The sequence below is a fragment of the Hordeum vulgare genome, chromosome 6H (genome assembly GCF_904849725.1).
Source record: "Hordeum vulgare subsp. vulgare chromosome 6H, MorexV3_pseudomolecules_assembly, whole genome shotgun sequence".
Lineage (NCBI taxonomy): Eukaryota > Viridiplantae > Streptophyta > Magnoliopsida > Poales > Poaceae > Hordeum > Hordeum vulgare.
The window spans coordinates 293,532,143-293,604,231 of NC_058523.1; the positions used below are offsets into that span (position 1 = coordinate 293,532,143).

General features: G+C 47.4%; 1 protein-coding gene and 1 pseudogene across 5 annotated transcripts; one reads left to right on the plus strand and one right to left on the minus strand.

Moving 5' to 3' along the window:
* Positions 1-9,915: 9,915 nt before the first annotated feature.
* On the minus strand, positions 9,916-10,705 carry LOC123405413 (annotated as a pseudogene).
* Positions 10,706-10,752: 47 nt separating this feature from the next.
* On the plus strand, positions 10,753-55,519 carry LOC123401275 (protein PHYLLO, chloroplastic). 5 transcript variants are annotated; one of them, XM_045095045.1, is made up of 27 exons: positions 10,753-11,193; positions 11,461-11,660; positions 11,750-11,867; positions 27,012-27,128; positions 27,256-27,357; positions 27,935-27,991; positions 28,499-28,567; positions 28,815-28,925; positions 28,989-29,183; positions 29,454-29,552; positions 30,454-31,020; positions 31,141-31,365; positions 31,785-32,087; positions 32,527-32,594; positions 33,252-33,410; positions 42,780-42,905; positions 42,978-43,115; positions 43,186-43,294; positions 52,283-52,435; positions 52,518-52,781; positions 52,883-53,050; positions 53,208-53,351; positions 53,433-53,894; positions 54,015-54,311; positions 54,387-54,544; positions 54,667-54,774; positions 54,974-55,519. In XM_045095045.1, the coding sequence occupies exons 1-27, from the start codon at positions 10,825-10,827 to the stop codon at positions 55,227-55,229; spliced, it is 5,142 nt and encodes a 1,713-aa protein (XP_044950980.1). In that variant the 5' UTR covers positions 10,753-10,824; the 3' UTR covers positions 55,230-55,519. The 5 variants fall into 5 exon arrangements, with proteins under 5 accessions (XP_044950980.1, XP_044950978.1, XP_044950981.1 ...); XM_045095043.1 differs by having other exon boundaries at positions 54,015-54,544; XM_045095046.1 differs by lacking the exon at positions 54,667-54,774.
* Positions 55,520-72,089: the final 16,570 nt, after the last annotated feature.

Consider the following 72,089-nt stretch of genomic DNA (forward strand, 5'->3'; position numbering starts at 1 on the left):
GCAATGTTCCCCAACAAGGCACTATATCTATAATGCGCCAGGGGCGGGGGATAGAGGTTCGGGGGTGCTCACCTCTTGGGCTGCGGCCCAGATCGATAGGCTGAGGAGGCCGGTTGGGTGCGCTGTTTGGGCCTCGGGCCTGGCCCACTCGGGCGCTAGGCGACCGACCCACGCGAGAGGATGCTCGTGCCTTGTCTCCCTCGTGCCTTTGCTCGGGCAGAGGGCTTGGGGCGGCGACGGCCAACGCCCATGGCGGAGGAGGCACTCCGGCGGCGGAGCTCCATGTCGAGGGCTCCCCCGGACCGGATTTGGTCGGATCGGGGCAACGGACGGCGGACGGCACCGAAGGTGGAGGTTTGGCGGCGCTGGTCGGGGCTGGAGCGGGTGTTGTGGCAATGCAACAGCTGGCGGCGCGGCTCGTTGGCGGCGGTGTCCGGCGACCGACGGGAAGCGGCTGCGCAAGGGCATCAGGCGGCGGCCGTTGGAGGTCGGGAAGGAGAGCTCGGGGGGGCTCGGCCTCGAGCTTCTCCTTCCTTGGGCAGAGGTGGGACGAGGCGACCCGAGCCTGGAGGGCCTGCTGCGGGCTCGGGCGGGCCCTGGCCGGCTGGAGGTGGGAGGAGGAAGAGAGGTGGCGGCTGGCTAGGGTTAGGGTGCGGAAATGGAGGAGGAGAGAGGATTTGGGTCTGAAATAGGCAGGGATGGCTATTATATAGGGAAAGGGGCTAGGTTAGCATATTTCGGCCCGATTCGAGCCGTTCGTCCGCAATCGGACGGCTCCAGACACAGGGTAGGGTTAGGTAGGCTAGTAGGGCTGTGTTAGAGAGGCTATGCAGGGAAGAGAGGGAATGTTAGCGGCCCGCCATGAGATTTTAAACACCAAAAAAAAGTCCGACGATAAACCGGTGATGGTGCCCCTATGGTCGACCGTTTGTGTATCAAACGGACTCCGATTGCCACGGAAATTTGGCACGCGGCCTACCTATACTAAAATAAGACCGCACTCCAAGTTTCAACCCAATCCGAGAATGTTTTACACACATTTTAAAAACAATATTTAAATGATGTCGCGGGCGCGTGCGTGTGTGGTTGGTATCGAAACGGTCAACGACGATAACATAGAGAACCGACAACTAATAACGGATCCAGGTTTAAAAAACTGGCGGCAACGGAGTGCCGATGCAATGTGGATGATGCGAATGATGCGATGATGAATGTGACAAACAATCTAATCACACGGCGGCAACGGAGTAAAGTGGGAATTGATGAGGACATCAACACCATTGTTACACCCATAGCCCGAGCTGCTATACATACTGGACCAGTTACTAGAACTCGCGCACGCCAATTGAATTATCAGGTACTTCCATTTCTTGGAAATACTTCTAACATTCATGAACATATGACACTGCCTAAGTTAGATACTTTTGTTGTACTTATGAATGAAGGACCTAGCATGGACAAGAAGAATATCCGTTGGAGCAGGATCAAGCATGGAGAAGAAGGTGCACGCGCATGAGAGAACAATGGAGCTGCCACTGGTGATTTTGGTACTTTAAAGCCACCATAAGGAGAGCATGAAGGCTTTGGACGAAATTTTCAAGACACCACTTTATTAATTTCGTCCATAGGCTATTATAGGTGTTGCACCACCTTATTTTTGGGCCAGGCCCATGTAATTTTGAAATACCATAGTATAGGTTGTTTTTAGAGTGTGTATGTGTGGGGAAACCGAGTTTAGGGCTGTTTTTGGGCCCCTCCTCCAAGGGTCACGAAATTGCCTCCCTATTCCCTCGTATATACAACCCTTAGGGCACCGTTTAGATTTGGGTTTTGTTTAGATTACAAGTTCGCCATAGCTGCAACTTCGCGTTCTTCGTTTGTATTCTACGACCAGACAAAGGCGTCACAGAACCCCACCTTCATCAATAAAGCTTTCCTCTTATATTCGCAACATCTTGATTGCAATCTTAGTTTCTTTCTTGTTCTTCGTTTACATGTAGGAAACAGACCTTCTTGGTCAGCTTGATCGTGCTCCGGCGTGGTCAATAACATCTCGGAGTTGGTTTAGCGATTGCTAAGGCGTGACGTCCTCACACGTTCATAGTCGGATCGTCAAAGTCGACTCTACCAAAATGAAACCACCATCTCAGCGAAAGACACGGGCAACTTCACCTCTATTAAGTGGTATCAGATTTCCAGGTTGCTCGGTGAGATTTTACAGTTTTTCGTAGTTCGATCGCATCTGTTCTTCATACCTATAGTCCAGGAATAAGACATACAAAAAATTAGGGATAGATCATCATATCCGAACCAATCTGAGCTTTTGCATAGTCTTTTCAGTAGTTTGCTTTGTTGAAATTCCGGTTACATCATCGTGTCGAGTTGCTGGTCTTGGTGTTTAGTTCTTTAGAGTTTCGAGTTCTGTACACAGGTTGTCACGCCGCCACTGTACCATCTTTCATCGCTGCCATATACCACCTCCACACTACCATCATCGTTGCCATATACCACCTCCACGCTACCATCATCGCTGCTGCCATATACCACCACCACGCCACCATTATCCTTGCTCCCATATACCACCACCATATATCCACCACAATTGTTTCCGCCTTAGGTTAATTTCGAGATCCTTTTGCTTTCGGTTTCGCCTTTCCTTACCTGAGTAGGTTTCGGAAGAAGAAAAAGTCTGTCACGCTTTTCAGAGCACTTTTTAGGCCAAAAATTCGAGGGGTGATTTTTTCCCTACCGTTTTGTTATGCTTTTTAGAGAGTTTGGAGACACCTGCCATCATAGTGATTTTTGTCGCAATTTTTGGTCGTTGTAGCCCCGAATTGCTCCAGAAAAAAAAATTGCCAAATTTTTCGTGCCTATCATGTTTTTGGTCCTTGGGAAGAGTTTTGAGACACTCGCCATTATAGTGATTTCCTGAACAAAAAAAGAGCACAAAAAACAGAGTGTCTCTTCCCTTGATTAGTACGTGTCGTCGTGACTTTTGTTGGTGTTCTAGGCTCGCGTGTCTAGTACGGTCTAGCCTAGGACCAACACGGTACCGTCTTTGAGCGTATTTTCAACTTTGCATCTCTGAACTGATTATTTCTGACCCTTTTTGCTACCATATTATAAGCCTTTCCAACTCCACATACATCTACATTGTGTGTTTGACACCACTTGGCAATCGCTCTATCCAAGCTTTGAGAGTTGTGACTACACCGGTTGCCGATTGCCACCTGCTGCTGGGTAAGAATTGGTAAGAAATTGAGATTTGCTTGATGGATTTGTGACACACCACCACCACCACCACCACTTCCTAGTAGTCTGTAGGTTCATATTCTTCTATGTTCCCATTGTTGCTAACCATGCGAGGATCACACGACGAGGAGATCGACTGGGAGAACCTGACCAACCGGGAGCTCCATGATAAATTTCAGCAAATGATGTCTGGCCAGGTACAAGATTTCGTGACCACCTTTGGAGAGGCCATGGACAAGCTCGAAGGTATGGAGAAGAAATTCGACACCAAGATGAACGCCAAGTTCAATGAGGAGCTTGCCCGTTTACCACCACCAGCTGCAGCTTCTGTCCCCCTTCAACCACAACATCAACAACGGCTACGAGCGCGACGTGTGCCTGTCGGCCAAGTGTAGAATTTTGGTGTTGTTGCTCCTACTGCTGCTACTACCGAGGTTTCTGTGGCTGCGCAGAATGATGATTATGATGGTGATTACGATGACGAGGTAGAGGTTGCTCCAGTTCAGCACCAGGAACAACAACCACCATGACAAGTCGCCGGTCGTCCACATGGATACAATCGCAATGGTAGGGATGCACCACACCCTCGGGTACGGGATCATGACCTTCTCCCTAAACTTAAATTGAATATTCCTACTTTTGATGGTCGATATGTTCCTGATATATATCTTACTTGGGAGTTAGAAACAGAGCAACGTTTTACATGCTTGCAATTTCCTGAAGATAGACGTGTTGCTGTTGTTGTTTCTTCTTTCACTGGTTTTGCTTGTGTTTGGTGGTCTGAATATTGTCGAATACATCATGCTAATATTCCAACTACTTGGGCTGCCTTGAAAACTGCTATGCGTACTCGTTGGGTTCCACCATATTATCAACATGAATTACTTCAGAACTTACAGTGTTTAAGACAAGGAAAAAGTCTGTAGAAGAATATTATCAGGAATTACAAACTCGAATGATTAGATGTGGTATTGTTGAGGACAATGAAGCTATGCTTGCATGTTTTATGGGTGGATTAAATAGAGATATTCGGACTATTCTAGAATATAAGGATTATAACACTATTACTCGTTTATTCCATCTTGCTTGCAAAGCTGAACGCGAAGTGCAGGATCGACAGGCATTGGCGAGAACTAATTTTTTTGCAGGTCGCACTAACTCATGGACGCCACGAACCACATCTACTTCCACATGTCCTTCTACATCACAGCCCCTGTAATAACAGCAGCATCCATGAACACCACCACCACCAATAGCAGCAGCAACAGCAGTAACCAGCACATACCTGTAATAACAGCAGCATCCATGAACACCACCACCAGCAGCAGCAGCAACAGCAGTAATCAGCACATACCTGTAATAACAGCAGCAGCCATGAACACCACCACCACCAGCAGCAGCAGCAACAGTAGTAACCAGCACATACCTGCAGGTAATATTTCAAAGCATTCAATTAAATTTACTGTCAAAATTCAGTAAAAAATTGCATGTTCTCTATCTCATGATTTAAGCTCTACTTGCAATGGTGTTGGAGCATATATCTCCATATGTGGTTTTGGTACTTGATGACAATTCCTATGGACTAATGGTTGCCTTAAGTTACATTTATAGGATTTGTCCATAGGCACTTCTTGAAGTCCATCTGTTGGGTTCAAGGAGTTTATATGATGACCAATATGGTATTCAAGGTATTATCCAAGGAATGGTCATAGAGACACATGGTTGATCAAGATCTCATACAAAGAGTAAATCAAGATGATCAACACACAAAGCGTACAAGATGTACCGAGAGGGATCAAGTGATCCCATGGTATGGATTTGTCCATAGGCACTTTTTGAAGTCCATCTGTTGGGTTCAAGGAGTTTATATGATGACCAAGATGGTATTCAAGGTATTATCCAAAGAATGGTCATAGAGACACATGGGTGATCAAGATCTCAGATAAAGAGTAAATCAAGATGATCAACACACAAAGCGTACAAGATGTACCGAGAGGGATCAAGTGATCCCATGGTATGGTAAGCATTGTCCATTACGTGTTTGTGTACTAACCCATGGTCTTCGTGAGAGTTCTATGTGGGGGTTAGGTGTGATTACATGGGCTTGCGTCAAAGGGAAGATCTCATACAACCCATGGAGTATGACGTCAAGTTGTGATCATCATCAATGGTTGATCAAGATCTCAGACAAAGAGTAAATCAAGATGATCAACACACAAAGCGTACAAGATGTACCGAGAGGGATCAAGTGATCCCATGGTATGGTAAGCATTGTCCATTACGTGTTTGTGTACTAACCCATGGTCTTCGTGAGAGTTCTATGTGGGGGTTAGGTGTGTTTCCATGGGCTTGCGTCAAAGGGAAGATCTCATACAACCCATGGAGTATGACGTCAAGTTGTGATCGTCATCAAGATTGCGATGTGCAAGTTCAAGTGGATCAACACGAAGATAGCATGCTTGAAGCTTGCCGTCCATTGTGGTGGCAATGGACTTGTGAAGATATGCTGAAGAGTGGCTCACCCATAGTGAGTATGGGGGAGCAATCAACTAGTCTTCATCAAACCAACACAATCAAGAAAGGTGGTCCATCTTGAGGAAGCCAAGATCATCATCATCTAGCTCAAGAGGACGAGGTGCAAGGTATAGGTTTGCCCTTGATAGGTTTTCTGTTTAGGATAGATTGTTGTACTATCAAGGGGGCTCTCAAGTGAGTAGCTTGATCGTATCATTCGTTGAGAGCTCAAACCATTTGCATCCTTGCATCATACTTCTTGGTTCTTGTTTGGTGTTTCTCTTTGTGAGTTTTAGAGCTTATGGTCATCTTCGTGACAAGCTCGAGTTCATCGAAAACGGAGTCCATATGCATCTACTATGATGTTTTCGATGTTGGAGTTTTTGCCGGTTCTTCATTCATAAAGGACTCACATCTCTATATCTTTGACATATTCATAACCGCATGGTCTTAAGATAGTTATGGCTGTTTGGATAGCCCTTGTCGTCCTGAATCCAACAAGCTTGGGTTTGCTCGATTCGGAGCTCGTATGCGATAGTTATGTCTGTTTCAGTGGCGAGCGGTAGTACCGCTGGACCTAGCGGTAGTACCGCTAGAGTTGGCGGTAGTACCGCCCCTGGTCAGCGGTAGTACCGCTCCAGGAGCTTAGTACCGCCTGCCTAGCGGTTGTTCGTGGACGGACCTTTTTGCGAAGACTTTCTTGGCGGTGGTAGTGCCGTTGCACTACCATGGGCCTAGCGGTAGTACCGCTGGGGCCAGCGGTAGTACCGCTGGAGCTCGGGCAGAAAGTGGGGGTAACGGTCTGATTCCTTCCCCCACTATATAAAGGGGGTCTTCTTCCCCTTGGTCTCATCCATCCGTTGAGCTCTTGTACTACCTCCATTGTTGACATTCTTAGAGCTTGCTTACTCTCAATCCCTCCAATGATTCTTGCTTGTTCTTGAGGGAAAAGAGAGAGGAGATCTAGATCCACATCTCCACCAATCACTTTCTCATCTATGTGAGGGGAACCCCTTGGATCTTGATCTTGGAGTTCTTTGTGAGCTCCTTGTTCTTCCTCTCATATTTCTCCATAGCTTTTGTTGTTGTGGAGGTATTTGAGTGTGAGGGACTTGACCACTTCGTGTGTTCTTGCCATTGCATTAGTTGCATCGGTTTGAGTTCTCCACGGTGATACGTGGAAGAGAGAAGTTGAGAAGCTTACTACCTTTGGTACTTAGTACCCTTGATATTGTTCTTCGTGGATACTTTGGCGTCCTAGAAGCTTGGTGGTGTCTCAGAGCTCAATCATTGTGGTGTGAAGCTCCGGGAAGCGTCGGGGTCTCCAATTAGGTTGTGGAGATTGCCCCGAGCAATTTGTACGGGTACCGGTAACCGCCCCCAAGGGTTGCCACGTGTACGGGTTCGGTGACCGCCCCCAAGGGTTGCCATTTGTACGGGTTCGGTGACCGCCCTCAAGGATCCCTTAGTGGAATCATGGCATCTTGCATTGTGCGAGGGCGTGAGGAGATTACGGTGGCCTTAGTGGCATCTTGGGGAGCATTGTGCCTCCACACCGCTCTAACGGAGATTAGCATCCGCAAGGGTGTGAACTTCGGGATACATCATCGTCTCCCCGTGCCTCGGTTATCTCTTAACCGAACCCTTTACTTATGCACTTTACTTTGTGATAGACATATTGTTTATTGTAATATATCTTGCTATCACTTAGTTGTTTATCTTGCTTAGCATAAGTTGTTGGTGTACATAGGTGAGCCTAGTTGTTTGTAGGTTTTGTGCTTGACATATTAAACGTTAGTTTTATTCCGCATTTGTTCAAGCCTAAACCTTAACTATTTTAAAGCGCCTATTCACCCCCCCTCTAGGCGACATCCACGTCCTTTTCAAATGGCTTACCCTTTGCTTCTTATTTATCAGAAGATGAGATGTTGCTGGATGAGGTAGAAGCAATTAATCAGGAAGCAATAAGAAGAACTTCAATTAACCTATCAGACGAGGAAAGATTTGGTGTCTATTTTGCTTTGAAAGTGATCAAGAGCAGAGATGGAGCTATTCAGAAAGAGGACAAGATACTCATTGCAAGCCTGTTGAATATAGGAATACGAACGGTTGAAAGAATATGGAAAGATGCAAATAAACAAATTGCAGAAGGACATGAAGTGGTTGTTGCCAGCAAAAGGAAAGGTAGAGTTGGAAGGAAGAGAAAAGATCTGGATCTGTCAAGGGCATCGACAATCCCACTGAACAGAAGGAGAACAGTTCGAGCTATAACAAGGTCTCTCGGTATTCCCCGTTCGACCCTACACAGGAGATTTAAGTTAGGTGAGCTGAAGCGTGTCAGTAGCACCGTGAAGCCTTACCTGAAGCCAAAAAATAGAATTGCAAGACTGAAGTTCTGCATCTCAATGCTCGATGAGCTTTGGATCTCAACTCCCTGTCCCCTTTTCAAGCCGATGACAGATATGATACATATAGACGAAAATGGTTTGATATGACAAGGGTGAAGAATACATACTATATACTCCCACATGAACCAACACCTGAGCGACCCGTGCCGAATTCGAACTGCATTGGCAAGGTCATGTTCTTGACCGCTGTGGCCAAGCCAAGATATAATGATGATGGAGAGGTCATATTTGATGGCAAGATTGGGACTTGGGCCTTCGTTGAAGAGAAAGCAGCAGTTAGAACGAGTCAAAACAGAGCTAGAGGAACCATAGAGCTAAAAAATGTGAAGGTGACAAGAAATGTGATGCGGGACTATCTATGCAACAAGGTGATCCCTGCTATACAAGACAAATGGCCTGACGAAGATATTGGAAGAACCATCTTCATACAACAAGATAACGCCAAGCCACATGTCCTACCTAATGACGTGGTTTTTCAAGAAGCTGTAGCACAAACAAATCTTGACATTCGGTTATTGCAACAACCACCCAACAACCCCGATATGAATGTTTTAGACCTTTGCTTGCACAACTCACTTCAGTCCCTAACTGATTGCTTATCACCTAAAAATATTCAAGAATTGGTAGAGGGTGTGGAGGAAGAGTTCGAGAAATATGAGGTTGAGAAGTTGTTTCGGAGCTTCGTGACACTACAGGCAGTTATGATTGAGGTGATGAAAAATAAAGGAGGCAATGAATTTACACTTCCGCATTTGCATAAAGATCGCCATCAAAATGAAGGAAGGCCGGCAATCTTTCTATCTTGCGATGCTCGGTTAGTTGCGGAGACCAATGCCCTTATAGAGGAAGGAGAGAGAGGGGAGTGAGGAAGGAGAGAGAGGAGCTTTATATTGTGTATTGTTGTGAACTAATCAAACAGTAAGCCCTGTAAGACTTGCTTATGATCTTGACGAAAAGAGGGACATGTTTAATCTACTTTCACTAAATATCAACTTTTTTAATGAAGTCTCCAAATATAAACTAGCTATACTTCACCCTTTTGTTTGCTAAAATAAATTAGGCTTAGAATCACGTCACTTGTTACTTGTCAGGCTGTGATCTATGTATACTTACAATGCCCTGCGAGATGTCTCCTGTGATGAGCTTGCAGAACCTGATCTTCTTCACATCCATGTGCTCCCAGTAGTAGTGCTCTTGCCACTCCTTGCAGCTCTCACACCCCTTCCCACTCATCACCTGTTGCCATTCAAAAATCAGAGAAGCAACATCGTCAGCCACCAGTTTTAAAACATCACTCCAACATCTGCAGTTGAAGATGAGCTCCTGGGACCTCATATTTACCCGAGACCTATTTGTAATCACCAAGTAATCGCCTGCAAAATGTGCGTCTCCTGTGATGGCCTGGATGGATGGGTGAAATGAACAGGGAAGCGCTGCTTTGCCGGGAGGAGCCTGCACGACCTCGCCGCCGGCCCGAACCCGCACGAGGACGCCATCGGCATCATCGGCAAGACGCTGTCGGCCTACGACGAGGACAACGCCATCCCCTGCTTCGGCTTCGGGGACAGTAAGCCACTCTGGAATGGTGTCCCTCTCGTAGTGAACTGCCTTACGATCAACTTAACTGGTGGCGATCTCATTCGTCTGCCTGCCGCCAGCGTCCACGCACGACCAGGGCGTCTTCAGCTTCTACGGGGACGGGCGGCCGTGCGCCGGCTTCCCGGAGGCGCTGCGGCGGTACCGCAAGCTCCACGAAGTCCGCCAAGGGGTCCCACCTGCTGGTGCACGTCGCGGGGAGGCAGAACTGCATCAGGTTGTTCAGAACCGCACGCTGCCGTCACCTCCTCGTCCGCGTTCACCAAGGACCAGCTGGTGGTCGCCGCCGACTGAGAGGCCGCCGTGGTGGAGGGCGACGGGGGAGAGGCCGCCATGGTGGAGGGCGACGTAGGAGAGGCCGCCGTGGTGGAGGGCGCCGGGGGAGAGGCCGCCGTGGTGGAGGGCGCCGGGGGAGAGGCCGCCGTGGTGGAGGGCGCCGGGGGAAAGGCCGCCGTGGCGAAGAGCGATGGAGGAGAGACCGCCGTGGTGGACGGCAACGGGGGAGAGCCCGCGGATGTCGACGGCGACGGAACAGACGCCGTTACGGTGGAGAGGGGCGGCGAGGGGGAGCGGGCGATGGCGTTGCTGACTGCCCCCGGGCCACGGAGGCGGACCACCACGGAGTCATAGACGGACTTGGCCTCCTCGGCAGTGTCGAAGGTGCCAAGCCAGACGCGCCGCCCCTGCTTCGGGTCACGGATCGAGCTTCCCCGCCACCGGATCTACAACGCCACCACCGGATCCGGCACTTGTGCCACCGGATGCGTCGAAAAATCGACGCTTTTTCTGCCACCGAGCGCTGGAGGTGAAGCGTGAGGCGAGGCAAGGTGAGGGAGGAGCGAGGCAAGGTGAGGGAGGAGAGGAGTGACTGCGGAGGTGGGAGGACTTGTTCGTGGTTAAGTAAAATGGAAAGGGCTTTTTTACAAATACGCCATCGCGTCACTTAAGGGAGTAGATAGCAGATGTAGATAGTATACAGATGCTCTTATCCCTCCTCTAAATCGCGCACCCGGATTGCCACGCCACGGCCAATCGCCTTCTCCTCGTCGCGGAAATGCTCGCCGTCTCCCTTTCTCCGGGCTCACCCCTCTCCTTCCTCCCCGTCCCGAACCCCCGCCAATTTGTCGTCTCCCCTCTCCGTCGCTACTGCCTCCACAAACACCACAAGCGCCGCCAATGCCGCGGTGGCAGTGGCCTACCACTCCACCTCTTCCACGTCGTCGCCGGGAGGCGAACGGGCATCGTGATCGACGTCGACGAGGTGAATGATATCGGCGACCGTGACCTTCCCGTGGACGTCTCATTTACTCGGAGGCTCCCGCCGGCGCTCACCCTCGTTGACGGCATTGCCGCACTGCGGCGGGCCGCCGAGGAGGTGAAGGCCAGCCCGCCTGCCGCCGAGAGCGGCGTGATCCGGTTCGAGGTGAGCGGGCGCAAGTTTGTGTTACTGAAACATAGGCTTAGGCGCGGTTGCTACCTGTAGTGTTCTTGGAACTTACTAGCCGATTCGGTCAAGAGCAGCGCTGCATTTTGATTGATTAGGAAGTTTGTGAGGTTGAAAGATTACACGTAGTATTCTCCCTAGTCCCTAACTACGTTTACCAGCATTGTGAACCTGGTCGATTTTCCTTCACCTCCATGATGCAGCAGACCTGGAGGAGAAGATTAATTGAACACACAAATGCTGCAGGTACTTGTTCCACCCAGTACGAAGGCGCTCAAATGGTTATGCTCTCAGTTTAGGAGATCATCATTGTTCCCTCAGTTCTACCTATCAAGGAAGCTAAGCTCCAATCCGTCAGTTCAACTTGAAATATCTGGTGTTGGTTCTGCACTTTGCTTGCATGGTTCCTCTTCTCAAGTAAAAGATGGATATGATATAATATCAAGGTGTCTCTCCCGTTCTCGTGCACAGATGCTTCCTTTCGCGAAGCATTAGACACTTTTTCTAACCAAATTAGACATTTTTGTTCCTGCAGATATATTTCAGTTGGTTCAGACTTGATGGGAGCTTATGGAGCAATTGGCATGAAGTATAACAAGGAACTATTGTCAATAGAGGAGAAAGCTGGTTCATTTTACTTCTTTATTCCTCAGGTAATAATCTGCGATTTTCCGTGGGTAGCAGAATTCTTATTAGCTTGGTGTGAGATACGCATTTCACGTAGAAGTCATTTGAAACTCAGCAGAAAAATCCTGCACTAGCAAGTTATGTGATATTATGTGTATGACTCATAGTAGCCGGGTTCGCGGGTCGAGGGTGCGATCCCTGACCCGGGGTCGATCGACCCGGATCGAGGGTCGGGGACGAGGGAGGGTTGAGCTGGGTCGCTGGACGGGTCACAACCATGATCGATGGGTCCTGATTCAAATCAGTATTCAGTTGAGGAATTGATGCTTACCAGTTACGAGGGCATAAGGGCGATCCGTCACTTGCGTGCCGGTGCCGGCTGTGGATTTGTTGCAGTATACGGCCTCTCCTGTCCCACTCCTTGTAGTTGTCAAACCAGCGAGATCAGACGAGCTAGAACACAGAGCGCGCGAGAGAGAGTTTTTCTGTCGCTAGACACTGCGACTGTTTTCTGTTATTTCATCGCCCTGTATTTCTGCGATTACAAAGGCCTTAACAAACTTGCTAACTAACTCCTGGCTAGTCCGCTCACGATTCGCACATCGCTGCGCCATCCCACAGCTGCGAGTCATGCGCTAAACCACCGGGAGAACAGATCAAAACAGAGGGAAAACAGGGACGTGTATTCAGCACTCCCTGAACCTGTCTACATGCGTGCCGTTGACAGTACCAACATGCACGCCTTATTACAACAGAAAATATGCAGTCTAACCTAGTGATGAGCTTAGCCTGGTTCGACACTCCTTCCATACACCGAACGAGATCGGCTACCCACTCGAGAATCCGACGCTGGAAGAGGGATATTGTGCTGGGCGGCTGAAAGCTTGGAGATGGATCCATGGCTGACTAGTTTGTTTTTTTAGAAACGGGACTAACTAGTTTGTTGGAGCTTTGCTAACGAAGGAATGAAGACGGTAGTGCGCAGAAGGCTTCATGTGAAGGAGAAAAAATTGTAGTTGAGAAAATCACGCCGTGTCAGTCGTCAGCTGACTTATGGCTGAGTTATGGACCCATAATTTTGTTGATGATGACAATCTAATGTAAAAGAGGAAAGTATCACGACATATCCTAATCTTTAGGGGAGGGAAAGACGGGGTCAGCAATATATCAACCCGGATTTTTTGACCCAGCTTTAACGGGGCCGCGTCCCGCGACCCAATATAGCGTCCCGAAGAAGAGTAGCCCTCTTTGACCCTCGATTTCAGCCCTCACGATCCTCGTCCCGCGACCCCGTTCCTCGACCCGATCGACCTGGATTTCTGGCAGCTATGGTACTATGATTAGATATTACTTGATCTCTTGTCCGTGATTAAAAGGTGGATGCTCAAGCACACTCACATGCCTGAATGCATCCCCTTCAGACCAAGACTACAATTGACAGAGGTCAGGATAAATCTGCGATCTGACAGAGTTCCTACTAAGGCCTACTCATGTGTGCAGAAGATGGGCAGGCTGAGCCTGTTAAGTATATTATATCTCCTCTACCTATCAGATCGGTCTTTTGGGATAGTTGGTTGACAGGAATATCTAACATGGTATCAGAACTGAGGTCTTGACTTCAAGTCTTAGTACCCGCATTTCCCCCAATCATTTATCCTCGTCCACGTCGGGCGTGGGGGGAGGTGTTGATCATTCCATATCCACGTCTGAAGAAAGGGAGGGGGGGGGGGGGGTTGTTAAGTATATCACATCTCCTTTTCCTATCATATCGATCTTTTGGGATAGTTGGTTGATAGGTGTTGAACCGGTATGGGCTGTCTGGCCCATCTCACTTAAGCCCACAAGGCCCAGTCCTTGTGTGACCTAGAAAGGGGTTCTCCCAGTCCCTCCCAGAGGTGCAGCCGCCACACACACAGACTCACCCGAGCAACCAGGTTCGGCTCTCCTCTCGTACTCTACATGGTATCAGAGGCCAGGTTCGGCGAGACGGACGGCGGCACCGGCCGGCGAGGCGGCGGGGTCCGATGGGGATCGACGGCGGCCCTGCACGCTGGAGAAGAGGCGGCTGTGCGCAGGCTCTGCGTGTGCACGAGGAGGAGAAGCGCCTGCGCGGGCGACAGGGCGCCGGCTGGTGCTGGTTCCTTCCTGCCACTTCCTGCCCTGGCTCTCTTATCTCTCTCTGTTCTGCTGTGTTTCTGGAGGTGGAAGGGAGAAGGAGAGAGGAGGAAGAGAAAGAAGGGCAGCTGCTGGAGTCTGCTGTTGTGGCCGCATCATGAGGTTGCAGCTGCTGTTGCTGGTGGTGGCGGTGCTACTGCTGATTGGTGTTGAGGGCTGCTGCTGCTCTGCTGATTGGAAAGAAGGAGGTGGAGAGAGGAGGCTGTTGCTCCCTGAAGCGAGTTTGCTTCTGCTGCTGCAGTTTGAGAAGGACAAGGGGGCTGCTGTAGCTGGTTGAGGAGGAGAAGAATTGCAGCTGCTGTCGTTTGAGGAGAAGGAGACTGGGAGCTGGGTGCTGCTGCTAGAGGAGAAGGTGCTGGTGGTGGTCTGCACTGCTGTGTCTTTGCTGCTGAAGCTGCTCGTTGCGGCTGAAGCTGCTTGCTGCTGCTGATTATCCCAACCAAAGATGAGTGAATCAAATGCTCTCACTGCGGCTTTCAAGAAGCTAGCTAAGATCCTTGCGGAGTCCAACTTTGGGGCCATCGTTCCTTGACAGGAAGTGGCTCAAAAGCTCGAAATGTCACCTTTGGACATGAAGCTAGAGGTGGCCACAAATTATTTGAGTTGGTCCCGGAGGGCATTGCTGGCTGTCGAACAGAAGGAACTTGATGGTCACTTATTGGGTGTGGTTGATGAACCCGGAGACAAGACTACCGCGGAGGGGAAGCGGTGGAAGGTCATAAACTCCGTGCTTGTTGGCTGGTTGTTGAACTCAGTGGTGCCCTCCATTGGACGCTCCGTGGAGGGATTATCCTCGTCTGCCGAGATATGGAAGACTCTATCCACCCAATACTTTGGCAAGGGTAATTTCATGCTAATTGCTCAGATTGAGGGGAAGATCAGCCGGCTGCGCCAAGGTGACAACATGTCAGTGATGGCATATGTGGCAGAGTTGCAGGCTCTATATGCGGAGCAGGATAACTGCGATCCTCTGGAACTCTATGATGTGGCTTGCATCGAGTCAGGGCGCAAGTGGATTACACGCAGGCGTGTGCTGAAACTGTTGGAAGGGCTTAGAGGTTGCTTCCATGGCAGGGCGGCATCCTTGTTGCACCAACCTCTCCTGCCAACTGTTGAGGAGACTATCGCAACAATGTCTCGAGAGGAGGTGAGGCTATCTCTTGAGCATGCAGACATGAAGGCTGTGTCGACTTCGACATTCATAGTCACTGAGCGCATGGAGTGGGGAGATCCCAACAAATGTCATATCTGTGGGGAGGTAGGTCACTGGAAGAGGGAATGTCCAACTCGTGGTAGAGGCAGGGGATATTACAGAGGGGAAACTGGCAGAGGCAGGCATGATAGAGGCAGAGGTGGATACCTAGGGACCTCAGGGGGGGGGGGGGTCAATTTTCTAGGGGCAGAGGTGGCCACTCAGGAAACTCAAGGCCCAGAGGGCACATATGGTAGTTGACGGGGACACTGCAAAGTCAAAGTGCGAGGAAGTTGATGAGGCTGCCTATGGAGACTTTACACATTGGGCCTCCATTGATGAAGGTAATCCGACAAAGGCATCTCTTACTCCTAATGTGGATGCTTCAGAGTGGGTCCTTGACTCTGGAGCATCTAAGCATGTTGCGGGTAATTCATGTGTGTTTTGAGTCTTACAATAAGCATCCTCCTACTCACAAGGGCACTATCCAAACTGCTGATGGTACAAATCAGCCTGTCGTAGGGGTTGGCACAGTCAAGTGCACTTCAACTATTTCGTTATCATCAGTCTTACATGTGCTAGCTTTTCCTGTCAATTTGGTCTCTTTCAGTGCTCTCATTGATCAAATAGACTGTCGTGTGATCCTTGACAAGTTCGGTTGCTTGATTCATGAGCGACTGACGAGCCAGACGGTTGGGACTGGCACCAGGCGTAGGGGGCTCTGGTACATGGACCATGAGGTGCAACCTGACTTGGTGTATGCTGTGACCATGGAGGACAAGGAGAAGCAGGTGATGATCCATCACATAACTGCGGGATGGGGATGTATCTTTTGATAAGATGAGTAGAATATTTCCGGATGTTATGTGTGGAATAGGCAAGGGCAAGTTGACATGTGATGCTTGCGAATATGCAAAACACACACGAGCCCCATATGTGAGTAAGGAGCTTAGGATCATATCTCCTTTTATGCTTATTCATTCGGATGTATGGACTAGCCCAGTAGCAGGGGCGGAGCTACAGGGTATGCCAGGTATGCCCCAGCATACCCTGAAATTACTGTAAGTTTACAGTAAAATAAAAATAAAACACTTGGATCAAGCCCATGTGGCCACAGGCCACGCCCACGCGGCCCATGCTAGCGATTGGAGAGGGGAGCCGAGTCCGACGCCAATTGGATCGAGGGCTCAAGGCACCACCGAGCCGCCGAGGCGCCGACGGTTCATCAGCAGCGTGCGCCTCATCATCTCATCCTCGTGCGACGCCGACGGTTCGAAAGTGACGCCCACACGGTCGCCACGGCCTCCTCCTCCTGACGGAGTGTTGCAGGGTTAGGGTCCGCCTGGCCCGTCTGAATCGTCTGATTGATCAGCCAGCCGCCTGGCTCGCACCGTTTGTCACTTCGGCGATCTTGGCGTTCAATAATCAGTACACGCAGGACTATTGGCCGCCTTCTGCGCTTGATTGTGGATTGATTGCTGTTGTTGCAATAGATATTACAGGTTCTCAGCCACACGGTCGCAGGACTATTGATCTTGGCGCGATCTCGGCGATCTTGGCGTTCAAATAAAAAGGCACAAAGTGTATGATTTGGTTTATGAGCTCCTCAAATTGGTATTGCTTCTACCAGTGGCAATAGCAAATGTTGGAAGGGTATTTTCTGCAATGGTTTTAGTGAAAACAAAGTTACGAAGTAAGATGGGAGATAGTCTTTTGGATGATTGTCTAGTCACTTTTATTGAACGGGATATTTTCTTTCAAGTTGATGAAGATGATATTATCAAGACATTTATGTCCCTTCGAAAGCGTCGAATAAAATAGTCACAAAAATAGCATTGTAAGTCTCTAGTTCGCATGTATACCGATATTTTAATTATTAGTATGATTTTTGAACTATTTATATTGTATTTAGTGGATGGTCTCATCTTAATCCATGACTTTAAGTCTTATCGTGTGTGAATTTTTTTTGACCGGCATACCCTAATCTAAAATCCTAGATTCGCCACTGCCCAGTAGTGTCAATGAATGGAAAGAAGTATTTTGCTACCTTTATTGACTGCTATTCTCGTATGACTTGGATTTACTTGATGCGTCACAAGGATGAGGTGTTTAGCTGTTTTCAAAACTTCCATGCACTTGTAAAGAACCAGTTTCAGGTGCAGGTCAAGGTGCTTAGGACTGACAACGGCACAGAGTATGTGAACAACAATTTTGGGGCTTTCATGGCTGACCAAGGGATTCTTCATCAAACTTCATGTCCGGACACACCCCCTTAGGATGGAGTGGCCGAAAGGAAGAATCGTCATATTCTTGAGGTTGCTCGGTCGTTGATGTTTACCATGAATGTGCCTAAGTTCTTGTGGGATGAAGCAGTTATGACAGCCACATACATGATCAACCGGACACCTTCCAGGATACTAGGCATGAAATCTCCGTTTGAGTTACTCGTTGGAGATAATAAGTTTGTTGTTCCCCCAAAGTTGTTTGGCAGTACCTGCTTTGTTCGTGATCACCGACCATCTATTGACAAGCTTGATCCTCGAGCAGTGAAGTGTGTCTTTCTGGGATACTCTCCTAGTCACCAGGGGTATAAATGTTGGTGTCCCTCTGAAAAACACAAGTTTGTAAGTATGGATGGTACCTTTAGGGAGTCTGAGCCATTCTATGGTGAGCCGATTGATCTCAGTCTGCTGTTTGCAGAGCTTGACCACCTACACCTTATGCATGATGGTCAAGAGGGGGAGAACGAGGTGTCTCATACTCATGGTGATTCGGTCGACATTAACACTGATAATGATGTGCAGGTTCAGGTCCAACCAATAGTGGGCACAGTTCCGGTTAGTACTCTCACTCATGATGATATGCAGGTTCATGGCGAACCAACTGTCGATACACTTCAGATTGGTGCTCTCCAGGTTCCTGTTCGGGATCGATGGCAGACGAATACCCTGGTGTACTCTCGACGGCAACCACAAGTGTAGGGGGAGCAGCAAGGCAGTGAGGCAAGAGCACAGGGGGAGCAGCAAGGCAGTGAGGCAAGCTCATCTGACACAGTGGAGCTGCCCATTGCCTTGCGAAAGGCTACACGTGAAGCAACAAGGAAGGGTGAAGTAGCAAGGAAGGCTCTACCAATGGATGATGCTTGTGATGACCTTGATATTGGAAATTTTTGTCTTATAAGGCCTTGTCACCCTCATAAAAGGCGTTTGTCGCCTCCCTTCAAACTGTGTCAATCCCAAAGGATTGGAAGGCTGCAAAGCAAGATCCAAAGTGGCGTGAAGCGATGATAGAAGAGTTGGAAGCACTGAGAAAAAAAAGACATGGGTGCTAACCACATTGCCGGCAGAAAAAAAAAGCAGTCAGTTGTAAGTGGATCTAGTGAAGCAGAATCCTGAGGGGAAGGTGGAACGGTACAAGGCCAGATTGGTCGCCAGAGGATATAGTCAAACTTATGGAATTGACTATGATCAAACGTTTGCGCCCGTGGCAAAGATGAACACAATTAGGATATTGGCCTCTTGTGCTGCAATCTTTGGGTGGAAGTTGCATCAATTAGATGTCAAGAATGCCTTCTTGCATGGTGAGTTGCAAGAAGAAGTGTACATGGAGATACCACCAGGTTTTGGTACTTCAGAGACCACGGGGAAGGTATGCAGGCTGAAGAAATCCTTGTATGGATTGAAGCAATCACCGAGGGCATGGTTTGATAGGTGTTGAACCGGTATGGCCCTGCCCATACAAGTTATCTCTTAGGGCCCATGCCCATGTAGTGGGACTGACCTAAAAAGGATGCTCCCAGCCATCCCGTTCCTAAGCCAGCCGCCACACAAAAAACACAGCTGCTGGAGGTACTCCTCTCTCCCTCTCGTACTCCTCTCTCCCTCCCGTTCCTACATGGTATCAGAGGCCAGGTCCGGCAAGGCCTGACGGACGGCGGCGCCGGCCGGCGTGGCTGCGGGGTTCGGTGGGGATCGGCGGCGGCCCTGCGCGCTGGAGAGGAGGCGGCTGTGCGCGGGCTGTGCGCGCGCGCGAGGAGGAGAAGCGGCTGCGCGGGCGACAGGGCGACGGCTGGTGCTGGTTCCTTCCTGCCCCGGCTCTCTTATCTCTCTCTGTTCTGCTGTGTTTCTGGAGGTGGAAGGGAGAAGGAGAGAGGAGGAAGCGAAAGAAGGGCAGCTGCTGGAGTCTGGGGTTGCAGCTGCTGCTGTTTGCCCGAGAAGGAGGTTCCAGTTGCTGGTGGTGGTGTGCACTACAGGGGAGACCGGGAGCTGGGTGCTGCTGCTAGAGGAGAAGGTGCTGGTGGTGGTCTGTTCCTGGAGCTGCTGCTGTGCTGTTAATGGAGCTATTGTTGTGCTGTTCCTGCTGCTGTGCATCTGAGTTGCTGTTTTTGCTGTTGTGTGTTGGTTCTGCTGTGGAGAAGAAGTGAGGCTGTGGTGCTGCTGGAACACCAAAGATGGCTGAACCAAATGCTCTCGTTGTTGCTTTCGAGAAGCTCGCTAAGATCCTCGCGGAGTCCAACTCCAACTCTGGGGCCATCGTTCCTCGACAGGAAGTGGCTCAGAAGCTCGAAATGTCACCCCTGGACATGAAGCTAGAGGGGGCCACAAATTATTTGAGCTGGTCCAGAAGGGCATTGCTGGCTGTGGAACAGAAGGAACTTGATGGGCACTTATTTGGTGCGGTTGATGAACCCGGAGACAAGACTACCGCGGTGGGAAAGCAGTGGAAGGTCATAAACTCTGTGCTTGTTGGCTGGTTGTTGAACTCAGTGGTGCCCTCCATTGGTCGCTCTGTGGAGGGACTATCCACGTCCGCCGAGATATGGAAGACTCTATCCACCCAATACTCAGGCAAGGGTAATTTCATGCTAATTGCTCAGATTGAGGGGAAGATCAGTCAGTTGCGCCAAGGCGATGACATGTCAGTGATGGCATATGTAGCAGAGCTGCAGGCTTTGTGGGCAGAGCAGGATAAATGTGATCCTCTGGAACTCTATGATGCGGCGTGCATCGAGTCAGGGCGCAAGTGGATTGCACGCAGGCGTGTGCTGAAACTGTTGGAAGGCCTCAGAGGTTGCTTTCATGGCAGGGGGGCTTCCCTGTTGCACCAACCTCTCCTGCCAACTATTGAGGACACTATTGCAGCAATGTCTCAAGAGGAGGTGAGGCTATCTCTTGAGCATGCAAACGTGAAGTTTGTGCCGGCTTCGACATTTGCAGTCACTGAGCGCATGGAGTGGGGAGATCCCAACACATGTCATATTTGTGGGGAGGTAGGTCATTGGAAGAGGGAATGTCCAACTCGTGGTAGAGGCAGGGGATACAACAGAGGGGGCACTGGCAGAGGCAGGTATGCTCGAGGCAGAGGTGGATACCCATGGAACTCAGGGGGTCAACTTTCTAGGGGCAGAGGTGGCTACTCAGGAAACTCAGGGGGCAGGGCGCATATGGTAGTTGAAGAGGACACTGGGACGTCACAGGGCAAGGGAGTTGATGAGGCTGCCTATGGAGACTTTGCTCACTTGGCCTCCACTGATGAAGGTAATTCGATGAAGGCATTTCTTACTCCTAATGAGGGTGCTTCAGAGTGGGTCTTAGACTCTGGAGCATCTAAGCATGTTGCGGGTAATTCCTGTGTGTTTGAGTCTTACCATAAGCATGCTCCTACTCACAAGGGCACTATACAAACTGCCGATGGTACCAATCAGCCTGTCGTAGGGGTTGGCACAGTCAAATGCACTTCAGCCATCTCCTTATCGTCAGTTTTGCATGTGCCAGCTTTTCCTGTCAATTTGGTCTCTTTCAGTGCTCTCATTGATCAAATAGACTGTCGTGTGATCCTTGACAAGTTCGGTTGCTTGATTCAGGAGCGACAGACGAGCCAGACGGTTGGGACTGGCACCAGGCGTAGGGGGCTATGGTACATGGACCAGGAGGTGCAACCGGACTTAGTGTGTGCTGCGACCATGGAGGACAAGGAGAAGCAGGCGATGATCCATCATTGTAGAATGGGTCATGTATCTTTTGATAAGATGAGTAGAATCTTTCCGGATGTTATGTGTGGAATAGGCAAGGGCAAGTTGACACGTGATGCTTGCGAATATGCAAAACACACACGAGCCTCATATGTGAGTAAGGGGCTTAGGAGCATATCTCCTTTTATGCTCATTCATTCGGATGTATGGACTAGCCCAGTAGTGTCAATGAATGGAAAGAAGTATTTTGTTACCTTCATTGACTGCTATTCTCGTATGACTTGGATTTACTTGATGCGTCACAAGGATGAGGTGTTTAGCTGTTTTCAGAACTTCCATGCTCTTGTAAAGAACCAGTTTCAGGTGCAGGTCAACGTGCTCAGGACTGACAATGGTACAGAGTATGTGAACAATATTTTTGGGGATTTCATGGCTAACCAAGGAATTCTTCATCAAACTTCATGTCCGGACACCCCACCTCAGAATGGAGTGGCCGAAAGGAAGAATCGTCATATTCTTGAGGTTGCTTGGTCATTAATGTTTACCATGAATGTGCCTAAGTTCTTATGGGATGAAGCAGTTATGACAGCCACGTACCTGATCAACCGGACACCTTCCAGGATATTAGGTATGAAATCTCCGTCTGAGTTGCTCATTGGAGATAATAAGTTTGTTGTTTCCCCAAAGTTGTTTGGCAGTACTTGCTTTGTTCGTGATCACCGACCATCTGTTGGAAAGCTTGATCCTCGGGCAGTGAAGTGTGTCTTCCTGGGATACTCTTCTAGTCAGCAGGGGTATAAATGTTGGTCTCCCTCTGAAAAACGCAGGTTCGTGAGTATGGATGTTACCTTCAGGGAGTCCGAGCCATTCTATGGTACGCCGACTGATCTCAGTCTGCTATTTGCAGAGCTTGACCACCTACATCATGTGCACGATGGTCAAGAGGGGGAGAAGGATGTGTCTCATACTCAGGGTGATTTTGTGGGCAATAACACTGCTAATGATGTGCAAGTTCAGGTCCAACCAATAGTGGGAACAATTCCGGTTAGTACTCTCACTGATGATGATGTGCAAGTTCAGGTCCAACCAATAGTGGGAACAATTCCGGTTAGTACTCTCACTGATGATGATGTGCACGTTCCTGTCGAGCCAACCGTCGATACACTTAAGATTGGTGCTCTTCGGGTTCCTGTTCGGGATCGATGGCAGACGAACACCCTAGTGTACTCTCGACGGCAACCACACGTGCAAGGGGAGCAACAAGGCAGTGAGGCAAGAGTGCAGGGGGAGCAACAAGGAAATGAGGCAAGAGTGCAGGGGGAGCAACAAGGAAATGAGGCAAGAGTGCAAGGGGAGCAGCAAGGCAATGAGGCAAGGGTGCAGGGGGAGCAGCAAGATAGTGAGACGAGCTCATCTGACACAGTGGAGTTGCCCATTGCATTGCGAAAGGCTACACGTGAAGCAGCAAGAAAGGGTGAAGTAGCAAGAAAGGCTCTACCGAAGGATGATGCTTGTGATGATCTTGATATTGGCAATTTTGTGTCTTATAAGGCTTTGTCACCCACATATAAGGCGTTTGTTGCCTTCCTTCAAACTGTGTCAATTCCAAAGGATTGGAAGGCTGCAAAGCAAGATTCGAGGTGGTGTGAAGCGATGATAGAAGAGTTGGAAGCACTAAGGAAAAACAAGACATGGGTGCTAACCACATCGCCAGCAGAAAAGAAAGCAGTGAGTTGTAAGTGGATCTATACAGTGAAGCAGAATCCTGAAGGGAAGGTGGAACGGTATAAGGCCAGATTGGTCGCCAGAGGATATAGTCAAACTTATGGAATTGACTATGATGAGACGTTTGCTCTCGTGGCAAAGATGAACACAGTAAGGATATTGGTCTCTTGTGCTGCAAACTTTGGGTGGAAGTTGCATCAATTAGATGTCAAGAATGCCTTCTTGCATGGTGAGTTGCAAGAAGAAGTGTACATGGAAATACCACCAGGTTTTGGTACTTCAGAGACTACGGGGAAGGTATGCAGGCTGAAGAAATCCTTGTATGGACTGAAGCAATCACCAAGGGCCTGGTTTGATAGGTTCAGACGTGCTGTCCGTGGTATGGGGTATGGTCAGTGTAACGGTGACCACACGATGTTCTACAAGCACTCTGATCGGAAGATCACCATTGTTGCTGTTTATGTGGATGACATTATCATCACTGGAGATGATGAGGAGGAAGTAGAGAGATTGAAGGGTTGTTTGAGCAAGGAGTTTGAGGTAAAGGATTTGGGTAACCTAAAATACTTTCTTGGCATTGAAGTGGCTCGGACAGAGAAGGGAATCTCTTTGTGCCAACGAAAATACACCTTGGATCTCTTGAGTGACGTGGGCATGATGGGATGTCGTATTGCCCCTACTCCGATTGAACAAAATCACCAAGTGACAGCACAATCAGGAGAGCTAGTGAATAAGGAAGAGTACCAGAAACTGGTTGGATGGTTGTTGTACTTGTGTCATACCAGGCCTGACATTACGTATGCTACGGGGGTGGTGAGCAGATACATGCATGAACCAAGGAGTGGGCATCTTGATATTGTGCACAGAATCCTGAGATATTTGAAGGGGACTCCGGGTAAAGGGTTGTGGTTTGGGAAGAGTGGACATCTTGAGGTGGATGGCTATAGTGACTCTGACTGGGCCAGTTGTCAAGATGATAGAAGATCAACTTCTGGTTACTGCGTGTTTGTGGGAGGAAATTTGGTATCATGGAGAAGCAAGAAACAGCCGGTTGTGTCTAGATCAACAGCAGAAGCTGAGTATAGAGCATTATCTCAAGGGTTGTGTGAGATGCTCTGGGTGAAGTACCTACTGAGCAAGTTGAAACTTCTGAGGAAGGGGCCCTTGAAGGTGTGGTGTGACAATCAGTCAGCTATAGCCATCGCTAATAACCCAGTTCAACATGATAGGACAAAGCATGTGGAAATTGATCGGTTCTTCATTAAGGAGAAGCTTGATGCCGGGGTCATCAGCCTTACTCATGTCAGTTCTGGGCAGCAGTTTGCAGATTGTTTGACAAAGGGTCTGGGAACAAAGGATTGTAACTTGGCATGTCACAAGATGGGAATGATAGATATCTACCACCCATCTTGAGGGGGACTGTTGAACCGGTATGGCCCAGCCCATACAAGTTATCTCTTAGGGCCCAGGCCCATGTAGTGGGACTGACCTAAAAAGGATGCTCCCAGCCATCCCGTTCCTAAGCCAGCCGCCACACAAAAAACACAGCTGTTGGAGGTACTCCTCTCTCCCTCCCGTACTCCTCTCTCCCTCCCGTTCCTACAATAGGTTTAGACATGTTGTCCGTGGCATGGGGTATGGTCAGTGTAACGATGATCACACAATGTTCTACAAGCACTCTGATCGGAAAATCAGCATTCTTGCTGTTTATGTAGATGAAATTATTATCACTGGAAATGATAAGGAGGAAATAGAGAGATTAAAGGGCCGTCTGAGCAAGGAGTTTGAGGTAAAGGATTTAGGCAACCTAAAATACTTCCTTGGCATTGAAGTGGCTCGAACAGAGAAGGGAATCTCTATGTGCCAACAAAAATATACCTTGGATCTCTTGAGTGACATGGGCATGATGGGGTGTCGTGTTGCCTCTACTCCGGTTGAACAAAATCATCAAGTGACAACACGGTCAGATGAGCTAGTGAATAAGGAAGATTATCAGAAATTGGTTGGGAGATTGTTGCACTTGTGTCGTACCAGGCCTGACATTACGTATGTTGTGGGGGTGGTGAGCAGATACATGCATGAACCAATGAGTGGGCATCTTCATATTGTGCACAGAATCCTGAGATACTTGAAGGGGACTCCGGGTAAAGGATTGTGGTTTGGGAAGAGTGGACATCTTGAGGTTGATGGCTATAGTGACTCTGACTGGGCTAGTTGTTAAGATGATAGAAGATCAACTTCTGGCTACTGTGTGTTTGTGGAAGGAAATTTGGTGTCATGGAGAAGCAAGAAACAACCTGTTGTATCTAGAACAACATCAGAGGCTGAGTATAGAGCATTATCTCAAGGGTTGTGTGAGATGCTCTGGGTGAAGTATGTACTCAGCGAGTTGAAACTTTTGTGGAAGGGACCCTTGAAGGTGTGGTGTAACGATCAGTCAGCTATAGCCATTGCTAATAATCCAGTTCAACATGACAGGACAAAACATGTGGAAATTGATCGCTTCTTCATTAAGGAGAAACTTGATGCTGGGATCATCAGTCTTACTCATGTCAGCTCTGGATAGCAGTTTACAGATTGCTTGACAAAAGGACTAGGAACTAAGGACTGTAACTTAGCATGTGACAAGATGGGGATGATAGATATCTACCATCCATCTTGAGGGGGAGTGTTGAACTGGTATGGGCTGTCTGGCCCATCTCACTTAAGCCCTCTGGCCCATCTCACTTAAGCCCACAAGGCCCAGTCCTTGTGTGACCTAGAAAGGGGTTCTCCCAGTCCCTCCCAGAGGTGCAGTCGCCACACACACACAGACTCACCAGAGCAATCAGGTTCGGCTCTCCTCTATATGTATATCTAACATGGTATTAGACCTGAGGTCTTGGGCTTAAGTCTCAGTCGCCGTGTGTATATATATTATATCTCCTCTTTCTATCAAATTGGTCTTTTGGGATAGTTGGTTGATAGGAATATCTAACATGGTATCAGACGTGAGGTCTTGTGTTATGACCAGAGGCAAGGTTAGCCAAACTGGCCCAGTTATCTTAATAATATTAGGGGCTTAGCCCAGTTTATTATAGCCTAGGGAACTTATATATAGTCATGTAATCAACACTTTTGAGATTAAGCAAAGATCAATCTATTTTGATCGGCTCCAACTAGGAGCCGGTGCCCTAACCCTAACCGCCCCTCCCATCGCAGCCGCCTCCCCCTCCGTGCGAGACGGCGCCCACGCCAGCTTCCCTCCTTACCCTAGAACCTCCGACCATTTCTCCCCATCATTTGGGTTCAAGTCTCAGTCCTTGCATTCCCCCCCATCATTTATCCACACCCGACGGGTGTTGATCATTCCATGTCCACGTCGGATGTGAAGCGGGGGTGTTAAGTATATTATATCTCATCTTCCTATCATATTGGTCTTCTGGTATAGTTGGTTGATAGGAATATCTAACAGAGCCTTTGTTGGCTGACTCGTACACCGTTGTACCACCGAGAACTCTACCACCCTACCAAGAGGTGGTTTCAATATATTACCTGATCATCACACTGACATGAAGCTGTAACACTTGAAAATTGCTTTTTGGTCTTCTAAGTTTTGATGGCCCTCAATATAAGCTGTTAGTGCAAGACATTCCTTGCTCAAGTAGTACTACTCTCACATGCAAGACTTGTAGAATTGCATCCTAAAATTGACAAGTGATTACATGTAAAGCATAGTTTATGTAAATTGCTGAAATTTCTAATTTCTTTTTTGGCAATGGAACGCATGCTCTGTGACCAAATTTGGTGATCGGGCGTTCAGATTAGAGATCCTGATTCAGTGGCTGGCTTACTGGCCGTACACCATTTATTTATCGTACATCTGAAGTGTTAAAAATGGAAATCAACTCTGATGGGGAACATGTAAAAGCTAATGAATTGTTTTCCTTCGTGATGGGGAACATGTAAAAGCTAATGAATCGTGTTCCTGCACATTTATTTTCTGCAAACAATCCATATAACAGGCTCTGGCAATTTACAGAACTGTTTCTTGATTATTATTTGCAGGCATCACATAGATATTTGATCTTGTAGCATTCGTGATGCTCAGCAACATTGAATTTACAGGTTGAGTTGACCGAATTTGTTGGCTATTCTGTGCTATCATCAACTATGGTTTGGGATCATTTTGTATCTCATACATTTGAGGATTCGGTTTGTTTGTTTGAATCTTGTTTCAATCAGGTATGTGGAACTAAGCACATTGATGATAGATCTTCTGGGTTGCTTAACGTTCTTAAAATTATAGAATGTCTGCATATATCTTCTTTACCACTGAACTTCTCCTTTTTTGTGCACCTTCACCTTGTAGGTATGTGGTAGCTATAATTCTGCAGCTAGCAGCTGTTATGAAGGCATGATGACGAATTACATTGGAGAATCACATTTGTTAGAGACTATGAATGCTCAGTTGGTAAACATCTCTGTATATTAACTACTTTGGTGATGATATAAGTACATACTCTTGCCCTATTTATTTCCCATGTTAGTTCCTTCTGTCATGATGCTGCAGTCCTGTTAAATATTTATACCACCATTAGCTATTTCAGTTATTCTGATGTCCTAGCTCCTTTATCCTAATTAGTTCACGTGGCTTTGAGACTGAAAAAAATTTAGCTTCCTAATTTGAGGATAAGAAGGCCAGGGTTTTACTTGTTACCCCTATGATAGTACCTACTTATTGGTTGAAGTTTGCAATACTGGTTCTTATTTATCTAAAGCTATCTCTTTCATCCATTCTTTGGAACATGTGATAAAAAAACCTTCGTTGCAACGGAATTTTTGTTAGAAATATGAAGCTTCTGCATTTAAACCAAGAGATAAAACAGGCTGGCCTCCAATAATTAGCTTATGACCAATGCTAGAGATTAGTCGCTCATAACCTACGCAAACTTTTGGCCATTCATCTTGAACCAGTCTGACAGTTACTGCAGTGGTTATTGTATTCCACCTTAGTTTTAAGTTTGAATTTACTGGACCCGCCTTTCCAGGTATACTTGGATGGCGAAGTTCTTGCTAAAGTAGACGCTGAAACCAGCATGCAAAAGGTATCTTCTTAACCTTGGTAAGTTACTTGAAATTAAATATTTCTTGCTTCGGTTTTAAAGTAACCTTTTCCTGTGTAAAAGATTATTGTGCTTCTTTCTTTGTGGCTTCTGGATGTTGTCCTTATTTTGCAATATTAATTCGGGATTGGATTTTGCAATATTAATTCGGGATTGGATTTTGGTCCTTAGACCATGGATATGGCTCCAAGTATTTCTTCAGTTTAAAGACTCATCAAATTTGTAGATTTTATGAGTCATTGAGGTGGGAGTGGAACAAATTAGTAGGTGCCCCAGTGTCAGCATCTCTAAATAGACCTATTCTTGAAATTGGCAGACCAAAAAGGTAAAGTTAAGTTTACACCTAAAAATGAACCTTGCACCAAAGTTGGGCAAACAGAATTTCTATATCATTTTTTCTTCCTTATGAATTTCTCTGTAGTTTATACTCTCTGTTAAGAGTGCCTTTGAATTATTGCCCTGATCAGAACTGCCATTTATTCTTTGTAGGAGAAATTTCTGATGTCCGAGCAGTCATTTATTCGCTTTTCGCCGCACTTCTTATTTTCTGCAAACATGGTAAATTTCTACCCAGGTCTCCTTTGCAACCCAACCGCCAATGAATTATCATTTGGAAACATAGCCTTAGCGCAATAAAAAAATTGTAGCAATTTTCAGCTCTGGAAAAGAACACCAAAAATAATCATACAACTATACAATGACATAGACTAATTAGACATGAAAAAATTGGACATTTAGCTTACAGAAATCAAATGTCTTAAGCTGTCTTTAACAAATGCTAAAACTGTTCTCTTGTGTCCTGTAGGACCTACGCTCAGAAAGCAACAAAACCGAATCTTCTATTAAGAGCTGCTCTAACATTAATTCGGCATGGGCATCCCTTATAGTGGAAGAGTGTGTCAGGCTTGGTTTCACGGTAATCTTAATACACTAAATAGTTTTGTCATGTCTACCATGCCTCTGATGTGCTTTGCCTTAGTACTTTTGTATAGCTCCAGGGTCAAGGTCATCCCCACTTGCACTTTCTGCCACAGGCCACCCTTTGACAACTTGCATATCATGTTATGATGAACGATCACTTGGATTTCATGCTCTTGGCTATGGGAGAGGTTCTAGAAAGCCTGCAATAGTAATTACATCATCAGGAACTGCTGTCTCAAATCTTCTCCCTTCGGTGAGTGGCATATTTCAGTTTCTTAATTTCTTTTGTTTTCTTACTGCTACCAGCTTTCTACATCATCAGGGACTGCTGTATCATATCTTTTTTATCGAACCATGTGCTGCTGCCAACTTTCAGAAGCCCTCTGGCTAGAATTGCTTATGTATGGCTTATAAGGCATACATATGATCCCCTTGCGCTAATAGATGTATTGTATGCTGCATTTTTCAAAGAGGAAAACAAAGTCTGTAATATTACTAATATTCAGCCAAGTTTCCCATCTAGGTGGTGGAGGCAAGTCAAGATTTTGTACCAGTTATCTTGCTCACAGCTGATCGTCCTCCCGAGCTACATGATGCTGGAGCCAACCAAGCGATTAATCAGGTGCTTGTGATTGAATCAAAGTTTAAATACAAATTTCTTGATGCTAGCTGTTCCTTTTCTAAAACTGCATGATTACTTAGGTATTTTGGCTACCTTTCGATAGCCTTAAATTACTGAAGATTATTTTTTCCGGGAAAACACAATGGACCTTTGTGTTTCATTTCATTGAAAAGAGAGATAGTTGTGAAATCACAGTCCTCCTAGAGGTGGTTACACATATCGGATGGTCACTAGTGCACATCCCATGAGGCTGGCAGCACAACCCTAAGCCCTTCGGCACCAGCAGTGGCCCAAAGCCTGGCCTCGTCTTTGATCCTGCCCATGAGAGTGTGGACAGACGGCTGCGCGCAATCGAAAAGGCAATCGTTCCTATGCTTCCAAATCATCCAAGGTGTCAGGAGCGCCACGGATGCAAGTCCCTTGCGCATCAGCTGAGGGGTGTCCTGCCTAGCATGGTGCGACCAGTCGAGCAGGGAGCTTTCGTTGCCGGGCGGTCTGCAGGTCACGCACCCAAGCAAGGAGCTCATGCCATACCTGCCGCGAGAAGGGGCATGATAGCAGGAGGTGGTGCAGCGTCTCACAATGGAAGCCCTGGCCCCCCTATTTGATAAAGATAGGTCATGCTGTTTCACTCACAATAGTATAATCAAATGCATTTTACTCAGAGGTATCAAGACCATAATGTCTGTTTTATCACATAAAAGTGAAACCCTATATATCTCACACATACAGTGTGAACTTGGACTCTTTGAGTTATCAGGACTGCCATTGGAGTTTACACACTTCAATTATTTACTTGCTTTCTTCGCATCCTGTTTGCACACAAATTCATGGTATGGTTGTATTTTTGAGTTATAATTGTGGACAATGCATCTCAACTTTCCCCCATCCATTTTTGCAGGTCAATCATTTCAGTAACTTTGTAAGATATTTTTTTAATCTCCCTCCACCTGGTGATCAGATTTTTGCAAGAATGGTTCTTACAACAATTGATTCAGCAGCCTACAATGCAATGCAAGCACCACAAGGTCCGGTGCATGTAAACTGTGCTTTTAGGGAACCACTAGACCACAGCAATCAAAATTGGAGTTTTGATTGTTTGATAGGATTGGACAGGTGGTTTAGAAATGATGAACCATATACTAGATACCTAGGAATGAAAATGGTCTCTGCATTTGGTAATTATTCTTGTTCAGTAATAGAGGTTCTAGATATCATAAAGAAGGCAAAGCAAGGGCTTCTATTAGTTGGAGCTATTCATAAAGAAGATGACATGTGGGCTGTGGCTTTACTAGCTAAACAACTTTCCTGGCCAGTTGCCGCCGACATTCTGTCTGGACTGCGAATGAGGAAGGTTCTAAATTCATTTCCAGGATTTGATGAGAGTATTTTGTTTATAGACCAAATCGATCAAATTCTACTGTCGGATTCTGTGAAAAGCTGGATAAATCCAGATGTTATTGTGCAGGTTTAGCTCCTCATTTGATTTTATTCCTCTGTAGCACTTACATTATCTTTGCATTTCTAGATATTGTGTGATATATATTTTGTTCTAACTTTCTGAAGCTTAATTTTGTTTAACTGGCAGATTGGAAGCCGAATTACTAGCAAACGCATGGAAATGTTTCTCGAGTCCTGCTTCCCATCTTCATACATCTTGATTGATACACATCCGTGCCGCCATGATCCTTCACATGTTGTCACTCACAGAATCCAGACTAGTGTAGCTGACTTTGCTGCTAGTTTGTGCCATTGTAATTTAGAAAGGAAGACAAGCAGATGGAAGGATATGTTGATGGTTCTAAACTCAGCGGTATGAGCCAGAACATGCTAGCTACCTTGAAATGATGCAATAAAATAATTTTGGTCATATAATGGATAGATAAGCATAGCTTCTCCTTGTGTACAATCAGTCCTTTATGGACTTCGTCATTTCTCGCAATCCTTCACTCCAGCAAGCTTTTATATGTTACATTGAGGTTATAACAATGAGTACAAGAGTTCGCCACTCCTTGAAGCTTGAAAATAGTATCGACACTTCATACGTTTTCTATATAAACTAACATGAATTTTTTTTAAACATAATCACTCAAGACATGAAAATGAAGTGAACAGCAGGCTGTAGTTAATTTATTTCTGCCCATACTGAACCGAGCTTTTACTGAAGATCTCACTGGAAATGACTGATTGGTTTCAACTGCCTTTCATTATGATAACTGCTTATTATTCCAGGTTTCACAGGAAATAATGTTTCATGTACATGCGGAATTCTCGCTTACAGAACCATATGTTGCGCATGTAATTGGAGAGGCACTTTATGGTGATGCTGCCATGTTTGTTGGGAATAGCATGGTCATTCGAGACTTGAACATGTTTGGGAAGGGCTGGCTTGACCATACCACCAACAGAGGTAACATGATGATGCATAATATTCCAGATTTTGTTGGTGCAACAGTGGCTGGGAACCGAGGAGCAAGTGGTATCGATGGTTTGCTTAGCACAGCGATCGGATTCGCTGTTGGATCAAACAAGCATGTAAGTCATTTCTCCAGCTCATGAAGCATCATGAAAGCTCCACAGATATCATGTGTGACGGAAATGGTTATATTAAATATGAAATGTGGAGTTTTCTGTACTAAACTAGGGATGAAGAGTGAACGAAAATGTAACTCTCCAGAGATGATATTCCTAGTTATATCCTAGAAAGAAAGAGACAAAGAAACTATCATAGTCAGCACTCAGCAGCAGTTCTCAAACTATTCTGAATAGCTGATAATCTGTTCTCGTGCATTTTCTAGTCAACTTTGACATAACCTTAACATAATGGTACTTTTCATACTAAATTTGTGTGAACTGTAGCACACATTCATTCAAACAAAGTTTCCAATACATTTATTCTGAACCTTTACTGGAGAATACCAAATGCCATTGTAGGCTTTCAGCAAGAACTTGACTATAACTGCATTATTGTCAGGTATGCTGCATGGTTGGTGACATATCTTTTCTTCATGATACGAACGGATTGTCACTTCTCAACCAAAGGTTTGTAGTTTGAACCCTTCTCTGCACCAGTCTGCAAAGTTTGAACATTCTCTCCACTAGCACAGCCAATGTCCTTTCCACAATTTATGTTTCACACTGGCATTCATATTCACTTTATCATTTACATCAAATCATAGATTAGTATTGACTATTGGTACAGAGGAAGACGTTTGGCTCTCGGGTGCGAGTGCACCCAAATTGCAAAAAAGGTTAAAAATTTCTGCAATATTTTGTAAATAAACATGGTCAAATGTTATTATTGTGTAAAAAGTTTCGCCAAGGAATGGCTTTCATGGTATTCTGGGCGAAAAAAAACAAAATCAACACTATATACAAGTTCCTATTCACACTTTTTGTCCTTGAAAAAATATATTTTTGCCCTGAAGTCGACGGGAGTTTTTCCTTGACGAAACTTTTTATACGAGTACAACAGGAGGTCAAGTTTGTTTCCAAAAAGTTACAGATTTTTTTTACTTCTATTGTGATTACTAAATTATTTTTCCCATATCAGGTGCATTGGCACCCGAGAGCCAAGGGGTATTTTCCCTATTGGTACTTTTTTTAGCCAAGCTAATTTTTGTCATCGTGTTCTTAAACTATGCTTTCAGCTTAATGAAAGATATATTTATTTTTAGTATTTCTTTGACATTATTGAAGGGCCCAAAGGAAACCCATGACAGTGATTGTAATCAACAACCATGGTGGTGCAATCTTCAGCCTTCTACCAGTTGCAAAAACAGCTTCACCCCAAATTTTGCAGAAATACTTCTACACCTCACATGATATATCGATTTCTAAGCTCTGTGATGCACACAGGTAAAAACAAGTGATTTAATTGCAGCTTAGTTGCTTACATGCATCATGGATGTGAAATTTTCAAGCGCTTTTCTTATTTATAAATAGATTTTGCTATTAGAACTACATTGTAATAATACTTCGTTCTGAAGCTACATAGTATATACTGTAGTTGATTCTGATTACGGTCGCAAGTGAGCAAGAATCGGGTCGTCGCATCCTTAGTGGTGCGCTACATCGATGCCCGGGTGTAGTGGAAAATGAGCAAGGATCTTCGCATTTGACTCGACGAGTGCGAAGGGTAAGGAAGCTAGCCGAGCCTAGGAGGATTCACTTAGGTAGCTGGAACGTAGGGTCTCTGACAGGTAAGCTTCGGGAGGTAGTTGATACATCGGTGAGGAGAGGCGTTGATATCCAAGGCGAAGGAGGTGGAGGGTACCGGCTTCAAGCTGTGGTACACGGGGACGGTTGCAAACAGAAATGGAGTAGGCATCTTGATCAGCAAGAGCCTCAAGTATGGAGTCGTAGACGTCAAGAGACGTGGGGACCGGATTATCCTGGTCAAGCTGGTAGTTGGGGACTTAGTTCTCAATGTTATCAGTGCATATGCCCCGCAAGTAGGCCATAATGAGAATACCAAGAGGGAGTTTTGGGAAGACCTGGAGGACATGGTTAGGAGTGTACTGATTGGCGAGAGGCTCTTCATAGGAGGAGACCTCAATGGCCATGTGGGCACATCTAACACAATTTTTGAAGGGGTGCATGGGGGATTTGGCTATGGCATTAGGAATCAAGAAGGAGAAGACGTCTTAAGCTTTGCGCTAGCCTACAACATGATCATAGCTAACACCCTCTTTAAGAAAAGAGAATCACATCTAGTGACTTACAGTAGTGGGCAACACTCTAGCCAGATTTATTTCATCCTCTCAAGAAGAGAAGACAGGCGTACATGCTAGACTGTAAGGTGATACCTGGAGAAAGTTTTGTCCCTCAGCATAAGCTTGTGGTTGCTGACTTCCGCTTTCGGATTCGTGTCTAGCGGGACAAGCGTTCCAAAGTCGCTAGAATGAAGTGGTGGAAGCTCAAGGGGGAGGTAGCTTAGGCATTTAAGGAGAGGGTCATTAAGGAGGTGTAACGACTAAGATGCGGTCCTTTCCTATTTAGGGGGCGATGCCCCAAAAGGGAAAGAAGCGCATCTAAGCGTTTCGCAAGCGAGATAAACATAGCACATACATAATTTAAGATTGACAAATAGGGCATGCATTTGCCATCTCACATAGATAATATCAGAGTTACATCCACACATTTATTCAGACAAGGTAGTTCCGCTACGGACTACATAACAAAAGAAAAAGACTATGCTATCCCGCATGCTTGCCCACGATCACGACCACTGCCTCAGTCTTCTGGATAGTTCACGTACAGGCGGTCGTTCTCCTCATCGTACTGCCACGCTAGCTGCGTGCCATCTGGATCACCTGTGTCGGGCGTACCTATACCTGTTGGGGTGTTGAAGTAAGCTGTGAGCCACGGGGACTCAGCAATCGATGAATGTCGAATCCCAACCTCACATCATCCATCTGCAGGAAGATTGTCCTATAAGTCACTACTTGATATCCCACCTATGAATTCTCGAAATATCTGCTCATGCAATCTGGTACACGGATACAAGGAGTAATATTTCACATAACTCCTATACTAACCCGTCCAATGTATCACATCCGTCAACACATAACCAGAATCTCAGACCTTCATCTACTACAGACATTCGTGATCATAACGATACAAAGTAGGGCAGTACTCCCGAACAATCTACAACAGTACTGGGGACATCGGGGTTATCTCGCCACTACTAGTATTGAAGCAATTACGAACATCCTCGTTCTGAGATAATAAGAAATCTGAATGATGGCGATGTGCACAAGAATCCCCTAGAGCTCAACTCCCCGAAAGAAATCAAGGCAGACAGGAGGCACCAAGACAAAACTTCGTCACATCGAATCATATAGGTTTCAAAATACCCGTGTGATCCTATTTTTTTTTTGAGCGAGAATAGGAGTAGAATTAACATTTCCTAAGTCGAGAACCTCACCAGAGCATGGAAGAGGAGAAAAAAGAAACCTACTCTCCGATATAACTAAGACTCAAAACATTTTACTAGACTCGACTCGGCCAAGTACGATCGCACAAAGGCTCATATGGTCGTAAGACTCTGATTACCAACTTGTAACGACTAAGATGTGGTCCTTTCCTATTTGGGGGGCGATGCCCGAAAAGGGAAAGAAGCGCATCTAAGCATTTCGCAAGCGAGATAAACATATCACATACATAATTTAAGATTGACAAATAGGGCATGCATTTGCCATCTCACATAGATAATATCAGAGTTACATCCACACATTTATTCAGACAAGGTAGTTCCGCTATGGACTACATAACAAAAGGAAAAGACTATGCTATCCTGTATGCTTGCCCACGATCACGACCACGGCCTCAGTCTTCTGGATAGTTCACGTACAGGCGGTCGTTCTCCTCATCATACTGCCACGCCAGCTGCGTGCCATCTGGATCACCTGCGTCGGGCGTACCTGTACCTGTTGGGTGTTGAAGTAATCTGTGAGCCACGGGGACTCAGCAATCGATGACCTTGGTACCGAAACTAGTCAAGTTATTAGGTGAGGAAGGTTCAGTGTTTAGGTTGCAGCATCCTAAGCATTTATGGTGTCTAACTTACGAAGATCAAAGTTATAGATGTGGTGGTCTACGCGAGCGGTCGAAGACTAGGTGATCACTAAGTGATCCTGAACACCTACTTACGTCAAACATAACCCCACCGTGTCTCGATCGAAGAGAGGTCTTCGAAAGAGACAGTCATGGTTACGCACACAGTTGATAGTTTTATTAGAGTTAGTTCAAGTTATCTATCACCGGATGTTAACAAATTATCCATGTTGCCACATAACCGCGGGCACGGCTTCCCGAAAGATTTAACCCTGCAGGGGTGCTCCAATTAGTCCATCACAAACGGTCACGGGCCGCAAAGTAATCCTCTATCACGAATCTCATGATCTCGTTGGATTCCTTAGAGGATAAAACCTCAACTCTGGGGAGACCCAAAGTCTCACCGGGATTCCTATACGCAAGATATATCGCTAAGGTAAGACGAACCTAGCAGGACATCCCGTCTTGTCGACGACCCCGATAAGAGCCGCATATCTCAGTCTCAGGACACGACGGATGGAAAAGCCTACAGGAACCAAACCTCAAGTTTCCCTGTGGTGGCCCCGCAGTCTGTCCATTTTGGACCAACACTCATGAGGAGCACTGGCTCGGGTTGTTGTTTAAATCCTCGGGGTAGCTATTCCCTATGCAAATTATTATTAGGTGATTAGCAAATTAAAACCAATGTTGGGTCTTGCCGGACAAGCCTTAACACTACACGATTTATCTAGGGGGTCTCCATAACAACCTCGACCGTGTTAGGAGCGATCAGTTATGGAATCAAACACCGATAGCCGAAACTAAGGCGACAATAACGGAACAAATCACCCGGCAAAAGGCTAGGCCTTCCGTCATTTACCAAGTATATAGGTGCATTAATTAAATAGCAGGTTAAACATAATTATATCAAAATACTCATGTTAACACATGAGACAGTTGGCACCTGCAACTAGCAAAGCTAACATTAGAAGTTGAGCAAACCTACTTAGCCAAACAACATTAGCTAGGAGGGGAAGGTGTTTGGGTTCCATGGCAATATCAGGAGGCAATTATATCAAGTGGTAGGCAGCGAGCATATATGGAAGGAAACGTGATTCTAAGCATAACAAGGCTAGATACGGTGTCAAGGTCACGGTCATCTTGCCTGTGATGTCTTCAGCTTGGAACTGCTCTTGTTCGTCCTGCACGTACTCTCCAGAATCCACGTACTCGCTCTCCGATCCCGTTGCTACCCAAGATAAAAATAACAGCCAATGAACACCAACACAACATGATGCATGAGATGAGAATGAAGCATGCATCTCTATTCTAGTCACTTGCATATGCATGAGAAGAGAAGATAAACTTCTGGACAGAACTTCACACTAAGCTATCTTGACATGCATGAGGATGGCATGAACAGGTGCATCATGAGAAAACGATGCAAAAGCATATAAGAACGTAGAGAACGGAGCTACGGATCAACCGGAAACTACGAAACAAGATATGAAGTCCTACGGTTCAACTCCACCACAAGCACACTCCAATGACACTCTTCTGGTGTTCCTAGGTTGCCACATGATCAAACAAACAAATATAGGTGGGGTGGTGATTGGAATCACACCACACCACCAACAATACTAACACAAGCTTCAAAACAACTAAAACATCCAATCTGTCCTAAACAACATCATAGTAGTTTGTGAGCAACATGCAAGGTACCTACAGCCACCCAAATGTGCCAACCAAGATATGTGGCAAAAGCTATGCAAAAGCTCTACAAGCCTGAGCAAGAAGATAATACAAAGGAGTCACACACAGGAAGATCTACAGGTGCTAACTTGGATAAAAATAACAGATTTCTGGGACTACTAAATCTCAGATTTTCACCAGCTGCTTATACTCTGAAGCATTTTGACAGCCTCCAAAATAATATCTACAGAAAGTGAAAGTGCATGAAATTTAACAGAGAGCTAGACAAACACAAAAGCTCCAACTCTCTAGTTGATTGCAAGGGTTGATTCCCAACACATGAGCTTTTGCACCTACAACAAGGGAAGAAAATAAAAACAGTTTCTTAGACTTAGTGAAAATCACAGATTTTACCAAGCTGACAATTTCAGCCACATGTCAACTTTGACAAGGCACAACTTGCACATACAAACTCCTAAGCATAAAACAAAACTACCATGATGTAGAGGGGTTCACCCACTACAACCACATTAAGGGATCATCCTCATAGGCTCAACACACCACTTAATATAGGGACCTAAACAGGGCAACAAATCAGAAAATGACATTTCCAGCAAGTGCCCCAAAGTGAAATCTGATTCCACCAATGGATTCCTTGGAAGATTCTACCCCAAAAACATATATTATATCTAGGTACTTGCATACAACATGAAGACACAAATTTGAAAGGAAAAACTACATGGAATCATATGACCCTAAATAGTGCCATATCACATGTGGTATTCACTATATCAATCCTCTACACTTGCACATGTCACCCCACAACAACTATGGTGAACATGTGGGTTAGACCTCATGTATGTGTGCCATAGCACATCACCACACACACTCACATACACCCACATGTATACATACACTCACATACCCACCTACACTTGATAGCATGTCTCACACTACATATGCACACACACACACACATATAAACATGTGCTGGTGCACACTTGTACAAATATGTGGGGTTAGCCACACACATACACACATATGCTCACATGCATATGCCTTACACACATACACACAACTACCACACCCACACTTACAAGATCACTACATACATGTATGCCTAAGCACACACACATATATACATTCATCACATGTGCATCTACACTCTAGACACAACAGAAAGCTCACTGAAATTATCTCCACAAGATATAACAACTAGCTGATGATAAAAAGGAACAAAAGAAAAGGAAAAGAAAATAAAAAGGAGCAAAACTGCATATGGGGAGTCTCTGGTTCGAACCCAGGACCCCCCTGGTATTGCCCACACTCGCTACCACTGCGCCACTCTCACTTACTCGACAGGACATGGGAAGCTAGCGGGGTAAACCTCTCTGTGGCGTTACTGTACCAGGAAATAAAACCAAAAAGGGGGTGCGCTTGCGGGGACTCGAACCCACGACCACGCGCTCGACAAAACTACCCCCTACCACTGCACTACTCGTTCGGATCTTAACAGAGAGGGGGGCGTTGCTCTTTTGAGCATCCCCCTCTGAACCTACCACAAACCACGGCGTCCGGAACAGGAGATGGTCACCGCCGGCGCTACGCTACAAATTGAACTACGGCCACTCGCGGGGAGGAAGAGGGACTCGCGGCGGATCCATTTCACACCTAAGATCCATGAGAGGGCCACTGCGGCGACCTATCCACGTACACGGCGGCGCCGGGGACATAGAGGAACCACGACGCGCATCTACAGCTCTAGGCGAGATCTTACTGACAGGGGAACGGGAGGAGATCGGCTGCTCACCCACTCGCCGAGGAGGGCGCGCTTGACGGAGAGGAAGAAGGGGTCGACGAGGAAGAAGACATTGCGGAAGCAGTCATCGGAGCAGAGGAGGAAGAAGGGGTCGTCGTCGACGTCGAGGAAGCAGAGGCAATCGGCGTCTCCTAGCTGCGGGAACGGACTCCCCTGGTACTCCGCGTGCTCCTGGATCGATTGGAGAGGAAGAAGAGGGACTGCATCGACGGCGGCGACCTCAACAGGGGTCGGCCATGGCGGAGGAGGAGCTCGGGCCGCCTCCTGACGACGCCAGGGAGAGGGAGGAGGAAGATGGAAAGGAGGTGGCGGCGGCTAGGAGGAACCCTAGAGGCCCAGACGTCGAGGGGATTTATAGGAGGAGGAGGAGGAGAGGGACGCGCTGCCGGCGCCCATGTGCGTCGAGGAGGAGCATCGGTGGAAAGGGGAAAGAGAGAGAGAGGCTGACGCGTGGGGCCGGTGCCTCGCTGGAAAGGAGGAGGACGACGGACGCGGGAGTTGGGCTGCTGCGCGCGAGGGAAAGAAGAAGCTGGGCCGGCGAGGGGAGGAGGCCCACTCGGCTGGCGCCAGAAGTTTTTAACACAAAGAAATACAGTTTTCCAAACCCCTCTTTCACATCTTCACACTCACAAAATAAGCACTAAAAGACCAACATTTTTAAATCAGAAAAGGAGCAAGTAAAACATGAGCTCAAAGAATTAAAGAAGAAGGGTTTTGTTGAAACCTAGTTTTGGAAGAACAAGCCAAGTTGAAACCTAAGCTTTGCACACCACTTCACACACCACACGCACCCATCATACCACACATATGGATCAACACAACAACATCACATCATGAATGCAAAGGGGAAGACACAAACTAGCCACATGAAATGATAACACCATCACACATCATGGACCCCCACATGAAGGTTCCAAATATGGCAATGTTGCACTTGGGGCATTACAGGAGGGCCCTTGTGAGGAAGGAGGTGATGCAGACAACATGTGGATGAAGATGACGGCTTGCATTCGTAAGGTGGCCCCAGAGGAGTTTGGAGTGTTCAGGGGAAGTAGAAGAGAAGCTAAAGATACCTGGTGGTGGAACGATGATGTCCAGAAGGCAATTAAGGAGAAGAAAGATTGTTTCAGACGCCTATATCTGGATAGAAGTGTAGACAACATAGAGAAGTACAAGATGGCAAAGAAGGCCGCAAAGCGAGCTGTGAGTGAAGCAAGAGGTTGGGCGTATGAGGACCTCTACCAACGGTTAGACACGAAGGAAGGCGAAAGGGACATCTATAAGATGGCCATGATCCGAGAGAGGAAGACGAGGGATGTTGACCAAATCAAGTGCATCAAGGACGGAGCAAAGCAACTCCTGGTGAAGAACGAGGAGATTAAGCATAGATGGCGCGAGTACTTTGACAAGTTGTTCAGTGGGGAGGGTGAGAGCTCTACCATTGATCTGGACGACGCCTTTGATGATACTAGCAGGCGTTTTCTGCGGCGAATCCATGAGTTGGAGGTCAAGGAGGCTTTAAAGAGGATGAAAGGAGGCAAGGCGATGGGCCTTGATTGTATCCCCATTGAGGCGTGGATAGGCCTCGGGGACATAGTGATAGTATGGCTAACCAAATTTTCAACCTCATTTTTCGGGCAAACAAGATGCCAGAAGAATGGAGACGGAGTATATTAGTACCAATCTTCAAGAACAAGGGGGATGTTCAGAGTTGTACTAATTACCGTGGAATTAAATTGATGAGCCATACAATGAAGCTATGAGAGGGAGTCATTGAGCACCACTTAAGAAGAATGACAAGTGTAACCAAAAATCAGTTTGGTTTCATGCGAGGTCGACCATGGAAGCCATTTTCTTGGTACGACAACTTATGGAGAGATATAGGGAGCAAAAGAAGGACTTGCATACGGTGTTCATTGACTTGGAGAAGGCCTATGGTAAGATACCGCGAAATGTTATGTGGTGGGCCTTGGAGAAACACAAAGTCCCACTAAAGTACATTACCTTCACCAAGGACATGTATGATAATGTTGTGACAAGTGTTCGAACAAGTGATTGTGACACTGATGACTTCCCGATTAAGATAGGACTGCATCAGGGGTCAGCTTTGAGCCCTTATCTTTTTGCCTTGGTGATGGATGAGGTCACAAGGGATATACAAGGAGATATCCCATGGTGTATGCTCTTTGCGGACGATGTGGGCTAGTCAATGATAGTCGAACGGGGTCAACATGGAGTTGGAGTTATGGAGGCAAATCTTGGAATCGTGAGGTTTTAGACTTAGTAGGACTAAGACCGAGTACATGAGGTGCACTTTCAGTACTACTAAGCACGAGGAGGAGGGGGGTGTTAGCCTTGATGGGCAGGTGGTACCTCAGAAGGACACCTTTCGTTATTTGGGGTCAATGTTGCAGAAGGATGGGGATATCGATGAAGATGTGAACCATCAAATTAAAGCCGGATGGATGAAGTGGCGCCAAGCTTCTGACATTCTCTATGACAAGAGGGTGCCACAAAAGCTAAAAGGCAAGTTCTATAGGACGGCGGTTCAACCTACAATGTTGTATGGCGCTGAGTGTTGGCCGACTAAAAGGCGACTTGTGCAACAGCTAGGTGTGGCGGAGATGCGCATGTTGAGATGGATGTGTGGCCACACAAGGAAGGACCGAATCCGGAATGATGGTATACGATATAGAGTTGGGGTAGCGCCAATTGAAGAGAAGCTTGTCCAACATTGCGTGAGATATTTTGGGCATATTCAGCGCAGGCCCTCCAGAAGCCCTAGTGCATAGCCGACGGCTAAAGCATACTGATAATGTCAAGAGAGGTCAGGGTAGATCGAACTTGACATGGGAAGAGTCCGTAAAGAGAGATCTAAAGGATTGGAGCATCACCAAAGAACTAGCCATGGACAGGGATGCGTGGAAGCTTGCTATCCATGTGCCAGAACCATGAATTGGTCGCGAGATCTTATGGGTTTCACCTCTAGCCTGCCCTAACTTGTTTGGGACTAAAGGCTTTGTTGTTGTTGTTGATTCTGGAAGTTGATAAATGGTGTCTGTTAAGACTTCTGCCAGTTTTACATAATTGGTTACGGAGCCAGCTTTGTTATATGATGAAGTACTTAGCGTTGACTGCAAAATTTTGTGTCTGCACTGATCTCACCGGTTGTGTTGCAGAGTGAAGCATTTTTTGGTTCAAACAAAAGCAGAACTTCATGATACATTGGTGAAGACCCACACAGAACACCTTGATTGTGTGGTGGAAGTAGAGAACCAGATTGATGAGAATGCCAACTTTCATAGGTTTACATTCAAATTTGTTCTAACAGTAATTTACTCTACACTGTGAATTTATACGTTCTCCTTGTTCTGCAGAACTATAAGTCTGTTCGTAGATAATACTGCAACCCACTATCTGGATTATCTTCTCGGGGGTCCGTATTCTAGGACTACAAGTGATTTAGATCGCATGTACAATAGGAAAATTCATGCAATGGAGTACATGTTGTACAGGTATATCCGTAACCAATTAATATGCAGTCCACTCATTCCTCGCATTACCCTCAATCATTCTTTTGCACAGAATCCAGCTTTCTGCACCTCGTACTTCAGGAATTTCAGATAACAGTTTTTTCCATGAAGGCTTCATTCTGAAGCTACATATGGATGACAACATTGTAGGATTTGGTGAGGTTTGTCTTTATCACCACTGCAATTTATATGGCATCTTTAACTTTTGCTAATTTAAGCTGCCAGTTTTGAGTTGCACTATATTTCTCAAATGCTATGTCTGTTGAAGGGGAGCCTTGGCGCAACGGTATAGCTTTTGCTTTGTGGCCATGAGGTCACGGGTTGAGTCCTGGAAATAGCCTCTTGCAGAAATGTAGGGAAGGGCTGTGTACTATCGACCCAAAGCGGTCGGACCGTTCCTCGGACCCTGTGCAAGTGGGAGCTACGTGCACCGGGCTGCCCTTTTTATGTCTGTTTACTATATACATTTTTAATACAATGACAGCAACAAAGCCTTTAAGTCCCAAACAAGTTGGGGTAGTGTATGTTGGAGTTATTTTATGTTCCATGTAGCCTGTATATTTTCTTCACACTGTATGAGGGCTTTCCTGCATATTTACCACATGTACATATATCAAAACTGAGAGTATGTACGTGTTCCTAAATATAAGTCTTTTAAGAGGTTTCACTAGAAGGACTACATACGCATGTATATAGACATATTTTAAGTATAAATTCACTCATTTTGCTCCGTATGTAGTCCTCTAGTGAAATCTCTAAAAAGACTTATATTTAGGAACGGAGGGAGTACTTTTTAGGTAGTATGTACTATTTTTTTAGTATATTAATTTATACGTACAAATATGAAGGTATTTTTCAAAATAAAAAAACTATGGACTGACATGCAATTTTTTCGTATGCTAGCTTTGAAATATCTTAGATATAGTATATGAATATACTTAGAATGATAAAGTAGTATACATACTATCACATGGTAGTATATGAGATATGAGGCTAACTACCACCGGGTGTAATATGTATTTTTCCTGTATATATATAGGTAAAATTGTATGTATCAATGTTGTCTGGGGAACCTGTTAAGGCTCGTTGGATCATGTGTGTGTGTGTAGGAAAAACAAATCTATAAACCAATCCCTGGTTAGCTGCGATGGATGTGGTTTGCCCGTACGGTGGCCGAACGGGCATGGCAAGGACTAGACCTACAGTTCACGAAAGAGGAGAGTGCGATGTTCTTTGCATCCACCAGTATGGTCCTTGGCGATGGATTGACAGCCCTTTTCTGGGAGGACCGCTGGATACACGGACAATCAGTCCGGCCCCCTGCTATACCAGTGCATCCCCAAGCGGCGACGCAGAACGAGAACGGTGGCAGAGGGCCTCCACGGGAACACCTGGGCCCGCGACATCCAAGGAACCCTCGGGATACATGAGATAGGTCAGTACCTGATGCTCTGGCAGGCTGCCCAACAATTCGTCCTCTCGACTGAACCCGACCGTCTGCTTTGGAAATGGACGGCCAGCGGCATATACACGGCGCAGTCTTGCTACGTCTCCACATTCCAGGGATCCACTCGCTGCCCCTCTTGGAAGCTCATCTGGAAGGGTTGGGTGCTGCCCCGCGTCAGATTCTTTCACTGGCTCGCCAACAAAGACCGATGCTGGACGACAGCGAGACTTGCCCGACGCGGCCTGCAGCACCACCCGAAATGCCTCCTCTGCGACCAAGAGCCAGAGACAATCCATCACTTGCTTCTAGCGTGCCCATTGGCCAAGCAAACTTGGCACACCATTCTGGACTGGACACACATACCAGCGCAACCACCAGGTAACGAACCTACCTTGCAGGACTGGTGGCAACGAGCGAAGGAGCAAACCCTGCCCGCACTCCACAAGGCTCTACAATCCATCACAATGCTTGTCCCTTGGATGATTTGGAAACAGCGGAACGATTGTGTCTTCAACAACGCGAGACCCTCGATAGATGCATTAGTTGATAGGATCAAAGTAGAAGCCAAATGTTGGGCACAAGCTGGGGCACAAGGGCTGAGAGTTGTGCTGCCCGCCTCCTGGGACGTCCGTTGATGACGAACTGGCCTTGTAACCACCACCTCTTCGAGGGCAGAATCGACATGGTTTTGATGGCCGCTTCGCTCCGCTCCTCCTAGCTCCCGCGCCCCTAGCCTAGTCGAGCGGCCCCGCTGCCGTCCTGCCCGCCGGCTGCCCCCGCCTCCCCCGCGCCATGGCCCCCTCCGACGACGGCCGCGGCGCGCGCCGCCACCACCGCGAGGATCGCTGGAAGGACTTAGACAACTCCTCCTCCGGCATGCGCTCCTACCGCGATGTCGCCCGCATCCCCCCTCCTCTGCCGCCGGCGCGCCAGCTGCAGGTGGCTCCCGCCCGCCCCTGCGCGCACCCGCATCGACCCGCTTGGGCCCCCGCTCGGAGGTCCACCGCGTGGAGGAGGCGGAGACGCCCGCAGCGGACGCTGGCGGCGCCTGGGAACTGCCGAGGAGCAGGAAACGCCGCAACGCCCGCCGCGCGGACGCTCCCACGCCGCGGCTCCGCCGCAACGCCCGCCGTGCGGACGCTCCCACGCCGCGGCTCCGCCGCAGCCCCACGCCGGAGGAGTCGGCAGGCCTCTGTTTCCGCTGCCTCGACCCGGGCCACACCGTCCGCAACTGCACTAACAAGCTGCGATGCCGGCGCTGCCTTCTCCTCGGCCACGAGTCCAGGAACTGCACCCTTGCGCGTCGGGCCCGTGACCGTGCTTTGCTGACGACGGCCGCTCCGCCCCAGCGACGCACAACCCCGACGCCCCCCCCCCCCCGGCCCGCCGCGACGCACGCTGTCGGCCCCTCGGGCCCAGCGCGTGTCCTCATCCCGCGCTCCGTCGAGATCGAGGAGGCTGAGGCGGTGCTGCAGCGCGGGATGGTGGCCACCGTCACTGGCTCCAGGCCACCCGTCGCTGCCGACGAGGTTGCAGACGCGCTCTTCAACAACCTCGAGCTGCACCCCGGCGACTGCTCGGTCCACCTCCACCACCCCGAGGATTTCCTCATCATCTGCGCCTCGCAGGCAATCAAGGACAGGATCTACGGCGATCACCATATCGAGGGCCCCCCCTTCTCGCTATCTCTCCGCCCCTGGAGCAAGCTCGCCCACTCTGGCTGTGATAGCCTGGAGCACCGCGTTGAGCTCGAGTTCCGCGGTGTCCCGGCGTAGGCCTAGAACCTGAGCACGGTCGAGCGCCTCCTCGGAGACTCTTGCTGGGTGGAGCGCCTCCATCCGGAGACACGATCCAGAGCCGACTTCGCCACCTTCAGGCTCTCAGGGCGTGCCCGTGACCAGACGTCCATCCGTCGCCATGCCGTCCTCGAGATCGTCGAGTGCATCCCGTCGCGCGCCCCCTCCCAGGCGCCTACTGTGCGCACCCTAACGTACCAGATCTCCATCAGGGTGGTGCGTGAGGAGCGGAGCCGGCCTGCGCCACCACTGGACATCCACGCTAACGGCCCTGGGGGCGCCGGGGGAGCTCCTCCTCCTGGGCGCAACGATGGTCGCGGCCCAGGCCGTCGTCGTCGCCGCAAGCACCGCCGCGCCTGCTGGCCGCGCCGACGACGCATTGCTCGACTCCCTGGCCTGGTCCGCCGCTGGGGGCTCGCGCCGTTCCGACGGTGTCGCCGTGGATGCCAACTGGCGCTCCGCCGATCGCCGCTTCCGTACGGCGCCGCCGCCACCGCCGTTGGAGGCCACTGCTAGCGCGAAGGGGATGTTGTCGTGGCCTGGTCAGGCCGGGGCCCATCACCATCGTCACTGGCCTGCAAAAGGAAAAGGCGTCTGGCAAAGGAAAGACCGACAACCTGACAAGGCAGGGGCCGGGCCCTCCACGGTCCAAGATGCGACAGGGTCACTTTTGGCAGAGACAGTTGGCGCCCCCCGATTGCTCAGTCGCCCTTCCTCGCCAGGCACGGGGCCCGCCACTCACCAGCCGCGATTGTCGCCTTCCGCGCACGAGCAGGATCCGTCCTGCTCCTCGCCTGGCACGGCCGACGCGCTGACCCCATTGGCCCCGGATCCGAGGCGGGATGATCGTGAGGTGGCCCCTGATTCGCCGCAGGACGAGATGTTCCCCGATTCGCAGCCCCTGCCGCCTGCGGTGCCCGAGGAGGATGCCCTGTCGGGACAAAGCGCATCCTTGGCGGCGTCACCTGCTGCCAGCCCGCGCTTGGACAGATCTGCGGTCACGCCAACCCGTTCTCTCGGCTCGGAGCTGGATTCAAATCCCGCTCCCCTCAGGCTGGACATGGACCCATCGCAGCTGACACATGGGACCCCCTTCCCCCTCGGGCTGGGCCATGGCGGCCTCTCGGCTGGGCTAGGCCCCGGCGCCACCATCGTGCCCCGCTCTGAGCCGAGGCCGGCCAGCCCCTGCACTGCGGATACACCGCGCCCCACTACATGCCGTTTTGCATCGCCGCCCATTACGCTGCGGAGATCGCGCCCGAGATCAGAAACGCGCCCAACCTCCTGGACGTTGGGGGATTTCCTCGCGTCTGCCACTGGCCAGCTTAAGGCTGCCCTGCCGACCCCCGGGAAGCGCCCTCGTCGCCCCGCCCTATGTTTCTCGCCACCCTGTGGCTGCTCGGCTACCTCGAAGGTTACGACCTAGGTGCCACCCACCGCGGAGCGGCGGGCTCGCGTGCAGGTCTTGCGCACCCTGGGAATCATCGGTGCCAACCAGTCGATCATTGCTGAAGCGATGAAGGCCTATGACGGGGTGTTCGCGACAGAAATCTCGATTGACGTGCTCGTTGCCATTGCCAAACTGGTTGATCGCGAGCTGCCCGCGAGCGCTACCTTGGTTCCTTGCACACCTGTGCCTGATGGCTGCCTCGCGGAGGTGTAGCCCGTTGCTGTAATCCGATCGTCGAACTAGTTGCTTTATGGCCTACAACCTCAAGTTTGTGATGTGGAATGTGCGCGGGCTGAACGCGAGGGTGCGACGCCTGGCGATTCGCTCGCTCATTGCTACGGCCGACGCATCGGTAGTATGCCTGCAGGAAACGAAGATGGCACTTATCGACCCCTCGATAGTCTTGGAGGCCCTGGGCCTCGACTTTGACGACTTCCTGTTCCTGCCCGCGGAGGGCACGCGCGGGGGCATTCTCCTTGCGTGGAAGAGCAGGGTAGTGACTATTTCCGACCCATTGTTCACCACCAATGCCCTCACCGCTAGGGTAGCCACATCCAAGGCACTCCGTGGTGGATCTCCATAGTATATGCCCCCCAGGACGATGACGGCAAGGTCGCGTTCCTCTAGGAGATCCGGGACGTGCGTCGTGACTGCACGGCCCCGTGGATGATCTGCGGCGATTTCAACTTGATCCTGCGCGACAAGGACAAAAATAACGGAAACCTGAACCGTAGGATGATAGGTCGCTTCCGGCGCTGCATTAACGACCTCGCCCTGAGGGAGGTGTATCTCAACGGCCGCCGGTACACGTGGTCTAACGCGCAATCCCCGCCCACGCTTGTTCGCCTGGATCGGGTTCTCTGCTCGTCGGACTGGGATGACGCCGTAGGCGAGTGCCACCTGCACTGCCTCGCTTCGGTGGTCTCCGACCACAACCCCCTCCTGCTGGATTGCTCCCCCACGCCCCCAGCCCACCGTTGCTTCCGTTTCGAGGAGTTTTGGTTGCGCCTGGACGGGTTCCAAGAGACCGTCGTGCAGGCTTGGGAGTCGGTGGATGACGCCGACCCTTTCCGTCGCCTCCGGCTGCGCCTGCAGGCCACCGCCAGGAGACTCACCAGCTGGAGCGCGAAATCGGTTGGCAGCGTCAAGCACAAGCTCGCTCTATGTAAGGTGCTCATCCTCAGCTTTGATAAAGCTCAAGAGGATCGGACGCTATCGCCGCACGAGGCTTGGTTGCACAGGAGCTTGAAACTCGCCTTCTTGGGTTTCGCCTCGCTTGAGCGCACCATCGCCCGACAGCGGGCACGCATCGCCTCGCTCAAGGATGGGGACGCCAACACCGCATTCTTCCACCGGCAATGCTCCTACCGACGGCAAAAAAACGCAATCTACAGCCTGTCCACGGGAGACCAGATGCTCACAGAGAGAGCGAGATGGCGGAGGCTGCTTTCGGGCACTTCGACGGCCTCATTGGCACGGCCCCCGACCGCGAGTGCACGCTCAACCTCGAGCACCTGATAGACCCCGACGATGACCTCCAGGACCTCGACGCCCCGTTCACGGAGGAGGAAATTTGGGGCACGATCACGCGCATGCCGGCGCGCAAGGCGCCGGGTCCGGATGGCTTCACCGCGGAGTTTCTCCACGCCTGCTGGGGTACCGTCAAGCTCGACGTCATCGCCGTATTCCACCAGCTGCACCAGCTAAGGGGCAGAGGATTCCACTGCCTCAACCAGGCCATGGTCTCTCTCCTCCCCAAGCGCTCGGATGCTCAAGCGATCGGCGACTTCCGCCCCATCAGCCTCATCCACCTAGTCGCCAAGGTGTTCGCCAAGACGCTCTCCCTGCGCCTGGCACCGAAGCTGGACAGGCTAGTCAGCAAGAACCAGAACGCCTTCATCGCCGGCCGTTCCCTACACGACAATTACGTGCTCGCCCGGCAATCGATGCGCCTCCTGCACCAGCTACGCGCGCCCCGGATCCTGCTCAAACTCGACCTCACGCGCGCTTTCGACACCATCTCATGGCCCTTCCTGTTCGAGGTACTCCGTCAGTATGGCTACGGGAGCAGATTCCTGGACTGGCTGGCCATCTTGCTGTCGTCCGCTTGCTCGCGGGTGCTGATCAACAGTGAGTCGGGTCCCCCCATTTGGCACTGCCGAGGGCTGCGGCAGGGCGACCCTTTGACGCCCCAATTGTTCGTCCTCGCCGTGGACACGCTGGGACGCCTCTTCCGGCGGGCCGCGGCCCTGGGCATCCTGGAGCACCTACACCCACGCCGCCCCATCCCGGTCATCTCGCTCTACGCGGACGACGTGGTGCTGTTTTGCCACCCCTCCCTGAGCGACCTAGCCGCGATCAAGGCGATCCTGGAGCTCTTTGGGCAAGCCACGGGCCTCCATGTCAACTACGACAAGAGCTCAGCCACAATGCTCAACTGCGCTCCGGGCGACACTGCACTGATCTCGGAGCTCCTTGGGTGCAAGATCACGGACCTGCCGCTCACATACCTTGGGATCCCTCTCACCATTCGACGGCCCACGAGCACCCAGCTGCAGCCCCTGGTCGACACGGTTGGCGGCATGCTACCCAACTGGAAGTCCAGGCTCATGAACAAAGCGGGTCGCCTAGCTCTTGTCAGGTCCATGCTCTGCGCCATCCCCATTCACCAAATCCTCATCTTCGCCCCTCCGAAGAAGACGATCAGGCTCATCGAGAAAATTGAGAGAGGATTCCTATGGGAAGGTCGCGCCGCCGCTAACGGAGGCAGCTGCCACGTCAACTGGCGCCGTATCTGTCGGCCCCTTCCCCTTGGCGGCCTTGGAATCCAGGACATGGAGCATGCTGGGCTCGCCCTACGGCTGCGATGGCTCTGGTTCAGCCGCACCGACGAGGGTTGTGCTTGGCACGGCCTTGACCTCCAGTTCTCCAAGGAGGAGCATGCCCTGTTCTTCGCCTCCACCTCGCTCACCGTGGGAGACGGCAGAACGGGCAAGTTCTGGGAGGATCGCTGGATCAATGGCCGCTCCATCAGCGAGATCGCACCGCAGTTTTATGCTTGCATTCCCAAGCGCCGGCGCAAGCAGCGCACCATTGCGGAGGGCCTCCTGAACTATGCATGGACTCGAGACATTCACGGAGACATGGGCATCCACGAAATCGGTCAATACCTGCTGCTGTGGCATGAAACAGAAGGGGGTGCCCTCAACGACCAGCCAGACCAGCTTATCTGGAGATGGACCTCGTGCGGCTCTTACTCTGCGCGCAGCGCCTACTTGGCAACCTTCCACGGCTCCGCTAGCTGCGACTCATGGCAACTGACATGGAGGAGTTGGGCTCCACCGGGCGTGAAGTTCTTCCTCTGGCTCGTTAGTCTGGACAGGTGTTGGACAGCGGACAGATTACGCCGTCGCGGCCTGCAACACCACCCGTGCTGCGTCTTCTGTGACCAGGAGCCCGAGACGATGCACCACCTTCTCGTCACCTGCCCCTTCTCGCGACAGGTGTGGCATGAGACGCTTGCTTGGTTACGGCTGACATGTCGGCCGCCGGGCCAGGAGGCCACGCTGAACGACTGGTGGACGCACGCCAAGCTGGAGACGCCAAAGCCCATGCGCAAGGGGTTGGCCACGATCGCTCACCTGACGGCATGGATGCTCTGGAAGCACCGCAACTCTTGCGTGTTTGACGTCGAGCAGCCTTCCATTGCCCTGCTATCGACTAGGATCAGAGAGGAGGCAGCCCTTTGGGCTAGGGCTGGCGCAGTTGGACTTGGGGTGGTCTTGCCGCTAACGTGGGATGTTCACTAGTTTCCTGTTTTTCTTTTTTCCCGGTGAGCCTCCTGCTCGGAGGCATGTATAGCTAAACTATCTCCCTTTTCAATGAAATGAAACGCAGAGTCTTTGCGTTTTCTCGAAGAAAAAAAACGCAAGCGCTCCTTGCGTTTTCTCGAAAAAAAGAAGAAATTCTATTTATTTTCCTTTCTTCATTTTCTGGTTACTGGCACTCTCGCATCAAGATATCCCTGTCTCTGTGCAGCAGTCTGCTGATTGCAGTGGCTTGGTCGGCATAGTGTGTCTCCACCTTGAGTGGGTGGCACAAGCTAGAATAATTCCGAAAATTAGTCTTAATAAACTGAATAATTCCCTAAATTAGTCTTATAAACTCCAAATAATATTCCAACATTTTTCCCACTCTTTTTATTTTGAAAAAGTCATATTATCTTCTCTCATTAATTTTCTCGAGTGAAAAATATCTGAATATTCCAGAAAAAATCAAATGTATTGAAACCATGTTAGGCAATAAATGATTCTATTAACATCCTAATTTATAAAATTGGGACGTTACAACCTTCCTATTTTACATCTTATAGAGTAAGGTTATTCGAGTTAATGCCTAATATGGATCGGAGGGAGTACTTGAAACTTAAGTATTTTTTATACATTTCATATATCAGGTTGCACCAATCGAAATTCACCAGGAGGATATAATAGATGTCGAAGAGCAACTTAGGTTTCTGTTTCACAGAGTGAAAGATTGTGAGCTAGATGTTGTTCCTTTGTTGAGAGGGTCTTTCTCCAATTGGATATGGACAAGCATTGGGATTCCTGTAAGATCACTCGAGAAACATGGTGCCATTCATATTTGACATCTCAAGAGATTGAACTCCTCTCTTTCTTTTTCCTTCTCAGCCTTCTTCTGTATTCCCAAGTGTCAAGTGTGGCCTGGAGATGGCCATTCTTAATTTGCTGGCGTCACAGCGGAAATGTAGATTATCTGAAATTCTCACTGGTTCCAACCCCTTACTAAGAGATCAGAATCTGGTGGAACATAATCAGAACAGCTCTACAGGCATACATATCTGTGCACTCTTAGACTCTGATGGTACTCCGATGGAGGTAGCACTTGCTGTGACTAAACTTGTTGATGAAGGCTTTACCACAGTGAAACTGAAGGTGGTTCTTCTACTTGTTCAATTGAACTTTTTTTGTTTCAAAATATCATATCTGCTAATCAAGCAAAATGAAGAAAAATCTTTCTCAATTCTCTTGTGAAGGTTGGACGTCGTGCAAGTGCCGCTGAAGATGCAGCTGTTATTCAAAAAATTAGGGAGGTTGTAGGATATAAGATCAATATCCGTGCCGATGCAAATCAAAAATGGACATACAAGCAAGCAATTGAATTTGGATCCAGAGTAAAAGGCCTTTGTTTGCAATACATTGAGGTAACCTACATTTTATTCATCTGCTGTATTAGAAACTTTAAAATAGAGAAAACGTGAAACTCGCATTCCTTTTGCTGCACCATATTATTATAGTGCTCTCATTTCCCCAGCGACATTCATCTTGTTCTTTCTTGGGAATCTTCATGTTTCTTGACAGGAACCAGTGAACTCTGTACATGATCTTATCAAGTTCTGTGAAAACAGTGGTTTGCCTGTTGCTTTAGACGAGAGTATTGACAACCTAAAGGGGGATCTAATCCAAAAGCTTCATCAATTTGTACATCCAGGGATAGTTGCTGTTGTGAGTACGAACTCTCTGAGCTATTTTTCAAGCTTCTCTTTTCATTTCTATATTTCACCTTGTTTCCATCTTGATGCTCAGGTTATAAAACCCAGTATTGTTGGTGGCTTTGAGAATGCAGCTCATATCGCAAAGTGGGCTCACATGCATGATAAGATGGCTATCATCAGTAGCGCGTATGAGAGTTCTGTAGGTTTGGCGACCTACATACAGTTTGCATATTATGTTGACAGGCAACATGACCTAATCTCCAGACTAAAGAGATATGATTCATGTGGAACTGTGGCTCATGGGTTTGGAACATATCAATGGTTAAGAGAAGATGTATCAGAACAGAAGTTAAAAATCCTTGTTCCCCCGCTTGGTGATGGAATGGGAGCTTCAGTAGAAGATGCCCATGGCTATCTCCACCACTTAAATATAAATGATGAGAAGATAGAAAAAACATATAGTGAAGAAGAACTAAACTCATATTCTATCCAAGTCGACGGGGATCATTTTTCTTATGTAGTTAAGGTTCAAGAGGCTGGTGATTGTACAAGTGTAAGTTATTTAAAAGAATATGGTTTATATGCCTACCTTGTTGTACAAGATATACTGTTTCCCCCTAGGAGATAGGACAGTGCCGCTGATATAACCAGTGCCATGATTTAACCCATGTAGGATAAGGTCGTTCTTTTTCTTCATGGATTTCTTGGTACAAGTGAGGATTGGACTCCCATGATGAAAGCTCTCTCTCCCAGTGCACGGGTCATCGCCGTTGATCTTCCTGGCCACGGAGAGTCCCAAATTCTGCAGCGCCGTGATGAAAATTTCAATCAAATCTCTGTTACAATTCAATCAGTTGCAGACTTGTTGCTGAAGTTGATATGCAATATAACTGATGGAGAGGTGGTTGTTGTTGGCTACTCAATGGGTGCAAGGATTGCTCTCCAGATGGTACTAAATGAAAATCGCAAGGTAATCTTGTCAAGATTGCAGCTTGTTTGTTTCATTCTTTATTTGAATGATCCTAAGGTACTCTTGTCAAGACAGATTAGTGGAGCTATTTTGATATCGGGGAGTCCTGGATTGAGACATGAAGCAAGTAGAAGACGACGTACTGCTATTGATAAATCACGAGCTCAATTCCTATTGACTTATGGACTGGAATGTTTTATCGAGACATGGTACTCTGGAAAAATGTGGACCAGGTATTAGCCTGATGGAGGAATTAACTTATTTGATTTCTTGACTCTACAGTAGGAATAAATTTCGCATAACATGTATTTGAAGTGCTTTTTTCCTTTTCTTTTTGAAACCTTTTCTGTTGCAGTCTAAGAGAACACCCACAGTTTGAATCCCTAGTGAGGACACGCAGAAAACACAGTAACATCACAGATCTATCTAAGGTTCTTGCTGACTCGAGCATAGGGAGACAAAAGTAAGATTAGTTTCTGCTCTCAGTAAGATTTCCATTTAGCAATATTCATGTGACCATAACATATTAAGTTTATCAGTACTGATGAATTGGTAAAACATGGCGCACTGATAGCATAGCTGACAAATAGTTTCATAGGTGCATTGCATTGCATTTTGCATGAGAAGAAACTCAACCTCATGTAAGTTCCTATATGTATCAGGTCCCTGTGGGAAGACCTGAAACACTTGGAGAGGCCTGTCCTCATCGTTGCAGGTGAGAAGGACGTAAAATTTAAAGAGATAGCGGAGCGAATGTGCAGCGAGATAAGAGAGTACGGGGAACGTGAAGCTGATTCTCGTAGCAATCAGGAGCTATGTGAAATGATAATTGTCCCGGAAAGTGGCCATGCTGTGCATGTTGAAAACCCTCTTCCCTTGGTTAGAGCCGTGAGGAAGTTCTTGCTGAGGCTTCACTAGCCTTAACGCTTTAGTATCCGTGGATTAGAAAACAATAGCATCCATGATTGGATTGAGTGTAATTTAATACGGATGTATTAATATTACGAGTGTACCTTATCAGATTAGACTGATTTCCAACCGGAATTGATACAGACGTCCAAGGGCAAGGGCATGTAATTTTTTAGGGTGTATCTGAAGGAAACACGATAATCCAAGTGCCGCCTGAGTCTGAGAAATTTTTGAACTACCTGTAGGAAATACTTTTGTGTGTCTTGCAACATTTTATATATACTACATATTTCCTGGAATGGTTTACCTCGATATGGAATTTATTGATCCACTTGAATATTGCTTGGATACATGAATGGAATATAGTTCATGAAAGCCGGTACATATATGCTGAAAACAATATTTGTTAATGCTGGAATATTTATTATACAAAATGTATATTTGTCCCCGAGCACATCATATTATGGAAAGGCAGGTTGTTCATGGGAATGGCTCCATGAATTGATAAAGCTTGTGAATTTGAATATCAGCGTGCGACTCACACGTATGTGCTTATGTGACATATTGCGGATGAGACTCCTTGATGGTTATCATGGTTGGTTAAGTTAACCGGGAGTCTTCAATTAAACAAATTATATTTGGACACTTATCTGTAATTTATACAGTTTAAAATTAATTGGAATAACATTATATAAAGGTTCCTAACCTCTAGCCTCAAAGATCATTGTGAGTGGAACCATGGAAAATGATCGAGGAATAGGGGTTAGACCGTGTGCTTATGTTTCTTACATTGGTATTAGAGTCGATTAAGGGTTAGGAAGATTGTTTCTTACATTGGTATTAGAGTCGATTAAGGGTTAGGAAGAAGTCAGGATAGATTTTACAACCGGATTGAAAATACCACCCCACGAAATGTATTTGATTGGAGACAAGTATAATACCCGGATTGAAAAACTACATTCCAAATGGGGCCTTAGACGATTCGTGTACTCGTCTAATCGATTACGATCTGGTATTCCGTTATGTACTTGTACGTTGTCTATTCTTTTTCCCCACAAGAAAAGAAGAGAGAGATAGCCTCGTACGTGGAACACGAAGGCGATCGTCGGCTTCCTCCGGGGGGAGCTCGGGTGATTGCGGAGAGGATGAACTCATCTGATCCAGGCAAGGGAACTGCAGCGGGAGCTGGCTCGTCCTCCGATGCTAGGACCCGTTTAGAGGAACCTTTGGGGAAGCTCGGTGTCACATATGAGGAAGCGACCCCTGATCATTGACGACCGGGATGATGGTACGCCGGAAAAGTGGCTGTTGGCTGGGAAGGTTCCTCATCGTCATCTCTTCCACATCCAAACCATTGCCGATGCCTTACGTCCGGCTTGGGGAAATCCTCGTGGACTAAAATTTCGTGCTATGGGGGAGAATATGTTCGTCGGAGAGTTTCAGTCCCGAAGAGATCGGGATCAGATCTTCTAGGGCTCACCATGGCACATCAGCAAACATGGAGTGATTCTGACACACTTCGAAGAATGCATGCGGCCTGATGAGGTTCAGTTGGACCGGCTCCATCTGTGGGCTAGGGTCCCAAATCTTCCATATAATCTACGTGATGATAACTGGGGAAAACTAATAGCATAGCAGATCGATAAGGAAGCTTCGTCGGTCCAGTTCGATCATGTGGGTGGCTATTTACGAGCTAGAATCGCGCATGATGTGAGCAAACCTCTAAGGAGGTGGATCTTAATCGACTCTGTCAAGAGGAAAAAGACAGACATGTATGATATACAATATGAGAATGTTCCACGCTTCTGTTTTTCCTGTGGCAGACTTGGACATGCTGAACTGTTTTGCCCGACTCCTGGCCCGAGAGATGACAAAGGAGAGCTACCTTTTGGGGCAAAGTTAAGGGCACCGGAGGACAAGAAGAAGTCTGTGTCGGGAGAGAGCTCGAGCAAAGGGCAATATGCTGGACCGAGCAGTCATCGAGAGTCGAAGAACTCTAGTAACGCCGGAAAAGGTGGAGCAGAAGCGAACTCCTCGGTCAAAAACCAAACTAAAAGCAACAACAAGAGGAAAGAGGCACCAAAACCCTTCTACCGACGGGTGGAACGTGCTCCTCTCCTTCTGACGAGTGGTGGAGATGCCGGTGGAGCTACTCAGGTTGATCATCAGAGGTCCTACCCGGTAGTGCTAAGGAGGGGGAGGAACAACTTGTGGAGAGAGAAACGAAGAAGAAGAAACCTACGCCTAACAACTCGGCACTGTCTGCAATGCAGACCTGTCCATCCCAATGAGATGCATAAGATGGAACTGCCGGGGGCTTGGGAACCCCAAGGCAGTTCATGAGCTTCGCCGCTTGGTGAAGCAAGAAGGCCCCACCCTGTTGTTCCTCATGGAAACTAAAATCAGGGCAAAACGAGTGGAAGCTCTGCGACAGCAATTTGGTTTCGCGGGGTGTTTTGCGGTTGACAATATTGGGCTGAGTGGTGGCATTGGCCTCTACTGGTTACGGGAGGTGGATGTTGATCTGAAAAATTATAGTTCAAACCACATAGATGTGCTCGTAAAAGTCAAAGATCAAAAGTCTACGGAATGGCAGTTTACAGGTTTTTATGGGGCACTGAAAGCTGAAGACAGACGCCACAATTGGCGTTTCCTTCGGACTCTATATGCCCTGCCTCATTCTGCATGGATGTGCATGGGCAACTTCAACGAGACCCTGTTTGGTGATGAACATTTTAGCCAGTCGGCTCATCCGGAGTGGCAAATGAAGGCTTTCAGAGAAGGTGTTGAGGATGTTTCCTTCCAAGATCTAGGCTGGCCTGGAATGGTGTATACATGGGATAACAGGCAAAGAGACAGCGCTAACGTTAAAGCTCGATTGGACCGTGCCTTTGGCAATGAGGCCTTTCGACAGAGCTACGAACATATACGTGTGCGACATGTTAGTGCCATAGAGTCGGATCACTACTTTGTGGTAGCTGAGATCCAGGTGACGAACATCGCTGATTATGCACAACGGGTAAAACAATTTAGATATGAGAATGTATGGCAACTCATTCTGACTATGAATGACTAGTCACAGATGCATGGAAAAATCATGTTCGTGGACCGGGGTTACAAGGGATTGTGGAGTCTCTTAATGCTCTCCACAAGGATCTTGAGACTTGGGGAGATAGAGAATTTGGTTGTCTTGCAAGGAAAGTCAGGCAATTACAAAAGAAACATGATAATCTGCGCAGACAGTCTATAGGTCGAGGACCTTATGAAGAAGAAAATCAAACAGTCTTAAAACTCTGTGAGGCTCTTCGTCAGGAAGAAGTATGGGTTCGACAGCGATCTAGGGTCCTTTGGCTACGCGCTGGCGATCGGAACACGAGCTACTTTCAGGCACAAACTAAACAACGACAAAGGGTGAACAAAATAAGTGGCTTGAAGAGGACTGACGGCTCGTTTTGTGCAGACTCAACCGAGGACAAACAAGAGGTACAATCGTTTTATCAAGCATGGTATACCTCCCAAGGACAGGGTGATGCAAACGAGTTGTTGCAGCATGTCCCGGTGAAAGTTACGCCAGAAATGAACGACCTGTTCAAGAAGCCATTTGAAGCACAAGAAATACATGACACGCTCTTCCAAATGGCTCCGTCTAAAGCACCCGATGTTGATGGATTCACAGTGGGCTTCTTCCAATGGCACTGGCATGTTCTGAAACACGATGTTACCACTGCTGTGTTGGACTTTCTTAATGGGGGTGATCTACCGCCGGGTCTCAGTGACACGGCTATCACTCTGATTCCAAAGGTACGACACGCCCAATCGATCTCTCAGTATCATCCCATTGCATTATGTCCTATTCTATATAAGATTGCCGCTAAGGCTATAACCAATAGTCTACGGGGATGCATGGATGAGATAATTAGTGAGGAACAAAGTGCTTTTGTTTCTGGATGCTTGATCACTGATAATGTTCTCGTAGCCTTTGAGAGTCTTCATACTATTCGTAGATGGAAGAAAGTCAAAAATCATGCATGTGCAGTCAAATTGGATATGATGAAAGCATATGACCGGGTAGAATGGAATTACTTGGAGGCCATCCTACATCCACTGGGATTTGCACACGGATTTATCACTTTGATCATGAAATGTGTCACCTCGGTCGGTTTTCAGTCAGGATTAATGGTGAGCTGCAACCCAATTTCACTCCCTCTCGAGGGCTTCGACAAGGGAACCCAGTGTCATCGTTCCTTTTTTTGTTGTGTACAGAAGGTTTCTCGTCAATGCTCAAATATTTTGGACATGTTGACAGGGGCATCAGGGCGAGTATACAGGCACCTTGGGTCAGTCACTTACTGTTTTGGAGACAACTGTCTAATTTTCCTCGGTGCACATTCACAAAGTGCAGAAAGATTAAATGACATTTTGGGTATCTATGGCGAAGCATCGGGCCAATGCGTGAACAAAGATAAACGTGCTATCTTCTTTAGTCCGAGTACGCCAGCCAATTTACGACAGAACATCAAGGGAATGTTGGGTGTTTTTGTTGAAGAATTCAACGAAAGATATCTAGGTCTGCCTACAACCGTTGGCCGGATCACAAGTGGAACATTCGATCACATACGTGAGCGGTCGTGGAGCAAGATGCAGGGCTGGTTAGAGAGGCTCTTTGCCTGTCCAGGGCGAGAGGTCCTTATCAAAACAATCATTCAGGCATTCCCCACGTACAACATGAGTTGTTTCCTACTGACCAAGAAGGTTTGTAAAAAACTGACGGCTAGCATGGCTAAGTATTGGTGGAGCAATAATATTGATAAGAGATCACTTCATTGGATCTCTTGGAAAGAGTTAACAAAACCAAAATGTCAAGGAGACATGGGCTTCCGTGATCTCCACCTGTTGAACTTGGCTCTCTCAGGGAAGCATGGCTAACGCTTTATGACTAATCCCGACTCCCTTTGCGCCAGAGTTATGAAAGGAAGATACTTCCCACACACATATTTCGTGCAAGCAATTGCACCTAAGGCCGCCTCAGCAACATGAAGGGCTATCATTGCAGGAAGGGAGGCTCTACTTGCCGGAATTGTTACACGAGTTGGCGATGGTACCTCTATTAATACATGGACAAATAAGTGGATTCCAACGACGCATACTAGAACTCCATTGCTCACACCGATTTTTCCTACTATTTCTTTTGTGAGTGAACTTATTGATTCAGATAACTGGACATGGAAACATGGCCTTGTTCGTCAGAACTTTATTGCACCAGACGCCGAGGCTATTCTGAATAATCCCTTGCGACGCGGTGGTGGTGATGATACATTGGCTTGGGCACATGACAGATCAGGCAACTACACTGTTAAGTCAGCGTACCAGGCTCTAGTGATTCAGAAAGAACTTCAAGCTCGAGAAGAAGGACAGGTAACAAAATCTTTAGTCAGTAAACATCAGTTGTGGAAAGCTTTATTGTCTCTTAAGGTGATCCAAAGGTGCGTGTATTCTGGCGGCGAGTTCTTCATGGAATTTTGCCAGATGAGTGCACACTCCAACATCGACACATACGTGATATTAGCACGTGTAAGCTATGTCAGTCACGGGAGGAAGATCTGTAGCATGCCCTCATACATTGCTCACATGCTCGAGGGTTTTGGGAGGAAGCACGCCAACTGATGGACATCAAACTCCCGCGGATCCATCCTTCCACATGGGCGACTGACATCTTATGCGGACCAAATTTCTCAACACAAGAACAAGCAACGATCATCACAGTGATGTGGTCCATCTGGACATCACGCAATCGTTGGACACATGACGACAATAAATTGGATCCAACCAACTCGATGCGGCTCACTGATGACTGTGATCTGCGTTGAGTTTCCCATGAAGAGGAACGGGTTATCGCAGCACAATGCGGGTAAGTATTTCCCTCAGTTATGAAACCAAGGTTTATGGAACCAATAGGAATACCAATCCTCAATCGTCTTCAGCGACTGCACACAAAGAAACAAACAACTTGCACCCAACGCGGGCAAGAGGGTTGTGAGTCCCCTTGATCTCGTTATTTGCAAGCAAATGAGGTGTCTAGATAATTATTGATAATTGTAAATTGCAAAATAAAATGAAACACAAATAATGTTCGCAAGGTAGTAGTAGCGTTTGTAAATATATAAGTGAATAGACCCGGGGACCGTAGTGTTCCCTAGTGGCATCTCTCATGGCAAAGGCATATGGTTGGTAAACAAATTACTGTTGGGAAATTTATAGAACAACGATTAATTATGCGATTTTCACGGCAATGATCATGTGTATATAGGCACCATGTCCATAAGAAAATAGGCTAACTCCTGCCTGCACATATTACTATTACTCCACTTCAAGAGCGCTTCTATGCTTGCCTCTCTATGTATTAAGTAAAAACAGAGTAATGCTTGGAGAACAATGACATGATGTAGACAAACTAAACTCAATTAATATGAATAAACCCCATCGTTTTATCCTTAGTAGCAGCAACACAAAGACGCATCTTGTCCCCTTCTGTCACTGGGATATAGAAATTCGCCAGGTTGAACCTACTACAACGCACCACTCCCACTGAAGAAGTATTAATCTAGTTGGCCAAACTATCTCAATAGATCGGAGAGCATTACGAAGCTATAATGATCATCCAATTAAGAATCATAATAATCAGAGGTGACTCAAATACCTTTCATGAATAATTTGAACATAAACCCACAATTCATTGGATCCCAACAAACACACCATACATAGTGATTACATCGGATTGATCAAAGCGAAGATGCGATGAACTTGGTATTGAAGATCATAAGAGAGAGAGATTTCCATCTAGGTACTGCCTACGGACCCGTAGGTCTTTGGTGAACTACTCACACATCATGGTGAGGGCAGCAAGGTTGATGTAGAGGCCCTCCGTGATTGATCTCCCCTCCGGTAGATCGCCGGAACGGAGGTTTAGATGGCCTCCCGCCGGAACAGATACTTGCGGTGATAGAAAAAGTGTTTCGGGAGTGCTCTTAGGGTTTTCGGAATATTTGTGAATTTATAGGCCAGAGAGGGACGCCGGGAGGCATCCAGGGGGCGCACAAGCCATCAGGCTCGGCCGCCCCCTGTTGGCTTGTGCCTCCCTCGTGCGGCCTCTTGTCCACTTCCGATGTTTGCAGGTCTTCTTATGGTCCGGAAAAAATCATATTAAAGTTTCATGGCATTTGGACTTCGTTTGGTAGGGTAAACTTGCAAATACTACAGGAATCAGCTATTTTGATGATAGGTATAATCTTTGCCGTCAGCAAATCGTCGGGGCAGACGGCAAACGGGAAGTTTGCCGTCATGGGCAGACGGCAAAGAGCTATTATCGCCAAAAATCACAAAAAGCAGACGACAAAAAAAACCACACGACAAAAAATAGTTTTTCCGTCAACTATTTGGGTAGATGACGGCAAAGGCAGGATTTTTGCCGTCTACTTATGCTACGGATGACGGCAAAAAAGATGTCCACATTCCTGTTAACTGACCCAAACGACAGGCAGTTTTGCCGTCTTGGATTAGCAAGAGAAGACGGCAAAAATTAGTCTTTGCCGTCAGGTACGTCGTTATGAAGACGGCAAAGACTAAAAACACAGGTGGGCTACCTCCCGCGAGTGGAAAAAGAACACACCGGATAAAAAACAATGAGCGCAGCAGCCCCTCCCTCTCGCGACTGGTGGTTCCCTCCCTCTGGTGAAAATATCTAGGGTTCACAGCCGCCGTCGCCGGTGCCCTCCCCGGCCGCCATCTTCCATATGCGCGACATGGCGGGAGGGTAGGCCACCTCCGGTCGGGCCTCCCTCCACCACCGCGAGTGCCCTCCCCGACTGACACCGCCGTTGCCCTCCCCGGCCGCCGTCGTCCGTCTGCGCGATATGGCGGGAGGGTAGGCCACCTCCGGCCGGGCCTCCCTCCACCACACCTCCGGTCGGGCCTCCCTCCAGCACCGCCAGTGCCCTCCCCGGCTGACGCCTCCGGTAGGCCTCCCTCCACCACACCTCCCAGCCACCGCCGTCGGGCCTCTCTCCACCACACTACCGGTCGGACCTCCCTGCATGTCTCCGGTCGCCACCAGCGCCCTCCTCCCATTGGTAACAAAGCTCAGACTTGGCCACCAGTGCCCTCCTAGTTTTGCTCACCGTTCACATATTTGTTGTCTCCTACTAATGCCATGTCCTTCATGGATTACATCATATAGATTGATAGCCAAGATTCATTTATCGGAGTCCATCAGGTGGATGGATGCCAAGGGGAAAATAAATTATCAAGGAGACAAATTAATGGAAAGCATTATCAGTAGAGAAGTGTCAGTAAATAAATTGAATTTATGTGTGGGTCTGCTTCTGTAAATAGCATTGAACAACATCAAAACTGAACTATGTATGTTGTGTCTTCCTAAGCATTCACATGCATGGGCTAAAAATGCAATGATACATATTTGATTCAGAAATAGGACAGAAAGTAAAAACACTTCCTTTATATATTCCAAGCAGATCAGACATGAAATTTATATGGATTGCTTATCTTGTCCGGTGATTGATTTGGTTTCAAGCATTTAGACCAATCGTCTCATCCTCGTCCAATGTAGTGGTAAAATATAATAAGACACACACACACACACATCTTAAGATGATTGTTCTCATGCATATATATTGGCTGGAGTGTGGATTACCTGGAAGAAGTATATATTAAATATATTAGGTAAAGATATATTAAAGGAGTGTAATTCCTATTGATTGGTGACATAGTTGTAAAAAACATAAACTGCATACACTATATGTATGACACTATATGATGCATGTCCTCTACTGACCGCAGCATTGCCTGAGCGGCATGCACCTTTTTATAATGCGATGGTTCTAGAATACATTGGAGGGAGATGATTGGTACTGTTCATGCGAATCTCATTGCTTTGAACCGTTAGATTGAGGATACCAACGATCAGGATCATGATCTCGATCCATTCAAAACTGATACACTATATAATGGTATAGATAAGACATCATGGATTTAAAGTTTGATCATAGATTTAATATAAACACAAACTATATTTCATAACTATTTTGGTCCTCTCCCCGGCCGCCGCCGGTGCTATACATGTTGCCAATTAATCCTTGTGATGAATTAGTGCTGATGTTGGTTGTGCCGGTGCTTTTCATGTGCAGGGATCTTCTCTTCGTCTCGAGGAGCACCGTCGGTCCCGTTGTCGTTGCCCTCGTCGTTTGACTTCCGCATCTACAATCTAGGTGTGAGCTCGACTATCATCTCCCCCCTTCCCTATTTACTCTGTTCCGTCGTCATCTGATGCATCTAGAGTTTTATTTCATGTCAAGTCTTGTAACCTAGGCGTCTCCTGTTCGAAAGGGTGGCACCTATAAATATGCATGTATTTGCATATTTATAACCGTCATCCTTTCGAATTGTCCACATTATCCATGGACAGCCCGAGTACATGTAGATTGGGTTTCGTTTCCCGTGCTCTCTACTTCCGTTCGAGGAAAATTTCGTCAGCACCACCCCGTTGTTCTCCCGGTACACATTCTCTCGGCTTGTTGTCGAGACGTGTACCAGGAGAACAGCGGGAAGGTGCTGCTGAAATTTTGCCTTGGACCGGAGTAGAGCACAGGGAACGAACCCAATCTACACGTGCTCGGGTGGGATTAGGACCCATCTTTACCTATTAGAGATAGGATTGAATCCATGAATGTTGGTTTCCCTTTTGTATGATAAAAAATAAAACTATGGCGTAAATAATATGAAAAAAGTAATTAGTTATGTATCTACATGTAATTACATTATATCTAACTTGATGAATCTGAACAAAATACCCGTATTGTTAGTGCAAGTAGCACTATGGATGATCGTGAGTGGATGTACACTGGCCACCCTAGTCAGGTTGGCATGACCGCTGAGTGGGTGGACAAGACCAATAAATTCATAGAGGCAACATTTGCTAGTGGCAAGAGAAAAATTTGGTGTCCCTGCTTGGAGTGCAAAAACTATAAAGAACAGACAAAGAAGACGATGTCTTTACATCTGCAGAAGCATGGGTTTAAGCCTGGGTATAAATGGTGGACCTTTCACGGCGAGACTAAACGTAGCAGAGAGGAGGTCGTTCGTCGGCACACCAACGATGACAGTACCGGGATCGATGTCATGGTAGCAGACTTCAACGATGCACGTGATGCGGGATCAGAGGAAGAACCAGAGGAGTCCGCGAGGGCGTCCTTAGAAATGCTGAATTCATCACAACAACCTCTTCACGACTACACAGATCAATGCCAGTTGGATGCCATCGGACAAGCAATGTCTATGAAGACCCAGTTCAACATGAGCAGAGATAACTTTGATTCAATGATGACCTCTTGGGGCCGCCCTCTCCCTGAAGGGCACAAACTGCCTAAAAGTTGGTACGAAGCGAAGAAAACCCTACGTGCACTTAAGATGCCGTATGAGCAGATACACGCTTGCCCAAACGGATGTGTCTTATTTACGAAAGAGTATGCAGACGACAAATACTGTGTCAAGTGCGGCTCCTATAGGTATACCGAGAGAGTCCTCCCTGATGGTACGAAGAAGCATACCAAATTCCCCACAAATGTTCTTCGATATCTTCCAATCCTGCCAAGACTTCAACGCCTTTACTTGAATGAAGATACGGCCTTACAGATGGTATGGCACAAATATGGGATAAGACGCGACAAGGATGATCATGGGAGACCAATGTTGATACATCCGTCTTGTGCCCAAGCATGGAAGAATTTCGATCGATTACATCCTGAGAAAGCAAAAGAGGCAAGGAATCCACGAGTCGCCATCGGACTCGATGGGTTCAACCCGTTCGGTTTTGTCTCAAAGACATATAGTTGTTGGCATGTGTTTGTTGTTCCCCTCAACCTCTCCCCAGGCGTCCTAATGCAACGCAAGCACATATTCCTATCATTGATAATTCCAGGGCCCAAGTATCCGGGAAAGAATATAAATGTGTACCTCCAGCCATTGATAGATGAGTTGAAAGAAGCTTGGGTGAATGGGATACAGACATACGACGTTGCTAGCAAGAAGAACTTCAATATGCATGTTTGGTACCTGTACTCAATGCATGACCTACCGGCGTTTTCACTTTTCATGGGGTGGTCTGTGCATGGGAGGTTCCCATGCCCTAGATGCAAGGCAAATCTTCAGTGTCGTTGGCTGCAACATGGTCGCAAGTATTCTTGCTTTGATTTCCATAGACAACATTTGTTGCCCGACCATCCATTCACACAAGACAAGAAGAACTTCATGAAAGGTGAAGTTGTCGAACACTCGGCACCACCTGAGATGACGGGTGAACAGATTCGTAATCAACTAGATGCTCTCGAGCCTGATCCCATCCGTCCAGGGTATTTCTTGGGATATAATGAAGAACATGCCTGGACTCATAGGCCATGCTTCTGGTATCTCCCCTACTTCCATCAGCTCGAGCTTCCACATAACATTGATGTAATGCACACTGAAAAGAATATCGCCGAGGCCATTTTTGGCACATTGTTCAACATTTCTGAGAATACGAAGGACAATACTAAGGCTAGACTAGATGTGATGAAGCTATGTCATAGACCCGAACAAAACTTGCGGCAACGCATGGATCGGAAGAAATGGACGACGCCACGGGCTAGGTTTGTTCTTGCAAGGGAAGGGAACGAAAGAAGGAGATACTCATGTGGTTCAAAACTTTGGTGTTCCCTGATGGGTATGCAGCGAATCTAATGAGAGCAGTGAATCTTGATAAATTGAAGCTCAACGGGTTGAAGAGTCATGATTGGCACATATGGCTTGAGCGGTTAATGCCGGTGATGATTCGAGGCTATATCCGTGAGGACGATTGGGAAGTATTGGCAGACCTTAGCTATTTCTTTCGTGTTCTTTGTGCTAAAGAAGTATCTCCTACTGTGATAGATGACATGGAAAAATGGGCACCCGAGTTGCTCTGCAAGCTAGAGAAGATAATTCCACCAGGCTTCTTTAATCCGATGGAACATATGATTTTACACCTCCCATCTGAGGCAAGATTGGGTGGCCCTGTGCAGAACCGTTGGTGCTATGGACTTGAGAGAATGCAAAAGACTCTTCGAGCTAAATGTAGAAATAAATGTAGAATTGAAGCATCCATAGCCGAGGCATTCTTGACGGAAGAGGTGACAAACTTCACGACATCACGCTATGGGGCCAATATTCCAAGCTTGCATAATGCGAAGTCTCGTTACAATACCGGCGACCCCAAACATGAATCCACTCTCAGCCTCTTCAAAGGGCAACTCAGACCTGTGGGTGCTTCTGGTTCAAAGAATCTGGATGTGAAAGAGTGGAGCTTGCTTATGTTGTATATCCTCACCAACTTAAAAGAAGTGTGGCCATACATTGAGTAAGTGATTGGTACATCATGTAACACTTACTCATATGTTTGTGTCTAACTCCGCTCATTTCTCATTGCTCAGTGATTTCGTTGCTCAATTCTCAAATGGAGGGGTCGAACGTGATTCACTCGAAGAGTATGAGCTTCTTGCTGGCAACGGAGACGACAATTACGGTTTCATTTCTTGGTTCAAAGGAAAGGTATGTATACTTCTTATTATGGAAGAACCTAAGTTGGTATTACGTGCGACTAATTCACCGATCCTTCTCTCTTAAACTTGTAGGGCACGTCAATATTGGACAACGAGTTGAAACACGTTGCTAATGGCTTTGACTATAAGGTCGATACGTTCGAGAGATACAACATCAATGGATATCACTTCCGCACACATGAGAACGAGGAACGTCGGGCCGTTCTAAAATCAAGAAACACAGGAGTGTCGGCTATTTGCAATGGAGTTGAGTATTATGGAAGACTTGATGAAATATATGAACTGCATTACTTTGGGGCAAATCCTCCAAAAGTCATTGTCTTTAAATGCCATTGGTTCGATCCGGAGAAGGTTAGGCGGAGAGATGATATTGGGCTAGTTGAAATTTGACAAGACAGCAAATTAGAATGCGAGGATGTCTATATTGTGGCTCAACAAGCGACACAAGTTTTCTATCTCAAGTACGCATGTCAAAAGAAGGCGCATCTTAAGGGTTGGGATGTCGTGTATGATGTGCCGCCACATGGTAAACAATGTTCTCCCAGTGAAGAGGATTATCAACCTCACATCAACCCTCACACATATGATGGAGAATTCTTCCAAGAAGAACATGGGCCTAGAGGCCGTCGCAACATCAATGCATCCATGGAAGTACACATTGATAGTGATGATGACGAAGAAGAAGAAGAAGAAGAGGAAGAAGAGGAAGAAGAAGAGGTTACAAACATGGAGGACCTATCCATGCTTGAGCAGTTACGTCAAGGAATTGCCAATGATAGTGATGATGACGGCCAACACTCTGACGACATCTTTGACGACACGCGTGATACTGATGATGACGAAGAAGCGAAAGAGGAAGAAGAAGAGTCGGATTGTGGTCCAGATGATCCCGACTATTCTTAGTTGTAATGTTGAGTTGTAATGTTGATTTTGTACTAGTTGCTTTACCATGACCCCGAACATGCTGTAATGTTGAATTTGTAATATTTTGAACTTGTGCTTATTTGTTTGAACTATAAAGTTGTATTTGTGCTATAATCGCCTTAATTTGTAATTCTCATTTGTGATTTTTTTGAACTTATGCTTATTTATTTGAACTGTACTGTTGTATTCGTACTAATTGCTTTACTATTTGTTGTAGCAGGTGAGTTAAGCATGGTGGGACCACATAGGAAAAGGACTGCTAGTGCTCCAGCAGAGAAGGCCCCACTCAAGATAGCAAGAAATCTGATCACTAGTTTTCTCGCCGATCCTCTTGAGGCACCCTCCCATGCTCAGCCTCATCGAGGAAGAGGTCGAGTAAAAGGTGGACGTGGAGGAAAGGGTAAGACAAATCCGGTCCGGCCTTCCTCGCCACCACCTACCGCGGCACCGCCTGAGGAGGTCAGGTTGGAGGAGCCGGTGTCTCACTCCCCCTTGCCCAAGGACGAGCCGGTGTCTCACTCCCCCTTGCCCGAGGACAAGCCGGTGTCTCACTCCCCCGTGCGTGAGGACGTGACAATGTCTCACTCCCCCGTGCGTGAGGACAAGATGATGTCTCACTCCCCCGTGCCCGAGGACGAGATGATGTCTCACTCCCCCATTCCTGATGACGAGGAGGAGGAGGATGATGATTTAATTGCAGTTCTTGAGGGTCAGACTGTGTTCCTGCGTGGTGCATCAAGTCTCCCAAAACGAGGGGAACCTGTCGAGCAGAGGCCATGCATTACTCCATATGGATTAAGGTAACTAACTTTGGCTTCCCATTTTTCTACCTTCATTGTATGTAACAATTGCTCATAACTTTGGCTTCTCATTATGTAGCACTTGGACAGAAGATGGTGATGAGGCGCCGGGTAAGTGCCGACACATGAACGGCGTCATTGGGATCCTCCTTAAGGAGCATTTCCCTGGCATGGTTACTTTTCCAGGGGAGGGCAACGTTCCGGAGGTAGCACGAACTTGGGACCACTACAGAGCCTGTGAGGATGTTGGTACATTCAACAACATTGAGGTTCACAGCAAAGCCGAGCGGGTCTTTGCCGAAATTTGGGTGATCATTAAGTTTAATTCACACTTTTATATGTAATACATAGCTAGTTAATTTATAATATCGTTTGATCTCACGTGTATTTGAAGGATTTCTATAGATGCGAGGATGGAAAGTTGGAGGAGGCACAAGTGAACGTCAACATTCACTGTAAGAAGCTTGTGCACAATATGTCCTATGATGCGTGCATTATTGCCGTCCGTTCTTATAAGGCATCTAAGGGCTATAAGATGGCTACTAAGACACCACTATGAAAATCTTTCTTACGAAGGAGGAGTACATGCAGGTAAATAAATCATGTTCATCCTTTTTATTTCCACAAATGGTTGGCAATCAATTTCTTTTTGACGTATATGAGATGCAAATGATAAATTAGGTTACTCCTAGATGGTGTGTCGATAAGGGCGAGTGCTGGGAGCGGAATGTGGACTACTGGTGTTCTAAATAGTATACATTGAAACACATAGATTACAAAAATCGGCGAAACACAATGAAAGATCCACCACACCATCAAGGAAACTTGAGCCTTAAGGGATTCACGAAACGTTGGGTATATCTTTCCTCCCATCGATTCGTTCTACATAAGTTCTTTCTTGTCATAGATGTTGGCAATTAATCCTTGTGATGAATTCCTAATCATGTTGGTTTGGTTGCAGGCGGCTCACCACAAAGCTCAGGAGCCCAACCTTTTCATTGGTTATGCTTTGTCCCATAAGGCATCGTTCAAAAAAGCCACGCCTTACGATTCGTCTGACTCATCGTCTGCGTACACCAGCCAGACCGCCTACAATCGGTTGACCAAAGTTAGAGAGGTGGCAACAAAGTTGAGAGGGCCCGACTATGATGTGGCATCGGAGCCCCTTGACCACGAGTTGGTTATGATCGTTGGAGAGGGGAAGAAACATGGCAAGGAGGCTATTGCAGGAGACATGTTTCCTAGGTCCTCCACTCGCACTCTAGCTGAGCACAAGGCTCGGCTAGGTCTCCCAAAATCTTTTGTATGTGAACACGCGACTCCAACAAGGGCCGAGATGGAGGTATTCTATATCCTTCTACATATGCTTTTTGTAATTCTTACATAATGTTGCATTTGAAGATGCGATTGTGATGCCATATTCTGTAGTGCCTACTTGAGGAGAAGTTGATAGTGGAGAGGCGACGGGCGGCTGCGGAGAGGGCGGCAGAGAGGGCAGAGGAGAAGCGACTAACGACTGAGGAAAGGGCGGTGGAGAGAGCGGAGGAGAGGCGACTGGCTGATGAGAGGACACAACAGGCGGTGTGGGCACAAAATACTCAAAACTTTCATATGTTTACGGTTAGTTCCTTAATAGCCAACCACAATTCCTTAATAGCCAACACATCTAGTCTTTTACTATCGGTGCTTAACCTTCACCGCTCTTAACATAATTTGCAGGCTTATTGTACCCAGAATGGTATGTCCGCTTTCGATTTTTCTGCCCTTACTCCGCATCCTACGGTTTGTTAACTAAAATATTTGCAAGGATCATTATTGCATTTCTTAGTCCGAGTGTCATTCTAACCATGTAATACTTCATGCAGCATCCATCGACCAATGGATCGAATAATGCTGGATCTTCTCATGCTCATGCTCCTCGCAATAACCTTGATGGTTCTCCGCATCTTTGAGATCTGCTATGGTTAGTGCCTCCATATCTCATTTACAAGTAGAGACCACTTGAGATCTTTATGATTACGAGACCACTTGAAGCTATGTATTTGACCCATTTGAACCCATAGAATGACATAGCAGAATTGTTAATATGCTCTAATTGTTAATATCATGTCATTGTTTTTCTCATATATGATAAATATGAATAGCTATCCCTAAATATTAATAAAGGAGAAATCATTAAAATACTGGTAACATGTGTAGCGAAGAATTTCTATTTGAAAATGTAACATAATTACCGGCCAACTATTTCAGTAACTCATATAATTTTTCCGAGACAATATATCTCTGATCAATGGAAGCTTTACCAATTGCATAAAATCAATGAAAGCTACACCCATATGCACTTGAGACATAATTAAATTTAAATTAGGAAATATAAGTTAAAACATATAAGTAACTAATGTGTGTGCAGAAATGGCTTGATTATGTGCACTGAGCAAATTCAAAAAAGCATCAATAATACTAATTATAGTGATTCGACACAAACTTGAATATCACTCTAA

Bases quoted from the DNA above. Each gene is read 5' to 3' on its own strand.
- LOC123401275 (XM_045095043.1), top strand. From the start codon at position 10,825: ATGCTCGCCGTCTCCCTTTCTCCGGGCTCACCCCTCTCCTTCCTCCCC. The intron at 11,194-11,460 runs GTGAGCGGGCGC...CAAATGCTGCAG, and splicing joins GCGGCGTGATCCGGTTCGAG to GTACTTGTTCCACCCAGTAC. The intron at 11,868-27,011 runs GTAATAATCTGC...TTGAATTTACAG, and splicing joins TTTACTTCTTTATTCCTCAG to GTTGAGTTGACCGAATTTGT.